Here is a 72,089-nt window from a genome sequence, read left to right on the forward strand (position 1 = left end):
AGGCGAAATGGCTGCATGAAAAATGTGAAGAACTCGAAAAAGAAATGATGGTCAAGAGGACTGACTCATGAAATGGAACAGTGGTAACAACATTCGGTGAAATTAAAAGCAAGAGTGATAACGTTAAGAGTGCAGTCGCAATTCCACTGTTAAATTCAGAGGAGAGAGCGGATAGGTGGACAGAGTATACCGAAGGCCTCTATGAGATGGAAGATCTTTCTGGTCACGTGAGAGAAGAAGCAACAGGGGTCGATATAGAAGAGATAGGACATCTAGTAATAGAATCAGAATTTAAAACAGCTTTAGAAGTCTTAAGATCACATAAGGCAGAAGAGATGGATAACATTCTATTAGAATTTCTAAAATCATTGGGGGAAATGGCACAAAAGCGACTATTCACGGTGGTGTGAAGAATGTATGAGTCGAGCGATATACCATCTGATTTTCGGAAAAACACCAGCCACACAATTCCAAAGATTGCACGAGCCGACAACTGCGAGAATTCGATATTTTGTCGAAAGTCGACATGTTAAGAAACGTGGCTGTTGTACTTAAGGTTTATAATTTATATAAAAAACAGCTACCAGCCACATGTATGGTTTAAAAAGGTTTATTATCTTCAGACCATGACCGGTTTCGGATTTTTCTTTACAAATCCATCTTCAGATGGCAGATTACAAGCATTCTTAGTTGGACCGAGTTTTGTTTATGTTATTCATTTGCTGCAGAGCTGTGTAGTTCTGCCTGACGAAATATTCGTGAGTTTATGTTTTCGAACACAAGCTTGATACACTTTTCAATATGCACTATGTGAGTGCTATTCCAGTCTATGGATGTCACTTTCAACCTCATCATCTTGATGTAATAGGAGACTTGATGATGTTGTTGAAAGTGACATCCATAGACTGGAATAGCACTCACATAGTGCATATTGAAAAGTGTATCAAGCTTGTGTTCGAAAACATAAACTCACGAATATTTCGTCAGGCAGAACTACACAGCTCTGCAGCAAATGAATAACATAAACAAAACTCGGTCCAACTAAGAATGCTTGTAATCTGCCATCTGAAGATGGATTTGTAAAGAAAAATCCGAAACCGGTCATGGTCTGAAGATAATAAACCTTTTTAAACCATACATGTGGCTGGTAGCTGTTTTTTATATAAATTATAAACTGCGAGAATTGTCGCACAATCGGCTTAACAGCTCTTGCATCCAAGTTGCTGGTAAGAATAATACACAGAAGAATGGAAAAGAAAATTGAGGATCTGCTAGATGGCGACCAGTTTGTCTTCCGGAGAGGTTAAGACGCCAGAGAGGGAATTCTGAAACTGTCGTTGATAACGGGATCAAGGCTGAAGGGAGATGCAGACACTTTCGTAGAGTTTGTCATCCTGGGAAAACCGTTCTACAGTGTCAAATGATGCAAGGTATTCTAAATTCCGAGGAAAATAGGGGTAAGATATAGGGAAAGATGGAGAATATACGATTTGTACGAGAGCCTAGAGGGAACAATAAGAGAACCAAGATCGAAGTGATCGGATTAAATAGGCTGTATGACAGGGATGTAATCTTTCTCCCCTACTGTTCAATTTATACATCGAAGAACTAATGAGGGAAATAAAAGAGACGTTCAAGAGTGGAAAGTAAAAAAAAAAATTACGGGATGTGCTGAACGCAATGAGCAACCTAATAAGTTCAGAATACAAATCCTGGTAATGTACGATATTCCACTGTATCACTATGATGCACTGTTTTGTTTTGCATCGTCTAGCAGTGCGCACACAAACAAATAATTCAAACTCCATGGCAGGAGAAATCTGTGCACAACTCCGAGACTCGAAATCTGGCCCTTCGTCTTTTGGGGTCAACTGCTCTACCAGTTGAGGTAATCCCACCAGTTTCGAAGGAGAACTCCGGCGAAGTGTGGAAGGTAGGAAGTGAGGTATTGGCGGAAGCACAGCTATGGGGAAAGGAGATGAGCTGTGTGTGAACAGTTGAGTCGGTAGAGCAGTTAACCGCATCGACCACGTCTTTGGTAGGATAAATCATGACAGGGTGTCTACATGGACAAGGAAAAATAATTCCCGGATTTTTACCGGCTTTCCCGGTTGAAAATACACTTTCTCCCGGGTGAAAATACACTTTTTCCGTGTTAAGTGACAGTTTACTTTTTCTCAGCACTTATCAATCCTTTTATGGTTTATGGTTTTATACACCGGCGTAGAATTTCCCGGCACTTCAGAAGACGAAACTCTGGGGAAAAAACACGTTTTGGAAATATCTTTGATGTGCAGCAACATATACACTGCATATTTCCGTGTTACGAAGGTATAAATTCGAATTCCACCAAACACAGCATGTTACTTTCCGAAGCATTAAAATCGAGATTGCGACGCGCTTTTGTAAGCCAGTCACAACTCATGTTACCTGATCTCGCCAGCCGATTACAGCATTTGACATGTGATGTAGTCAGCCAATAGCAAGATAACTATTAAGTAGCGCGAACACACAGATAAGAAAAATTAGTAGCTTAAATTAATGTACAACTGTTGCTACAAGAAAAGAAAAGCTATCACATATAATATTGGTCTCTAAGATTAATAAGCTGCAAGAGAAGCTAAGCTTCCACATATATTGTTGATCTTTTTTGCGCATCATACATCACATAAACATGCCAGTAAAAATTTTTAATAACGACGTAAATGTCTGATCTTCTGGGCTCGAAATTCTTCATATGGTCGTCCCCAAAGAGTTGATTTTTAAATGAGAGTCAAACGCTCTGTGATATAAGAAATTCGTCGTACACTCTCTCACATAGTCTATCTTACATAAAAGGAAATTTACTCTGAAAGTAACGCTTTTCAAAGCAATATTCGCAATATTTTTCCGTGACCTATTAGAAAGGTACATTTCAGCAGTTGCCAGAGAGCGCCAGGTAACAGGCGCACATGCGCAGCTACGATGACGCAGGAAGCCCGAATGTTCGTATGTGTGAAACATTAAAAGATCTTGCATTAAAACGAATCTAATGTAAATAACTGTCACTTCACGCTCATTGGAGGCAATTTGTTGTTAAGAAGCACTGCACAGTTTCCCTAAAGCCTTTGACACACTTTGCTGCTGGCAGACGCTTTTATGAGCACTGTGTTTTGTTACTGTATATGTCGCATTTTCTTGGCGACTTAAGTTTTATTTCAGTTTTTTTCTCTCGTTCATGTGTTGTTGCTGCAGTATTATTCTGCAGAAGCGGGATACAGTAAATTTTTTTGTTAGAGTATTGGTTCTTACCAGTCAAAATCACAAAAATTTAACTGAAAACTAAAACAATGAAAAATTCCCGTAACACAAAAAGATTCCCGGGTCTTTCCCGGTTTTCTCCCGGATGAAAAAATTCCCGGGTTTTTCCCGGATCTCCCGGTTGTCCCGGGTCGTAGACACCCTGCATGACCACCTCGTGGCGGTGTTGCTACTGGCTTTCATCTACGTCATCATGCGTCCACTTTAACGTGCTACATTACAAGTGATGGTCAATGGACGCACGGCATCTCCCTATCGGTACTGCACGGATGCATCCTGTCAGCGTTTCTGTACGCCATCGCTAGCGAGCCACTGTTACATGGCCGGCGATGCTGGCTGACGGTAATCGCGTTGAGGGGTCGTTTCTTCATCTGCTGAGCTCACGCGGACGATCTGGTGCTCTTTAAGCGATCAGGTGTGATATGCAAGGGATACTGAAATAGACTTCCAGATACGGAGCTGTTGCGGGCAGACGTATGAATTTAACCAAGTCCATAGCAGTGGTAACAATCAGGGTACACCCGGAAGAAAGTGTGGCTCGTGATTAATTATATCCAACTTCTTCAAGCGATACGCACGAGGGTCCGAGGCTGTCTACACCAGTCATTACATGTTGTTCAAAGGGTAGCTGACAGTCTTTGTTTACTTTGTGAGCTCGTGTCTTGGTTCAAATGGCTCTGAGCACTATGGGACTCAACTGCTGTGGTCATAAGTCCCCTAGAACTTAGAACTACTTAAACCTAACTAACCTAAGGACATCACACACATCCATGCCCGAGGCAGGATTCGAACCTGCGACCGTAGCGGTCGTGCGGTTCCAGACTGTAGCGCCTTTAACCGCTCGGCCACTCCGGCCGGCAGCTCGTGTCTTGCACTAAAGATTCGATACGGTACATTCACCCTACCTACCAGCGACGGCTTCCTACGTCTCGTCAACATCCAAGTATGAACAGCGAGTCTCTGTGACAATAAGATGATAAAGTTACGGAGCCAACGTCAGCACATCTTAATGGGCACCCTGGTCGAAGAGCGGACTCCCACCTCCTGGCTGCCCTATCGAGACCTTTTCCGTTGATTACAGTTACATTCACGCCGATGTCCAACGCACCAGAGCTCTTTAGGCGCGTGATGTTTACCGTCTGTTGGTGAGAGTACGTAACTGGAATGTGATGGAACGTCTTCAACTTACTATACCTGGGCCCGAGGTCTGGCTCACATTTCACCACCCCCTTCTCGACTTGACGATCCGGACTACCTGATATCTGGTGATCCACCAAAAACATACGCCATTAATATGACCGACTCTTCTCTCTGCCCACAGTGTCCACCAGACACAGATGCTCCTTGCACGGAATGCGGATCTTCTGCGGAGGTGCGACTGTTGATAAGAAGAAACCTTTGCCCTTCTTCTTCGCACAGCCCCACACGCAGTGGACCCACGGTCCCTTTTATTCCCGCATGAGAGGCTTTTTCCTCGCACTAAGACTAATGCATTGACACATATCAAAGGAATGTCGATGTCATATCGGTTCCACGACAGCGACCACAGCATTCTTGATATTTGGGCTTTACTACAGGGACGTTTTACTCGCCTTTAGCACCACCCACGCTATCGGCAGTACTACACCAATTTTTTGCACTGTGTTCTTGGACCCTCCCTGCAGGTGGGGTGTGCCGAGCATGAGAAGGTAACTTCATAGTAAATGTCTATTTCTCAGCACAGCAACAGTGACAGCGACGTACCACATTATTTTTCAAGACGACGGGCCCGGATCTCGTTCTGGCAAGTGTTCATCTTGGAACAACTAGCACGTAGTCGCAGGTGTACGGCATTTTTGTTTGTTGCGCAGCGACACCGTTTTATTTCTATTTTTCATTATTTTACAGGGTGACATAATTTCTGAACGGTTTGCTTCAGAATGTTCAAACTGCAAGGTTGGACGCGGGTCGCGACAGGAAAGATTATGCGCATGCATGGTTTGGTTTAGCGACGAAACCCACTTTCATTTGGATGGGTTCGTCGATAAGCAGAATTGGCGCATTTAGGGGACTGAAAATCTGCACTACTCAATCAAGAAGTTTCCTCACCCTCAACGGCTGACTGTGTGTTGTGCGGTGTCCAGTCACGGAATAATCGGTGCGATATTCTTTGATGGTCCAGTGACTATTGTACAGTACGTGAAAGTTTTGGAAGATGATTTCATCCCCATTATCCAAATCGACGTCAATCGCTGGTAGCTAAGTGGTCAGCGCGACGGAATGTCATACCTAACGGCCCGGGTTCGATTCCCGGCTGGGTCGGCGATTTTCTCCTCTCACGGACTGGGTGTTGCGTTGTCCTTATCATCGTCATTTCATTCCCATTGACACGCAATTGACCGAAGTGGCATCAGATCGATGGGTTAGACGCGGGTCGCGACGGGAAAGAGTATGCGCATGCGTGGTTTGGTTTAGCGACGAAACCCACTTTCATTTGGATGGATTCGTCGATAAGCAGAATTGGAGCATTTAGGGGACTGAAAATCTGCACTACTCAATCAAAAAGTTTCCTCACCTTCAACGGCTGACTGTGTGTTGTGCGGTGTCCAGTCACGGAATAATCGGTGCGATATTCCTTGATGGCCCAGTGACTACCGTACGATACGTGAAGATGATTTCATCCCCATTATCCAAATCGACGTCAATCGCTGGTAGCTAAGTGGTCAGCGCGACGGAATGTCATACCTAACGGCCCGGGTTCGATTCCCGGCTGGGTCGGCGATTTTCTCCTCTCACGGACTGGGTGTTGTGTTGTCCTTATCATCGTCATTTCATTCCCATTGACACGCAAGTCACCGAAGTGGCGTCAGATCGAAAGACTTGCACCAGGCGAATGGTCTACCCGACGGGGGGCCCTAGCCACACGGCATTTCCGTTTCCATCCAAAGTAACGCTGATTTCGACAAGATGTGGTTCATGTAAGACGGAACTCGACTCCGTCGTCGCAGGTGAGTGTTTGATGTCCTGGAGGAGCACTTTGGGGACCGCATTCAGGCTATGGGTTACCCAGAGGCCACTGGCATGGGCTTCGATTGGCTACTGTATTCTCTGGATCTGAACATATGCGACTCCATTTTGTGGGGCTATATTAAAGACGAGGTGGACAGCAATAACCTGAAAACCATGGCTGAGCTGAAAACAGCCATTAGGCAGGTCATTGACAGCATCGATATTCCGACACTTCAGCGGGTCGTGCAGAATTACCCTATTCGTCTGCGCCACATCATCGGCTATGATGGCAGGCATGTCGGGCATGTCATAACGTAAACCAAAATGTCTGTAGTGACGTTTACATGTTGAATAATGTGTGTAGACGCGGTAGTTTGTAACTAATTTACGTTTTTTTCATGTAGTTCAACAATTGTCACCTTGTAAAATGTGTTGTTTTCGGTTTCTTCCCACAAAGAAGACAAGGGAGACAATGCTGATGTGCTTCCCTCGTTATCTGTAGTAAAAAAGTAGACACAAAAGGGCCACGGTTCGATCCCAGACAGAAACAATTTTTCCCTCTAGTTGGCTGTTTGCTTTGGAAGAAAAAAGAAAGCTCTTTAATCTGTGGACCGCTGACTCGCTGAATAGAGGCCCCTTCATGTTTTTCTTAGTATATCTGGAAAGAAACACGGTTAAGGCAAAAGAAGAAAGACAAAAAGGCGAAAAGCATGGTCATTAGTTTGAGTCAAGGTCCTACACACAAGTTTCATGTCAGCGCAAACTCCGGTGCAGAGTTAAAATTTCATTCTGGAAACAAGTAATTAACTGTGTAACTTTTTTATATGGTGGTAATTAATATTTTGCGCCTCGAATGTATTTTAGGGCGCTCGGTTTAAATTTAACAATCTGGTATGGATCTGACAGCTACCTTTAGACGCCGGCCGTGGTGGCCGAGCGGTTCTAGGCGCTACAGTCTGGAACCGCGCGACCGCTACGGTCGCAGGTTCCAATCCTACCTCGGGCATGGCTGTGTATGATGTCCTAAGGTTAGGTAGGTTTAAGTTGTTCGAAGTTCTAGGGGACTGATGACCAAAGAAGTTAAGTCCCGTAGTGCTCAGAGCCATTTGACCGATTTACCTTTAGACTTGCAACGACCAGTCGGATTTTGAGGAAGAGATACCAGGTGTAGAAGTATAACCGTGATTTCCCCATAGATGGTGCTAGCCGTCAGTGTAGGGCCCGTGACAGCGCGTCTGCAGCGCCATCTGCTTCCTGTAACGGCTGACGACGAATGTCAGCACACAGTAACCCAAGTTCGCGACATCGGTATCTGTAAACGTGTCAAGTTTTGTGCCTACGAACTACCATTAGCAGAGAGCATTGTTTTTCTGTTTGAAGAAAACTACTGTAGAATCGCATGGAACGCCTGTCGTAGTTTTTGGCGAACATGCTCTTGGGAAAACACAATGTTTAGGGTGGTTCAAGAAGTTTCAAAGTGGTGATTTTGACGTGAAAAACGACAAGCGCAGGGAAGCACCGAAAAAGTTCGAAGACGAACTGCAGGCCTTATTGGATGAAGATTATACTCAAACTCAACGGGAACTCGCGGAACAATTGAATGTGACGCAGGAAGCCCTTTCTCTACCGTTGAAAGCTATGGGAAAGGTGCAGAATGTGAGAAAATGGCTTGCGCATGAACTGAATGAAAGACAGGAAGCAGTACGAAAGATCACTTGTGAAATGCTGCTCGTCAGATGCAAAAGAAAGTCGTTTCTCCACCGAGTACTGACAGGTGATGAAAAATTGATATATTTTGAGAATCCTAAGCGTCGTAGATCATGGGTGAGTCTAGGCAAACCACCGACATCCTCTGCGAGACCAAATCGCTTTGGAAAAAATACAATGCACTGTGTTTGGTGGGACTGGAAAGGTGTCATCTATTATGAGCCGTTAAAACCTGGTGAAACGGTTAACACTGATCGCTACCAACAGCAAATGATCGATTTACATCGAGCATTACGTGAAAAACGGCCGTAATATGGAAAAAAGGCATCACAAAGTCATACTGCACCTTATCACACACAGCAAAGCGGGTCAGGTAACTATTAAGGTATGCGGCTTATTCTGCAGACTTGGCTGCGTCCGATTATCACCTATTTGCATCACTCGGACATGTTCTCGCTGAACAACGCTTCAGTTCGTACGAAAATGGCTTGTCGAATGCTTCGCTTCAAAACAAGGACTGGTGGTTTTTTTTTTCTACCTGATGTATTAGGAATTCTTACAAAGCGAATAAGTGCATAACCGAGGGGTACTGCATTTATATGCAGAGACAGGGAAGGCTGCTTATAGAAGTAATGTTGCTGTGAAGCCTGGAATGGACGCAAATCGAGCATATTACGAGCGACGAGAATTGCTACTTGCGGCGTAGTGTGATTGCGTGTCCAGTTAGGAACGGGCGAGCACACGTTCGTGACGGCGGACCGTGTCGGCAGCGATTTGAAAAATCCGAGGTGCCTGTTTGCGTTTTCATTACGAGAATGAGCTGCTGGATTATTCATACGGCGGCCGCCGGCCGTGTCGGCGCCGCATCGGTCGGTCGGCGCTGCGGTAAATATTTCAGCAGCAAATCCGCGGTCCGCAGTGGCCGGCCGATGGCATCGCGCTGCACACACGCCAGCAGGTGTCGCGTCGCTCACGCGCGAGGAATCCGCACGCCACCTGCGGCGCGGGAAGCCTAACCATTACCTCCACCTGGGTCCCGCCGGCGCGGTTAAAGGTGCGGCTCCTGGGTGCCTATTCTGTATCTTTCCACTGTGCCGATCGTTTCGGTACTCAAGAGCACCGAACGGTCTAGTACTCGAATTAGAGTCCCAGCCGTATTCACTATGCAGTTCGGTAGCGATACCGTTCGGGTCTAGAGAACCGAAGCGCTGTTGTCGGTTCGCGTCGCGCGAGCCAATCAAAAGCAAGCGGCAGCAGATCCGCGCATGCGCAGTGCAGCGCGCACAGCGCCACGAACACAAAGCGGCTAGCAGACGACACAAGCACGCTATTCTTCCAAGTACCGAAAACTGCGTTTACGTTGCCATAATGCATGACGCCACATTCCATCGAGCTGACGTGCCCGCCTTCATCGCCCTTGCCTCCTCCTTAACAGTATCAGACGCAGTATATCCATTTCCGTGATTATCAGGTGAAATGCGTAAATTTTTTTACAGTTTCTGTGACCGCATGTTTCCATGCATGTGTAATAACGATAACGTATTTGACTGTATTCTGAACATTGTCGTAAATGCCGCATTACGTCATCTTATTCTCATTCACACTGACATCGTGTTTAGGACTTTACGTTTCGGAAAATGAGTTAGGAATAGTGGGTAGTACCACATTGTACTAACACATCTATAAAAACACCAGAAAACTTGATTCTGAGAGTTTCAAAGAATAAGAACATAAACGGAATGTGCTTATAACTCGCTCCTAGAGATTCAAATGATTAAGTAGCCCACTTCCCTATATGATACGTCAACGATTTCGGTCTTAAAAACAAAATTGAAAAAATAAAACGTATTTTCCAGAGCTCCTGCAGTTCGTCGAAGTTTATAACACACATCTCATGAATGAAAATGTTTCGTATATGATGCTTCAGTCTAAAAATATTGCGGCAGATATCTTTCATCTCTGTCTACTGTGGCTGAGGATTCGATCACAGATAAATACTTGTGACAGGCAAGATTATGAAGACGACTGCTGCTAGTTAGATTCCCAGTAATTAAAGTTGTGCTCTTAGGTTCTTGTCTAACCGCATACTCGGAAATTGCTACATGTTCGGAAAAAATTGTGAATTATTTCTGACAAGAAAAAATATAAAGGACAATATCGGTTGCTTCACTCACAGCAATTTCAACTCCAACAATTTCATATTTCGTAATTTAAACACACAGAAATCCCGAAATCATTACTGAGGAAGTGCGCTCTTACATGTTGAAACATCCCCTTTGAACAATTATACGTGACTGTGCTTATACTGATACACAATATTTTTTAGCGCAACGCAATCTGACTTTCAATAATTCCTACAAAATAATGGCCCTGATTAACATTAACCTATACCTTTCACAAATCACTTGCCTCACAAAAATCTTCGTTACTCGAACTACTGCAATACAGTGAGCGCCATTACTGCCAGCTAAATAAAAACTACTGAAGGCACTAACTACTGATAGGCATAGTTAGCAAATGAAAGATTTTGATAGAGAACAAACAGTGTATTTACCTTAATATTGTTCAAAAGTCATATTGTATAAATCAGTTCATGACATCCAGTCTTACAAATGTACTGTCTCTGATGGACACACATCCACATCATCCGCTCTCAAAAATCTGCCATCTCACTTCCCCACATCCACCACTGCTGGCGGCACACCTCCAACTGCACAACACTACTCACTGTTAACAGTCAACTGCCCAACACTACAATAGCGACTATTGCAACAATGTTCTAAGTATGTAAGCCTTATAGTCGTTACGTAATCGGGCAACTGACAAGCAAGAATGTACACACACAATAACACTGTGATGTCTGTTCACTATAACAATGCATTCGTAATTTCTGTTTAAATAAGTTCTCTTGGTTCTTGACTGGATATTTAACTTCATTGTTGCATGTTAACAGTTTGTAAGTGTGACAAAGAGTACTAGTAACGTGAAGTGAAAAATTTTATAACAAAAACTAAGTTAAAAAGCAGATTATCAATTCAAGAAACGGTTTTACATGTGGAATGTGGTGTAAACCTTTACTCTTCCTACTATGCAGAGCTCCAGCTTCAACGGAATTATCATGTGGTATATGGTACATCGGTAAAGAATGCTCAAAGTTTTCTCAAGGTTAGCGTCTATGTTATTTTTTTCTGAGGCAGCTGCCGCACGTGGCTGCCTGCGGTGCGAGTCATTGTCTGCTATCTCTTTGTTGGCATGTGTAGTTATTGGGATTAGGAGACCTAACTTCTACAAATTCACCTTGCCGAGAGGGCCCAGCCCTGTTTGAATCCCGCCAGTTCTGATGAAATTCAGGTCTGTCGTTATGATTATATCGTCTGTCGTCATGTCCGTAGTTTCTGTAATTTCTTTCTTGTCTAACCGACATGGTGGAGAATTTCTCCCAGTATTATCATTGCACGGTGGACCATTGCATCTGAAGTTATTCTGTCTCCTGTGATAATAATAGTTCTGCTTGCTATATTGTCTGTTTCTATGAATGTCTCTGTCATATTCATTACTACGGAAACGCGATCTTTCTCTGTAACTATTACTCTGCCAGTGGTTGTCATAAGGGTGATGTCTGTTTTGGTCACGATTTACATTGTAAGAATAGCCTTATCGTGTCCAGTTATTATTTCATTCAACGCGGAATTGCGACGGATGTGACCTGTAATTGTTGTGTTCCTATTTTCGCGTTCCGCGATTGTTAGTGTCAATTTCTAATTCTTGTAAGAGTCCCTGAAAAGTCAGTTCATGACATCCAGTCTTACAAATGTACTGTCTCTGATGGACACACGTCCAGATCATCCGCTCTCAAAAATCTGCCATCTCACTTCACCACATCCACCACTACTGGCGGCTCACCTCCAACTGTGCAACGCTACGCCCTGTTAACAGCCAACTGCCCAACACTACAATAGCGACTATTGCAACAATGTCCACCAGCCTCAGACTGCACACAGCAGTCAGTGATTTTCATATAGAGCGCTACGTGGCGTCACCAATAAAAAAACCTAAACACCCTACTTACAATGTAAGTAATAACGAATATTGCAGAAAAATCTTAACTTACTCGAATAACAATATCTCAGAACGACTTGCATAAATGAAGAGGAAAAATAAATTTGCATCTAACCATGCGCTAAACCGTGTCGTTATGTATCGCATTCCCATGCGCTGACCACTTGTCCACGCCAAACAAGGGACTCGCACTGCTCCATTCTTGTAGTGTTGTGCAGAGGAACGTAGGCTGACTTCGTTGCCAAACGGTGCTGCGTAAGTCATAAATCCTTGATAGTTTGGAAGGTTTCCAATATCAGGCTTCACATAATTGCTTTCCATTGTTACTTAAAAGTTGTAAATACGTTTCTATAATTACTAACTGCCCACATCTCGTGGTCGTGCGGTAGCGTTCTCGCTTCCCACGCCCGGGTTCCCGGGTTCGGTTCCCGCCGGGGTCAGGGATTTTCTCTGCCTCGTGATGGCTGGGTGTTGTGTGGTGTCCTTAGGTTAGTTAGGTTTAAGTAGTTCTAAGTTCTAGGGGACTGATGACCACAGATGTTAAGTCCCATAGTGCTCAGAGCCATTTGAACAAATTTTATAATTACTAACTAAACCATTTGTGGGAAAGAGTACACAAAGGCACTAGTAACGTCAGTTCGCACTCGTGCAATATACGTAAAGAGAACCGATGTCTTGATATTTAATGATCTTTAAACTCTTATTTGTATAGAAATAACACGTATTTTGAGAGAATATTGACCGAAAACTTTTTTTGGTTGTAATCATTCACAGTAACAACCTAAACCAACCATATTTTTAACAACGGATAATAATCTATTATGAACACACCTTCCAACTGGATGCGTACTCTGGTGATTCTTTAGTAACATAATCATTAAATCCAAAGCTAAAACCGCTAAATATGTTTAAAATAACAAATTATAGGTGTACATACCCCACACCTCACCCATCGACAGGGCCAGACCGAAATCGAAAACCTCTTGGTACAATTGCCATAAAATCGGTGGGATGACCGTTCGGTAACAAGTCTCAGAAGCTTATTGAACAGTTTATTTCGATAAAGAATCGAAAATGACGTCACTACCGAGACTAACCTACTACACCGATCGGTGTGAACGATAAAGAATAGGGCCCGTGGCACGGCCGCCGACCGCAGACTGCAGACTGCACTTACCGCTCGCAGGCGGCACCTCTGATTACCACTTGTTTGCAATGCGGAACGCGGCAACATCACGTTCGTCGGAGCAGTTGCTAGCGAGAGCTATTTTCAAGAGCCAACAAAGACGAGCGCTACCGGTCATGCGCAGCTACGGATGACGTAGGAACTCTGTTCTCTGACCGCACAGGAGATACGGGCCCCCCAACGAACTTGTTATGTTGCGCTAGTTGCGAACGCCCGGTTCCGTGCGTGGCCCATGGAACATCAATATGTCAAGGATGAGGTACTCACTAAAACTCTTAACTTTGTCGTGTGTTATAAAGAGCTTCTGGTCAAAAGCAACTAACTCGTTCTATGCCGGAGACAGGTGCAGGCAGTCGCAACACCTGTAATGTACGGTGCTGCAACTAACGAACAACAGCCCGCCTTTATCATAGGCCACGCTCGTTCTTGGTACTTGCTCTGCTCAAACACTCCATTGCATTGGAATTTAGTGTGTACTAGAGCACGTGCAGCACTGCTGCATTTTGTTCAGACATGCGATGTACTACGGTGCAAATAATTTATCGTATCCTATAAGGAAGCAGGTCTTGGCGTAATATTCGTCTCGTAATTAGACTCTACAGCTGAAACTACACTAATGTTTTGCTACACGGTGATTTTGTTTTATTCGTATAATGCAATACTGTGGTACGTTGTGTTGTGGTCTCCTGTCCAGAGACTTGTTTGATGCAACTCTCCCTGCTACTCTATCCTGCGCTGTATAGCAGTTGCAATTAGATGTGCATATACACAGCACTACAAAAAGCTACTAAGAAGCAACACAAATTCCTGAAAAACTAAAAATAAATAAGTTGCATACACCAGAACTAAGGGCACTAAGTTATTTCATGTCTGTTTCAAACTGTATAAAGAATTATCAATGTCATTTATGAAGCCAAGAAACTCTAAAACTGGCAATTTAAAATCTACTCTTGGAATAAAAATAGAGTCCTTACTGGAGTTCAGAATTCCGTAATTTAAGACGCAAACAATGCAAATAAAGAAATAATTTCAAACCTAGAGGAGTCTCCACACAAGTGTTGAAACATGTCTTGTAATCGAAAAACATAGTGTTTCATACAAGGCAGGTTTGTGCAAGGAACCATTTATTTTGACAAAGCTGTAAATACATTTGAAACTGAATATTTTATTCAATACTACTGACCAAATTAATGTTAATATGTATATAGCATTAAGAGATCTTCCATTAAGTCATGAAAGAAACAGGACATCAGAGAATACTCCAGGAGCATAGGAATTTCGTAGACCCAACTAAAATACATAATTCCATTTAAGGCGCTCCTTCATATGAAATTATTCACACCGAAGTTCCTGGTATTAGGTTTATCCCCTGTGGTTTTCTGAATGCCAATTTCCGTGGAGTACCAGTACTGTATTATCTCACGTTTGGTCCTTCATCATGGCATAATGCCATAGGTAGAAGAAACTGTAAAACTGCACTTGAAATTGAACGAACAGTTGCAATTAGCCAATAATGTGGAATGAAACACTTCGTATCAAACAAATTGACTGCCTGTTCAGGAGAGAACAGATTATTTTACTTGATTAACAAAAGCAAAACTTATCAAGGAAGCCCAAAAACGTAACTTCATTCGTCTGCAAGTGGAGTGATGCTAGACTCGCTAATAACGAGGAAATAAAATATAACTAGAAAACTTAAACATATAACACATTATTTTACTCTTCTGTGATTAAGTGAATACAATTTTTAATTCACTCGATAACTGTTTCAGAGAAATTTGTTTTGCTTTAATTTGTCATGAGCGCCGAACGCAAAGAGAGAAAGAGCAACTTCATGAAACTAAAACGTGAGTCACGTGAAGCTACCCCCTCACTACAACCCAGACTGCTCTGCGCATGCGCGAATCTGGTAGCATGAGCGCACCAGAAAAAAAAAAAAATCGTATAGCGTCTGGCTGCCTGCTTCTCACTGCTCGAACAGCCAATAGGCACGCTAAAAACAGCCAGAAGCGGGAGAAGGAGCCGCTCAGAGCCACTTGCGGCTCTGCGCATGCGCACGAGCCCGCTGCCATCTGCTCAGAAGAAACGCGCTGCCGTCTACCTGGTTCGGCGGCAGACCGCAAACTCTGCTCAGGAAGCTGTGCGGGCGCTGCCGTCGTCGAACTGGGTAGCGACCGGAGAATGCTCTCACTGGCCACAGATACCCAGTTCAACAGTGAAAATGAGTTTTTCAGATTCGAATGAAGATAAGTTCTTAAGCAGTCTGGCAAAGTGTTGTGTAATTTATAACGCAGACGTGTTGTTGTTGTTGTGGGCTTCAGTCCTGAGACTGGTTTGATGCAGCTCTCCATGCTACTCTATCCTGTGCTAGCTTCTTCATCTCCCAGTACCTACTGCAACCTACATCCTTCTAAATCTGCTTTGTGTATTCATCTCTTGGTCTCCATCTACGATTTTTACCCTCCACGCTGCCCTCCAATACTAAACTGGTGATCCCTCGATTTCTCAGAACATGTCCTACCAACCGATCCCTTCTTCTAGTCGAGTTGTGCCACAAACTCCTCTTCTCCCCAATTCTATTCAATACCTCCTCATTAGTTATGTGATCTACCCATCTAATCTTCAGCATTCTTCTGTAGCACCACATTTCGGAAGCTTCTGTTCTCTTCTTGTCTAAACTATTTATCGTTCATGTTTCACTTCCATACATGGCTACAATCCATACAAATACTTCCAGAAATGACTTCCTGACAGTTAAATCTATACTCGATGTTAACAAATTTCTCTTCTTCAGAAATGCTTTCCTTGCCATTGCCACTCTACATTTTATATCTTCTCTACTTCGACTATCATCAGTTATTTTGCTCCCAAAATAGCAAAACTCCTTTACTACTTTAAGTGTCTCAGTTCCTAATCTGTTTCCCGCAGCATCACCCGAATTAATTCTACTACATTCCATTATCATCGTTTTCCTTTCGTTGATGTTCATCTTATATCCTCCATTCAAGACACTGTCCATTCCGTTCAACTGCTCTTCCAACTCCTTTGCTGTCTCTGACAGAATTACAATGTCACCGGGAACCTCAAAATTTTTATTTCTTCTCCATGGATTTTAATACCTATTCTGAATTTTTCTTCTCTTTTCTCTACTGCTTGCTCAATATACAGATTGAATAGCATCGCTTCCCTTTCATGTCCCTCGACTCTTATAACCGCCATTTGCTTTCTGTACAAGTTGTAAATAGCCTTTCGCTCCCTGTATTTTACCCTTGCTACCTTCAGAATTTGAAAGAGAGTATTCCAGTCAACATTGTCAAAAGCTTCCTCTAAGTCAACAAATGCTAGAAACGTAGGTTTGCCTTTCCTTAATCGTTCTTCTAAGATAAGTCATAGGATCAGTATTGCCTCAATTGTTCCAACATTTCTACGGAATACAAACTGATCTTCCCCGAGGTGAAGAATACAAAAACATTTTAGTGAAAGTTAACGTCTGGATTGTTGAAGCACAGGATTTAAATAAATCAGGAAAGTATATTAAGGCCGTAATTTATTAGCGAATAGGTTCATATTGCATGGTGTATGCCATTTCTTATACGAGTTGAATCTGACAGTGAAGTTATCTGGTCGCATATAACAAGTCTAGGTGACACCAATTTACTTGCCACCCGATTCCGCTGAGACAGTTCTAGAGTCATTCAAAGAAAGTCTGTGGTTAATAGCTCGTAAATACCTATACCATACACTTCGCTGAGCCTAGGTTGAATATTTTGTATGCCTACTGTGGAGAGAACAGAATACCAAGATTACGTCCGTTGCAACTCAAGAGCTAAGGAAAATGTATTTCATTGTTTTTTTTTTTCAATAGGGAATTTTATCAATTTATTGCACGGGGACTTAGAACTCTGTTCCTACGAGACTGAGTAAATTTTACAGGGATTGATTTCATTACAGGCATTACATACTGGTTTTCCAGATCAGGTTGTCCAATTTTTCCTTCGGTTACAGTAAAACTGATTAAGCACACCATTTGCTTAAAGACGCATCACACAGTAAATTAGGATTACACAAAATTATTTTTAAAAAATGTTACACAATGTGCTTGGAGTTCTGAAATGTGCACCAATTCTTTATGCTGTTATTCTTCGGATGAATAAAAGGTATTCGCTATCTCTGTTGTTCAAAAATGGTTCTAATGGCTCTGAGCACTATGGAACTTAACTTCTGAGGTCGTCAGTCCCCTAGAACTTAGAACTACTTAAGCCTAACTAACCTAAGGACATCACACACATTCATGCCCGTGGCAGGATTCGAACCTACTACCGTAGCGGTCGCGCGGTTCCAGACTGTAGCGCCTAGAACCGCTCGGCCACCCGGGCCGGGTATCTCTGTTGTTAGTCTTCTGGTGATATAAACGAAAATTAACCTGCTCTTTTGTAATACAACGCAAAAGCAGTTTTAATCATTTTAAATTGTCCGGATTATAGGTGATAGGAATATTATTCACACTAACAGTAAGCGAGGGAGTAGCGTTACTGTATTTTCTCGATAATAGACTTCTGGATGAGATCTTTATTTCAATGACATCTGATTACGATTATCTAGACTCCTGTTCATAGGTGTTTGTGCAGTTTGCGAGCCGGGAGAATGACTGTAAATTGGATCAGAGGTTAGAACGTGCGCTTCGGATCGAGCACTGCTTGCAGGAAAAATTTTCAGTTAACGTCTTGAAGTTCAATTCCTCAGTTGATGCCCTAACAGGCAATGACAGCACTATGCCTTGCACAACGTGTAGATTTACACCGACCCCCAATCATATGTCATTCTGTACAGCTCTGGATTATCTATGAATAAAATTCTCAGATTTTCTTTGAGTTATTTACGACTAAAACGCTGCCAAAATTTTTTCCAACGCTTTACGTAAGCTCAAAAGTTTGGAATACGGATTTCATAAACAAAAACATTAAAATCATAATTAATAATTTAATTAAACTTGATTCTTTTGAAATGTATAAAATAAATTCTTAAGGAGCTCATGAAATACGTATAAGAAATATATAAACTTCCGTACGGAGCTCTCAAGGAATTAGTTCAGCAAAACTTCATTACTACGTCCCAATTCTAGTATCCTCATCATCAAAGGATTTAATTTAGCCGTAATGTACTGTCCCTGTTTTAATTCCGTTTGCACATCAAACAGCCAGTCTAAGTCTTTTGACGACTGCGGAAGAATTAAAAGAATTATAACGTCAACTGCATTCTTTCAGGTCTTATTTCCTCTCTGTATATTTTAATTTTGAGATATCGCTCGGGTTCCATTACTCCTCGCTCAACGTTCATATCCAAAAACGGGGGATTTTTGGCAAACCTGCCCCACGCCTTTGTCAACCACAGACACTCTCTCATATACGTCGCCTCGTTTAACTCTTGTTTGGCTTAGTCACAAGTTGAAGATAACCTTTCATACCCATTATTTCATCCCTGATAACTTGAGAATTTCTGTTAAGCCTCTCTAGCACTTGATATATATATAGGGAAACATATTGAGCTAACAACCACGTTTGTAACCTATCGAAATTCTCTACTTTCTCACTGCGACACCCTCAACAATATTAAATTAGAACACTAACAGTTTACCACTGTAATTAATTTTAAAAAATACAAATATCCATGACGCAAGACGAGAATTGTATGTCTTTTTTTATACATTACGAGCATTTTAAAACCCAAGCTGTTGTTTCTGGCTGCGTAAGAGAGACCATACAACCTTCATAGCTGGGGCGGTGGGTGTTTTGCGTGTCTGTTCATTAGAAGCGTCTACTTCTGGTCCGCATTCGCGCCTTTCATTCCGGCGAATTCTGTCCGCCTGCTTAGCAGAGAACTTGCGGAATTGCGTCTCCGGTGTAGCATATTTCATTTTTTATTTTCCTCCCAGAATGGCGCAGGCGCTGCACCCCGCGAAGCTGCGATTAATATTCCTCTTGCGCTTAGGCGTCTCTCAAACCTCAGCCACGCTTTCACTGAAACACTCGACGATCGTGGAAGTAATTTTAACCGTGAATGAGGTGTTGACTGTAATCTTAAGTATGTGCAAAGCGCGAATTTTCTTGCTGGAGCCTTACTCCTTTACATTAATACGTCTCCTCCCTCCCGTAATTCTACAACCTGGTAAAGAAAAAGCTGTCGTTTCAGCGGGGGAACCAAGAGGCGAGGAGAAAGCGGAATTTTGCGTTTTTCCAGCAAGTGACTGAAAACTCTGTCGAAACGGTGGAAAACTGTTCCAGCTCTGGGAATGTCAGAAACAGATACAGCTACACGCTGGGAGACGTCGCTGTCGGTACGTCGTATTCCCGTTCAGAGCTACTTCTTAGGAAGTCGACGTGGAGTTTACTTGGCATTCGACTCTCTCACAGCTCTCTAAATGAGAAGAATTGGGATGAATTCCAGTCTGAGTCTGAGACACAGTTTTAACGACGGAATCGACTTACGAAAAGTTACAGGCATGGGCGGGAACGTTGTTGGTAATAAAAGAGTCCATAATGTGATTAGGATTGATAAACTATGGCACACGACAAGTTGAACAAGCTGAGGCCAAAAATATCAGATTACACACTGCAGCCCTACCTGGCGGAAAGGGCTGGAAGAAGCCGTACGTCAGGACAACTATACGCTCCAGGGCAGAAGACGTGACGAAACCGCGCTTCCAGCAGCAGAGAGAAGATGTACGTCAAAGAGGAGCATAAAGGATTTCTTAATACCCCGACAGTCTTCCTTCAGCCAGTCTCTGCATTTCATAAGGGGGAATAGAGAACAAAGGTCGAACCGCAGGATAATTCTGTGGACCTTAACGTATGTCTCAGCAGTCCATTAGTTAACCTGGAAAAAGCAGGAAACAAGTCTTGCTCCTCATTCCAGCTATAGTGTACTGTAAAAATATGAAGTACAACTTCTGTGATGTGGCAATGTAGTGTCGTACAGTAGTACACAAAACAAGTTTCAATGTCCATAAGGCACACACCTGAGTTGTAGAAAGTCGAACGGCAGCACGTGCACTGTTTCTCCTACCTTAGCGAGTAATTATTGTTAATCCCTCTCTTTCTCTCTCTGTCAGTCGGTACCTATTATCTCTAATTAATTTATGTTACGTGTGAGGGAATACTGACCCTACGACTTATCTTAGAAGCTAGATTAAAGAAAGACAAACCAACATTTCTAGCATTTGTAGACCTAGAGAGAGCTTTTGACAATGTTGACTGGAGTACTCTGTTTCAAATTCTGAAGGTGGCAGGGGTAAAATACAAGGAGCGAAAGGCTATTTACAATTTGTACAGAAACCAGATGGCAGTTATAAGCGTCGAGGGACATAAAAGGGAAGCAGTGGTTGGGAAGGGAGTGAGACAGGGTTGTAGCCTCTCCCCGATGTTATTCAATCTGTATATTAAGAAAGCAGTGAAGGAACCAAAAGAAAAATTCGGAGTAGGTATTAAGATCCATGGAGAAGAAATAAAAACGTTGAGTTTCGCCGATGACATTGTAATTCTGTCAGAGACAGTAAAGGACTTGGAAGAGCAGTTGCACGGAATGGATAATGTCTTGAAAGGAGGATATAAGATGAACATCAACAAAATCAAAGCGAGGATAATGGAATGTAGTCGAATTAAGTCGAGTGATGCTCAGGGAATTAGATTAGGAAATGAGACACTTAAGGTAGTAAAGGAGTTTTGTTATTTGGGGAGCAAAATAACTGATGATGGTTGAAGTAGGATATAAAATGTAGACTGGCAATGGCGAGGAAAGCGTTTCTGAAAGTATTTGTATGGAGTGAAGCCATGTATGGAAGTGAAACATGGACGATAAATAGTTTGGACAAGAAGAGAATAGAAGCTTTCGAAATGTGGTCCTGTAGAAGAATGCTGAAGATTAGATGTGTAGTTCAGAAAACTAATTAGGAGGTATTGAATAGGAATGGGGAGAAGAGAAGTTTGTAGCACAACTTGACTAGAAGAAGGGATCGGTTGGTACGACATGTTCTGAGGCATCAAGGGATCGCCAATTTAGTATTGGAGGGCAGCGTGGAGGGTAGAGATCGTAGAGGGAGACCAAAAGATGAATACACTAAGCTGATTCAGAAGGATGTAGGTTGCAGTAGGTACTGGGAGATGAAGAAGCTTGCACAGGATAGAGTAGCATGGAGAGCTGCATCAGACCAGTCTCTGGACTGAAGACCACAACAACAAAATCAATTAAGTAGCGTAATTCTGATACATTTTAACACCTTGTTCACCTGTGGTTACTGTGTGAAACTACTTTTTTTTGTCGTACACCCGTATTGCCAATAGCTTGATGATGCAACCATGATGTTGACCTCTTGTGACCGCACCCAGTTCTTATTGTTGAGTATCACGTTTTCCTGCCTTTCCTGGCTTTGAGATGACCACAGCAGTTGACGCTTCTCGTGCGGTACGCTTCTGTAGTTGTTTCTTGTTTGTAATCATACCGTTTAAAGAACTTCTGTTTGTACTGATGGTAGTGTTGATTTGCCGACATAATTATGTTCAGTGCACCACAAGGTATTAGCACAACTAGTTACTACTATGAGTCACCCCTGGAAATAAAGAAGACAATCATGCGTGCTTGCAGTCTGTAGACTCTGGCATGCAAGTGTCGATTCACTTTCTCTTCTCAGAAATAGAATCACGGAATCTGCTTGCTGCTGACCCATCAGCGTCATGCTATATCAGCCACTGGATGAATTACCAAGTGATCAGAAGTAAGTAACCTCCAACAGCGCCGATGACGGTGAAATGGTACAACCTCATAGTATGGTATTTTCTTCGTCTGACTGTACCCAGTGGCCACATAATATTCATCGAAATTAACGCCAAATATAGAATGACATTGAAGGAGCTTAGAGTTGCTGTCATTGCAGGGTTTGTGTGGGCCAACAACACGCCTCAGCTGTAAAAAAACCACACGTTCCACAAACTAAACGGGCAGATTAGCCAGCTGCAAAGCGACCATCAAGACGTTGTGGTTTGTGTAGCGCAGGAGATTCCCCCTCTGTACCAAATGGAAGTGCCAGACGTGTGGTGTTGGATGCAGCGTGAGCGACAACAAACAACAGTTTTGCGGAGTACCACAAACAGTGAACAATTTCGAGTTTACCGTAGGTTTCATTGTGAATCCCTAAATAACAAACATAACGGAAACACTTATTTTCTGAAACCACTTGTATATACGTTAATTTCTCATGTATGTCATTGCATCAGTATGGGGATAGCACGAATATTGACAAGTATTTAATGCTTGTAAACAAAGAGTTAAATTTTATATTAACATATTACAACACTTTTATCCATTAAGGATGTGGAACATTACGACTCTTGTTAATAATGGTTTTTATAAAATAGAAGCGTTTATCATAGTATTTAAAATAATTCCTGCGCCGTAGTAAACCCATATAAGAAACATATGTAAGTAATGCCGTCAAATGATTTTATTGTGTAAATAAACCCAGATAACTAACTATATTCAGTGCTTTCTTGTTTCGGTTCTTCTCTGCCTTGCCCAGATAGAGTGACCCCTACAACGCTATAAACTACAATTAAGAACTTACTACCATCTGTTAATGAGTGAGTATGGGACTTGAAAGAGGTAATGCGAAAACAGAACTTCTATTGCCACGGATGGCGACTAATTGCGTTTATTTCTGAAAACCTTTAATGTATAATGTTTATACTCCTGTACACAATTTGTTTACAACTGATCCTCCATTATAAATCCTAGATAACACACTAACAGAAAACAACAAAAAATTATCGAAAATGCATTACTAGCATAGTGAGACAGGCAGCTTGGAGATATACCACATTCAAAACGTGAAAGCATCTTTGGCAAACAGGTTATCGTTTGGATCCAGAACAACTAAATTCATAATCAGGTAACACACGGCAAAAGACAGTGTCCCAAATACCAGGTGGGAAAATGTATTAAATGACGTTATTTTATCTTACTGAAGCTGTTCCTACTTGCCTACACGCATCGTATGATTTCAGCCTCTATAGCCATTGGAGAATTTTAAATGTCAGTCGTGATATGAACGCTGTTTCATCAGTATCAACGTGTGATTAATTCACAATGACTGTAGGTGTCACGGTCAGATAGTCGGACTTTACTGTCAAGTACAGTTGCATTATTTAAAATGGTGTCACTTCATAATTTCATTCAGGTTGTAGGCCACACGCATCATAAATTAAGAAAGAAGAGAAAAATTCTCGAAATACATTTGAAAGATAAGAATTTACGAACCCGGAAAATATTTTCCTCAAAAGTAAGAGAGTATTTTTCCTCCTACCAGCATGTGGACACGGTGGAGACAATTCGCAGTGCTACGTGTTCTACTTTATTGGTAAATGAACTGTGGCGTAAGCTGCAAAACAGTGCCTCCATTAGAAGATGACATAGGCGAAGTTATGAAATAAAGGAAAATATAGAGTGGAACGTAGCATAATCTGAACAAAGCTCTAAGATCCTGTGTAATCCAATACTCACGCACGAGGGAAAAGGAATGAAGGAAATGGTTGATGAAATGGAGTCGCAACAGGACGCCGTCCAGTTGCCGCCGACCCCACGCCTCCGCCTCCAGGTAGGGAGAGTTCCAAGTTAAGTGGTCTATCGCCCTCACTTCTAATAACCAAAACTTATTTGATCGCTTTAAAAATGGAAAATAGTCTCGCCACTTACCATGCGGTTTTGTCAACATTAGACATACAACATTCACTTCCGTCAAATCTAAGCGACCCAGGATGCTGTATATCCTCGCGAATTTGCTTCCTACTTTCACCTAAAACGTATTCAAGTCTGGTCAGCTGTGTCGCCGACCGGGGCACACCGCACGCAGGCGTTTCACTGACGCGAACATATATGTATCTCGATGCGAAGTCTCTCTCTGTCTGTAATTGTAGAGGGGCGCCCGAGGACCGGCAAATGGGGCGTCTTCTACGAAGCGCCAGAAGAAGAGGTAGTAGTATCTAAATGGTCCCTACCTCGGACAGATATTAATTAATAGGTTTGTCGTTTAAGAATTTAAAAACTTCTTAATTTTTGTATAAATAGAGTTAAGTTTGCTTTAATCACTGAAAAAGTTTTAGTTCGACTGCATTTAAACTTTGCACCTAGAATTTTTAGACCGGAACCGACATTAGAACATGATCTCTGAACTACCTCTTTAAGATAACTTGTAGTTATTATTATTTATAATACAGTCTTGAAACTTCGTACAGCTGTGTTTTTGCATGAATGTATTCGGGTGCCGTAAGTAGAACTTCTTATTACACATACAAATGATAGTGCATTTACCATGAACAGCCGGCCGGAGTGGCCGAGCGGCTAAAGGCGCTACAGTCTGGAACCGCACGACCGCTACGGTCGCAGGTTCGAATCCTGCCTCGGGCATGGATGTGTGTGATGTCCTTAGGTTAGTTAGGTTTAAGTAGTTCTAAGTTCTAGGGGACTTATGACCATAGTAGTTGAGTCCCATAGTGCTCAGAGCCATTTGAACCATGAACAAGGATGTTTTCGTTCCAGATTTGGTTTTTAGTAAATAACTGGAAAACTAGGAGGTAGCTTACTGGTGTCACATATTTAATGTTTTTACGTGAATCTGAGGCTACATACGAATTTTCAGGTTTCTGATTCTAATCTTTAATAGCTTCAACTTTTTTTTTAAATTCCGGTTTCAACCAAAGTATTGCTCTGATTTTAAATTCTTGTGCCACAGTTGGAAAATCAGTTTTTAAAATTACATAAGTTACTTGATACTTGGGTTAAATCAACTGTCGAGATCTCAGTAACTTTTGTTTATTACAACCGGCTTCGGCTAATGTTAAAGCGATCCTCAGACGTTTTGTTTCCATTGTGGCTGCGATTTAACATAATTATAGCACCAGATCGCTGCGCTCCATGGACAATGTGTCTAAATTTATGAGGTTTTTGATACAAAAGAACAACATTCTTTTAGGCCAAATCCACAGTTACCAACTTCTTCGTATGCAACACACTTCTGCACTAGTTTACCAAACTTTAATGATTCTGCGTCGCCAGTGAAAAAATTTGTCATTGTAGACACTTCCCTCTGACTCAGCTTCTTTAAGTGTTGCTCTTAAACGTAAGTTCATTGCATCTCGAGCATAAGGCTGATACGACCTACCGCCTGGTGTCTTTTGATGTTTAATATTCAACTTGAAATTTGTGTTGCACTGAACTATTTTAATTTCAGGAACTTAAACAACTTAGCAAGGATATATTGTAATTTAAGACGAACACTGCAGACAAAAATTTTCGGACCATATGTACATCTCCAATTCTTAGAAAATATCACACAATGTAAATTAATTAAAAACATCTGTGACAGATAATTTCTCAGTAATGAGAAAAACTAATAACAAAGAACATTCTTTGAAATTCCTTATCTATTTATACTTACACAAATAAGTTTTTTTTAAATTTCTTTATTCAGATTATTATAATTATACATATTAACCCACTACCTAAGTACATTAGTGGGTCCTAATTTTATATTTTACATTTCTGCAGCTATTATTTCTACACTACAATTAAATACTTTTATTCCTTCACCACTACAGGGAACTCCAATCTACTGTTACTCTATTTCTACATATGGCTAAGTGCTAGTTGTTTTTTATCTTTTTCTGAACTTTATTATTATTAAATTACAGCTACCTTCATCCTACTAACTGCACTACCTGCAACGTTACAGGTGTGTCAGTAAACTATAAACCTAGTTATTGTTGGCCTGGCCCACCGAGTTAACCCCAGTAGGCGTGCCCCTGCACTGTGCTGGCCGATGATGTAGTTTCGCTGCAGTACTATGCTAAAACTTTATCCTTTCTTTCTAAAATTAACCTATTTCTAATATCTATCGTCATAGTTGGTGCGTGTCTAAACCAGTGGTGGTGAACACCCTCCCCCCTAATCCAAGACAAGGCGGATCCAAGCCGTGAAGCGGCTGGCCAAGTCCAGGCCCGGCGGAACGAGGAAGGTGCACGAAGTCAGTATGACGATTTATTTACTAGTTCTTCCTCAAAAATTCCCTAAGGACTTTTCTAGAGATCTCATCCGAAAGTTTGTTTAGGACATTGAATGCGTCTTCTTGCCTGATCAGGTGGTGGTTGTCGTTGCTAGGGAGTTGTTGTCTAAGCTAATTTGCAACATCGTCGAAGTTGGGGTACTCCTACACCAAATGGTCTGGAAAGCCCTGCACAGCATCACAGTCACACGCGGGTGTAGCGCGCTTCCCAAACCAACGCAAGTATGTCGGGTAGGGCCCATGTCCAGTAAGGAAGTGTAGCAGTCCTCTGGTCGAAGTATGTGAATTTTAAATGTTCCTCTATGTTCGGTAGCAGCTCGTAAGTTCTGCGTCCCGTTTCCTCATTATTCCATTAATCCCGCCATAGTTCTATCCCTCTTCTTTTTATTCCAAGCTTGTCCCCAACATAACCCCAATTATTTGCATTATTTTCTCCCTCCTCTCCTTCTTAACCCAATACCAGGCAGCCTGTTCCCTAATTATTATGTCTCGTGGACAGATCCCCATCAGCGCTATAACCCCCCCCCCCCTCCAGGAGTTGTCCTGTATGCTCCTACAGAACGCCTGAGCATATTTCGCTGCACGCTTCCTACGGCCATGGCAGGTATAACCCTCGTGAGCCTGTGTGCCCAGATCCTGATCCATATCCCACTATCGATGTTAGGATGCTGTTGTGGTATAGCTTGATTAGGTCATGTGGGAGATGTAAACGTTTGTGACCAATTCCGATAAGGTTATTTAGCATTACCAGGGGTCTTTGTGATACCGTATCAAAGCCATGTCAAAGAGGGCGGAGGAGCGGATAGAAGTTCAGGGCACTCTCTTGTCCTAGGGGTGGGAAATTGCTCCTAGAGGCGGAAGAATCAGCAATGATCAACGACATGACGATGCAGAAGGCAATGGAAACCACTGCATTAAAGATACGTAACGTGTATCTACAGGACATGTGGCCTGTATTTGAAGAAGTCTCATGATGATCTCTCCATTGGCAAACGATTCCGGAATAGTCCCCCATTCGGATCTCCAGGAAGGGACTGCCATGGGGGAGGTTACCATGAGAAAAAGATTGAATAATCAACGAAAGGGATAACGTCCTACGAGTCGGGGCGTGGAATGTCAGAAACTTGAACGTGGTAGGGGAACTAGAAAATCTGAAAAGGGAAATGCAAAGTCTCAATCTAGATACAGTAGGGGTCAGTGAAGTCAAGTGGAAGGAAGACAAGGATTTCTGGTCAGATGAGTATCGGGTAATATCAAAAACAGCAGAAAATGGCATAACAGGTGTAGGATTCGTTATGAATAGGAAGGTAGGGCAGAGGGTGTGTTACTGTGAACAGTTCAGTGACCGGGTTGTTCTAATCAGAATCGGCAGCAGACCAACACCGACAACGATAGTTCAGGTATACATGCCGACGTCGCAAGCTGAAGATGAACAGATAGAGAAAGTGTATGAGGATATAGAAAGGGTAATGCAGTATGTAAAGGGGGAAGAAAATCTAATAGTCATGGGCGATTGGAATGCAGTTGTAAGGGAAGGAGTAGAAGAAAAGGTTACAGGAGAATATAGGCTTGGGACAAGGAATGAAAGAGGAAAAAGACTAATTGAGTTCTGTAACAAGTGTCAGTTAGTAATAGCGAATACCCTGTTCAAGAATCACAAGAGGAGGAGGTATACTAGGAAAAGGCCGGGAGATACGGCAAGATTTCAATTAGATTACATCATGGTCAGACAGAGATTCCGAAATCAGATACTGGATTGTAAGGCGTACCCAGGAGTAGATATAGACTCAGATCACAATATAGTAGTGATGAAGAGTAGGATGAAGTTCAAGACATTAGTCAGGAAGTATCAATACGCAAAGAAGTGGGATACGGAAGTACTAAGTAATGACGAGATACGTTTGAAGTTCAGTTGAAGAGGAATGGACATCTCTAAAAAGGGCCATCACAGAAGTTGGGAAGGAAAACATAGGTAAAAAGAAGGTAGCTGCGAAGAAACCATGGGTAACAGAAGAAATATTTCAGTTGATTGATAAAAGGAGGAAGTACAAACATGTTCCGGGAAAATCAGGAATACAGAAATACAAGTCGCTGAGGAATGAAATAAATAGAAAGTGCAGGGAAGCTAAGACGAAATGGCTGCAGGAACAATGTGAAGACATCGAAAAAGATATGATTGTCGGAAGCACAGACTCAGCATACAGGAAAGTCAAAACAACCTTTGGTGACATTAAAAGCAACGGTGGTAACATTAAGAGTGCAACGGGAATTCCACTGTTAAATGCAGAGGAGAGAGCAGATGGGTGGAAAGAATACATTGGAAGCCTCTATGAGGGTGAAGATTTGTCTGATGTGTTAGAAGAAGAAACAGGAGTCGATTTAGAAGAGATAGGGGGTCCAGTATTAGAATCGGAATTGAAAAGAGCTTTGGAGGACTTACGGTCAAATAAGGCAGAAGGGATACATAACATTCCATCAGATATTCTAAAATCATTGGGGGAAGTGGCAACAAAATGACTATTCACATTGGTGTGTAGAATATATGAGTCTGGCGATATACCATCTGACTTTCGGAAAAGCATCATCCACACAATTCCGAAGACGGCAAGAGCTGACAAGTGCGAGAATTATCGCACAATCAGCTTAACAGCTCATGCATAGAAGCTGCTTACAGGAATAATATACAGAAGAATGGAAAAGAAAATTGAGAATGCGCTAAGTGACGATCAGTTTGGCTTTAGGAAAAGTAAAGGGACGAAAGAGGCAATTCTGACGTTACGGCTAATAATGGAAGCAAGGCTAAAGAAAAATCAAGACACTTTCACAGGATTTGTCGACCTGGAAAAAGCGTTCGACAATATAAAATGGTGCAAGGTGTTCGAGATTCTGAAAAAAGTGGGGGTAAGCTATAGGGAGAGACGGGTCATATACAATATGTACAACAACCAAGGGGGAATAATAAGAGTGGACGATCAAGAACGAAGTGCTCATATTAAGAAGGGTGTAAGACAAGGCTGTAGCCTTTCGCCCTACTCTTCAATCTGTACATCGAGGAAGCAGTGATGGAAATAAAAAAAAGGTTCAAGAGTGGAATTAAAATACAAGGTGAAAGGATATCAATGATACGATTCGCTGATGACATTGCTATCCTGAGTGAAAGTGAAGAAGAATTAAATGATCTTCTGAACGGAATGAACAGTCTAATGAGTACACAGTATGGTTTGAGAGTAAATCGGAGAAAGACGAAGGTAATGAGAAGTAGTAGAAATGAGAACAGCGAGAAACTTAAGAATCAGGATTGATGGTCACGAAGTCAATGAAGTTAAGGAATTCTGCTACCTAGGCAGTAAAATAACCAATGACGGACGGAGCAAGGAGGACATCAAAAGCAGACTCGCTACGGCAAAAAAGGCATTTCTGGCCAAGAGAAGTCTACTAATATCAAATACCGGTCTTAATTTGAGGAACAAATTTCTGAGGATGTACGTCTGGAGTACAGAATTGTATGGTAGTGAAACATGGACTGTGGGATAACCGGAACAGAAGAGAATCGAAGCATTTGAAATGTGGTGCTATAGACGAATGTTGAAAATTAGGTGGACTGATAAGGTAAGGAATGAGGAGGTTCTACGCAGAATCGGAGAGGAAAGGAATATGTGGAATACACTGATAAGGAGAAGGGACAGGATGATAGGACATCTGCTAAGTCATGAGGGAATGACTTCCATGGTACTAGAGGGAGCTGTAGAGGGCAAAAACTGTAGAGGAAGACAGAGATTGGAATACGTCAAGCAAATAATTGAGGATGTAGGTTGCAAGTGCTACTCTGACATGAAGAGGTTAGCACAGGAAAGGAATTCGTGGCGGGCCGCATCAAACCAGTCAGTAGACTGATGAAAAAAAAAAAAAGAATTTGTGATGTATAGTTCCACCTCTCGTCGATGACTGCTCCTAGATAACGTGCCTCACGGTGAGCCGTTAATTCTTATGGTTGGATTTCTGACAACTTCACCTTTGAGTAACAAATATGTAGACTTACTAGGCGCGATTGTCATTTTTGCTATGCGGCACCATGTTGACAGCCGTGTTAGAGCTGTCTGTACTTTGGGTTCTAATCTTTGCGAGTTCGACCGCCAACCAGCAGAAGGAGGTCGTCAGGGTAGGCTATGACATCTAGCACATCGTCACTGCTCTATAGGTCTTCCAGAAGTGGTTCCATATTAATGTCCCAAAAGAGAGGCCCCAGGACAGAGCCCTAAGGACGTTCTTTAGTTATCTTCTTGCTGACTTTGCCGCTAGGGGCCGACTGCCAGACCTCCCTGTCTTCGCAATAGCTCCTCAGACAGCCATACAGCGGCCCTGGACAATCATTCTACCGCAATCAGGAGAAGAGTGAGGGCCACCACAGATTGTCAAAGGCGCCACTGATATCCACCATGATGCCGACAACGGGGCAGACTCACAGACATCCGCAGCCAGGGCAATTGCGTCACACGCCGACCGCCCGACCGGAAACAGAATTGTCTGTCACTCATCCCGCACAGTATGCGGTGTGCTGTCAGTCTATCTGCTAGCAACCTCTCAAAAAGTTTGCCCAGTAGGTCCAGTAAGCAAATGGGTCTGTATGACTTAACCTCTTTGGGATCTTTATCCTGACCTTTTTTGATAATTACTACATTTACTTTTATTCAAATAACTGGGAATTTTCTAAGCCGTAGACACTCGTTATACAACTTAGTGAGAGGTGCCCCCAGCTGGGGGCGAGGAATTGCACCACCTCCGCAGTAATGGCGCAGTAAGGCCAGGAGCCTTACCCCTCTTTTAAGGACCTTGATTTGGGCAGCTACCTCCTCTTCAGAGACGTTTACAACATAATTAAAGTCACATCACGAAATATTAGCCGGTGGCTCCACAGATCTGTGACTGACAACCTACTTTTCCTGCAGTATAGTGCTATACGTCTCGCAGTAGAATTCTATCAGTATGATCGGCCCAAAGGTTTGCAGTAACTACCTACCGAGACGGAGAGAGTATATAGCACTGCCTGTGGTTCACGTTGAACGGCTGTTTAGCTACCTCTACTGAATGTCTGCTTCGTGCTTAGTGACTATCTGGTTAAAGCTCTGTTGTGGAAAGCCCATGTCCAGGATCTTGTTCAGAAGCTAAATGCTGCTTTATTTACCATTAGAACAGTCCCTGAAATAAGTGACACTTCAACACGAAAAGTAGTCTACTTCGCATATTTTCATACGATTATGTCGTATGGTATAATTTTTTGGGGTAATTCTTCTGATTCAAAAAGAGTATTTTTGGCTCAAAAACGGGCTGTTCGAGCTATATGTGGTGTAAGTTCGAGAACCTCTTGTCGACCCCTATTCAAAAATCTGGGAATTCTGACATTGCCCTCACAGTATATATTTTCTTTAATGTCGTTTGTTGTTAGCAATATTAGCCTATTCCCAAGAGTTAGCAGCTTTCACTCAGTTAATACTAGGCAGAAATCAAATCTGCATGTAGAATGCACTTCCTTGACTCTTGTGCAGAAAGGAGTGCAGTATTCTGCTGCATCCATTTTCAATAAGCTACCACAAGAACTCAGAAATCTTAGCAGTAGCTCAAACTCTTTTAAGTCTAAACTGAAGAGTTTCCTCATGGCTCACTCCTTCTATTCTGTCGAGGAGCTCCTGGAAGAGCTAAAAAATTAAGCAAATTTCAGTGTTACATTGTTGATTGTCTTCATTTAAACTTACAACTTGTCACCTGCATATGTCTTTTTTTATATTTCATTTTATCTGTTTCTAATATCGTGTTATAATTTCATGTATTGACTCGTTCCATGACCATGGAGACTTCTCCTTAATTTGGTCCCACGGAACAATAAATAAATAAATAAATAAAATCACGGGCTTGTTTATATGGTATGCACTCATATAACTTGACCGTATTCTGCCACTATCGACGTAGTACGTTGAACGAGCCGTGATCCACTGTGTGTGTGTGTGTGTGTGTGTGTGTGTGTGTGTGTGTGTGTGTGTGTGTGTTTGTTTTGAGAGGGTGAGTCGCCTCACCAATATAGACCAATTGTGAATTATAATGCAAATGCTGCATTTACTTTAGCGGTGCTATTTTCATCGCCTTACGTTTGTTCGAAGCGACACTTTTACTTTGGAAAAATTGAACATTTTTTTGAGTTTATCAGGGACGTCACTTCTGTGGGACTCGGCTGATTTCCTTGTGATGAAACCGGTTCCCCAGTAGGTAGCTGAAACAGACCGCTTCTACAATGGCTGTGTTCGAGATTTGAAGTTGCAAGCTTACCAGTAAAAAGTTAAAAGTAAATTTTAGATTTAATAAAGGCCTGAAATAGTTGCACTGCACGGTGCATCAAGTTGCAGGGTAAAAGCCACGTCCTACGTGAATGAGAACTTGAAGACTACCTTTAAAGCCAGTTGCCACAACAGGGCTGCAGATGTCCAAGAAACTGGTGTGCCTTAGTGAGCGTTGCTCACTGAGCGTCGTTTCCCTAGATTTGCCTCCTTTCAGGTGTCCGTAAATTTCCGATTCTTCATCAATGTCCATAAAGCATTCGTCCTTAATTGTTTGAAGAACTAGGAGACCGTCTACGGTACCGCGCACCGTGTGACCTTTTTACGTAATGTGAGCTGCGACTTAGATTTACTCCCTACAATTTTTGGTTTCATTGCGCGTGTTCCCTGTAATGCGTTTTAAATTTCCTCCGCTTTTGTCCAATGTAGCAATTCTTATAGCAGTAAATTTTCTTTATGGCATTGTTTGGTGCAAGTCTTGCGTTGTGCTAATGTCGTGAACTAAAAAACCTAAGAGTGATGATCTAGATTTATAGGCGACGTGCATAATTCTTTTTTTAGTGATTTATGAGTCTATGAGATCCAGCCAAAGAATGTGAGACAAATTTTTTTTATGTCTTTCCTCGTTTTGTGTCCACCGATTTCTTGCAGACTTCGTGATATTATACATTTTATCATCTACCAAGCTGAGGCAGCCGCTATTCGGAGCTATATTTTACAATCATTTAAGTTCATATCCTACTTCATCAGCACATATTGGCAGTTTATGGAATCTATTTATTGCAGAACAAAAGAAGGCCTTTTTATATTGAGCAAGATAACATGACGGAGCACGAATAATGATATCGGAAAATATGTAGTGCCAGCCCTCTGCTGCGCAACAGCAAAAGTAATGTAAATACACTGACGAAAAAAAATGGAATACTAAGAAGATGTGCGACATAAACAAAGCTTTTAGGCGTGTTTCTACATCTGAAAGATGATGTCTATTCATATTTCATGCCAGTCGCAAAAGAGTGGCAACTGTAGTGCTACTATGACAATGCAAATCATGTTTGCTTTAAAATCACGTTGCAACGGACGTGAATTTCAGTTACCTTTGAGACTGGAAGTGGTGCGTTTGTGTTAGTGAGGAATGCCCTTAATGCGACAAAGACCCATCATCAGCATCTGAGTTTGAACGAGGAGCTGGACTGCGGTATTGCAGAAAGAGTTGTCAGGAATATAAGCACTGTGCATAGTTACTTACATAGAGTAAATATCTCTCGAGTGAGCATGCACATGCGCAGAACAGATTTCGTGTTGTCTACATACATTTCCGGCCTGGTCACATGTTCCCGGGACGTCGTGTGTTTGTCAGTATAGCGCCCTGTGTATTTATAATGTCACTACATCCCTAGTACAGACGGATTGTTTTCGTACATGTCGTGGGTTATTTGTATATGTTGCACAGACATTTTAACAGTATCCATTTGATACCGGGAATAAAACAGCTACGTAACTCTTAAGGGCAAGTGATATTACATCCTGCTTCTTTGCGACAGGTGTCACAGTTCAGATGCACTCAATTTTTGGTAGTTTTCGGTATGATATGGCACTTTATAGTATTACAGAGCTTGATGTACATTTTTGCAGTGATAGTCTTGCAAAAGGACTTTACAGAATGCTAGTACTTTTGCAAGTGTCCGAAAAACACCGAATTTGTCACACATTAGCGATTATATCCCTGCTAATTCGTCCTTTTTTTCTGCTATTTCTGCGTATTTAGTTTCTCGTTTTTGCGACCTAAAGAACAATTTTCCTTACTGGTGACACTTTGAAGTATTTAACGCATTTTACGTACTTGCTCCTAGTATATTAAATCAATAGTAGACTGAGTAATTTATATACATAATCGATAAGTCACTGATAAATGCATGGATGATAGTATTTGCTGAAACAACTAAGCATTCCCTTTCCAGTTCCACCAGCAAATTTACGAGAGGAAGCGGTTGTTTGTAAGCTTATGTACGAGCCGCAATATCTATTATACAGGGTGTTACAAAAAGGTACGGCTAAACTTTCAGGAAACATTCCTCACACACAAATAAATAAAAGATGTTATGAGGACATGTGTCCGGAAACGCTTAATTTCCGTGTTAGAGCTCATTACAGTTTCGTCAGTATGTACTGTACTTCCTCGATTCACCGCCAGTTGACCCAATTGAAGGAAGGTAAGGTTGACTTCGGTGCTTGCGTTGACATGCGACTCATTGCTCGACAGTACTAGCATCAAGCACATCAGTACGTAGCATCAACAGGTTAGTGTTCATCACGAACGTGGTTTTGCAGTCAGTGCAATGTTTACAAATGCGGACTTGGCAGATGCCCATTTGATGTATGGATTAGGACGGGGCAATAGCCGCGGCGCGGTACGTTTGTATCGAGACAGATTTCCAGAACGAAGGTGTCCCGACAGGAAGACGTTCGAAGCAATTGATCGGCGGCGTCTTAGGGAGCACGGTGTAACCTCCCCCTCACTTATCGACCTTAATGACAGTGAATAATTAAACCGCGTGTACCTAATGGAAATTTGGGAAAAGCAATCGTCACCGATGTTAATCTGTCGGTTAAGAGAGAGGAAAGGGTTACATCTAAATGAAAGGAAAAATGCAAATGAAACTGGTGGAAATTAATTTTGAAAAGGGGTAAAGTTAAAAAAGAAAGTAAATGTGCGGCCGTTACGTTAACAATCAACTAGCGGTAATTAGATATTTGAGATTTTGGGGAAATTACGGTCGCCAGTCCTATGGACAATTACTATAGTAACTGAAAAAGAAAGGTTATTACACATATAATTAGCACTAGAAGCGTGACAACTGAAGGTTGACACGTGTAGTGTGAAAACTGAAAGTTTGTCAGAAGTAATAAATTTCGCTACACTCTGACTTAATTTAGCAAAAGAATTAATAAAACCGGAAAATCGAAAGTTAATTTAATGACTGAAATTAATAGTGAGATTTGGATCTGAAGCACTACGAAATTCAGTAAAATAAGGTTAGTCTTGGGCTACCTCAACAATCATTTCAAAATCTACTTGAATCTACGCAATTTAGAGATAAGAGATTTAACTTTGAACTTGAATTAAATGATTCTGAACAATTAACAGTAGTAAAATTTAGTACGTACCAAGCTGAGCTGCAGTCACAGGTAAGCTAAAATATGGTAACAAAACTTGCACTCTTAATTTGTGCTTGTGTAATCTAAGTATTGTAGCCAGCTATGAATATTTTAACTGAACTTTGAAATTACAGTAGTGAAATGGAATGATTGTACTTTAATGCTGGCGTCTGAATTTCAACGACACTCGGGTTCATTTCGGAAAAGGAAGGGACCCTGCTTGGTAATGCAATTGGGATAATGAGCAACATAGGTTCATGCAAAGTTTCTGTAAATTTGTGATTTGAACAGTTTTAAAAGTTTGAAAAGCCGAGGACTGCCATACAGTTCTACAACTTTGCGTGCTTCCAGTCTTCCTTGTTGGTTGATTGAAGGTTTGAACCCGTCGATCAAAGATGTGGCGACAGTCAGTCATTGTCGGCCGTCGCTGTTGCAGAAGCTGGATGTTGGCGCGCCTTCTTCTCGACACGGTCACCAGACGAAACGGGTTCTTGATGTGCGCCAGCTAATGCTTCCCGTCCGCGACACCATGTCAGAAACTATCATCGCAAGTCGAGCGCAATTACATGCTGCCAAACCCTGAAAGCGCGGCAACTCGCGGGAGCGTCACACAACACACCTGCTCCACTGCACCACCCTAGCCAGACTCTCCTCCTGCCCGCGCTCCACGCGACAGAGTTAACACTCCTAAAGATCCTAAACACTTTGGTTCTCCACATGACCTATCGATGTATTCGTTCGATAGCATAGTTCTCCCTAGGCCAGACCCAGCGTATAAATACAAATAATATTCACAAACCAAACCAACATAAATGCATAAGTATATATATATACAAACAGTAAAACAATTACAATATATAAAGAGACAGAAATGTCATATCTTGAGCTGACAAAATAAGGAAAAAAATTTGCAGTGCAATAGATGGAAAAAGGAGGATATGCATGGCGTTACAACGGAACATTCCAGCCTATGACTCGCGACTGGGGAAGACCTAGAACGACGAGGACACCTGCAATGGACGAGGCAATTCTTCGTGCAGTTGACGATAACCCTAATGTCAGCGTCAGAGAAGTTGCTGCTGTACAAGGTAACGTTGACCACGTCACTGTATGGAGAGTGCTACGGGAGAACCAGTTGTTTCCGTACCGTGTACAGCGTGTTCAGGCACTATCAGCAGCTGATTGGCCTCCACGGGTACACTTCTGCGAATGGTTCATCCAACAATGTGTCAATCCTCGTTTCAGTGCAAATGTTCTCTTTACGGATGAGGCTTCATTCCAACAAGATCAAATTGTAAATTTTCACAATCAACATGTGTGGGCTGACGAGAATCCGCACGCAGTTGAGCAATCACGTCATCAACACAGATTTTCTGTGAACGTTTGGGCAGGCATTGTTGGTGATGTCTTGATTGGGCCCCATGTTCTTCCACCTACGCTCAATGGAGCACGTTATCATGATTTCATACGGGATACTCTACCTGTGCTGCTAGAACTTGTGCCTTTACAAGTACGACACAACATGTGGTCCATGCACGATGGAGCTCCTGCACATTTCAGTCGAAGTGTTCGTACGTTTCTCAACAACAGGTTCGGTGACCGATGGATTGGTAGAGGCGGACCAATTCCATGGCCTCCACGCTCTCCTGACCTCAACCATCTTGACTTTCATTTATGGGGGCATTTGAAAGCTCTTGTCTACGCAACCCCGGTACCAAAAGTAGAGACTCTTCGTGCTCGTATTGTGGACGGCTGTGACACAATACGCCATTCTCCAGGGCTACATCAGCGCATCAGGGATTCCCTGCGACGGAGGGTGAATGCATGTATCCTCACTAACGGAGGACATTTTGAACATTTCCTGTAACAAAGTGTTTGATGTCACGCTGGTACGTTCTGTTGCTGTGTGTTTCCATTCCATGATTAATGTGATTTGAAGAGAAGTAATAAAATGAGCTCTATCATGTAAAGTAAGCGTTTCCCGACACATGTCCACATAACATATTTTCTTTCTATGTATGTGAGGAATGTTTCCTGAAAGTTTGGCCGTACCTTTTTGTAACTCCCTGTATAGTCATAAAATCGTAGAAAAATGGGTCGACAGAATAAAGCCTTAATTATAATACGTCTCGAAACTTTTAAAGATATACAGTGTCTCTTACTAAAATGATAACTATAATTAGAGCTACATGGTAAGTACCCATGAAAAGTTACTATCCCTCCTTTCACATATTTTTCTTTGCATCGCCAGAAGCAACAACAGCAATTCACCATCGCTATTACAGTGTCAACAAACGGTGAAACACAACAAAAACTCTTGATATTATAAACTTCAAACGCTGCAGAAAGCACACACGAACAGCGAAGTCCAGAAAACACGTGACAATCCTGGTGTAATGTTGACAACATGCGCAGAACGCAATGCTCACTCCAGAGATATTTACTCTATGGCTACTAGCAGCGATTTCCGGTTGCCACTGTGTATGGTTACTGGCAGCGATTTACGGTCGCAGGAAGACCGGGTTCGGGAGGGCCACGTGACACTGCCGAGATGACGTGTGGCTGTGGCTGCATCGTACTGCATGTGCAGCAGCAATTTCACGAGAATCTGGCAGCACAGTGGCACAACGAACTGTTACAAATCGATCACTTCAAGGATAGCAGCGACCCACACGCCGTGTAGCGTTCATTCCACGGACCCATAACCAGCGCCGTTTTCGACTTCAGTAGTGACAAGCGCAAGTTCATTAGAGGGTAGGGGGAAGACCCGTTGTATTTTCTGAAGAAAGCTGGTTCTGCTACGGTGCCAGTGATCACCGTGTGTTGGTTAGAAGGCGGCCAGTTAAGGTATTGGAAACAACCTGCCTGCGTGACAGACACACTGCACGTCCAACAGAACTTTGGTCTGGAGTGTGCTGGCGTATGACAGCAGGAACCCTGTCGTGGTTATCCCACGCATCCTGACCGAAAACTGGCTCGTCAGTCTTGTTATCCGACCTGCTGCGTTGACATTCTGAAGCATCTCTCCGGAGAGTGCTTTCCAACAGGATAACGCTTGACCAAATACAGCTGCTGTAATCCAACATGATCAACAGAGTGTCGAATTGTTACCTTGGCCTACTCGGTCACCAGGTCTGTCTCCAATGGGAGCACATACGGGATATCATAAGGAGGCAATTCCAGCGTCATTTACAAACAGCATTAACTGTCCCTGTGTTGACCGACGAAGTGGAACAGGCATGGAACTCCATCCCACAAACTGACAAGCGGCACCGATACAGCGCAATGCATGCACGTTTGTATGTTTACCTTCAACATTCTGGTGGTTACACCAGTTATTAATATACCAGCTTTTCACATTTCTAGTGGCACATCTCATGCTTACATTAATCTGTGATCATGCGGTTTTAATCACTTAAATGTGTTACCTAGACAAATATATTCCCGAAGTCGTAAGAGCGTACAAAAAATTGACAGGGCATAGAGGATGTTCGGCTGAACAATTTGAGTTAGGGAACATGCGTTTGGAGAAGCCAGCTTAAGGAGATAATAGGAATAAAAGCACAGTACTGTGTACTTCTTTTATTTATATTAGTTTCAGTTAAGTGGAATACTATCATTGACACAATCAACGTACAATTTGTACAGAGTCTTACAAAATATGGACGGGGTAGCCGCTCGGTTCCAGGCGCTACAGTCTGGAACCTCGCGACAGCTACGGTCGCAGGTTCGAATCCTGCCTCGGGCATGGATGTGTGTGATTCCTTAGGTTAGTTAGGTTCTAGGTTCTAGGGGACTGATGACCTCAGAAGTTAAGTCCTATAGTGCTCAGAGCCACTGGAACCATTTTTTGAACAAAATGTGCTGAAACTGACGGCCGTCACCCTTAATGCGAGCATGACATCGACGAACAAGATTCTGACGCACCCTGACAAATAACTTTGGTGTGTTTCCAATCACATCACAGGCAGCTACAATTCTGGCAACTAATTTTATCTCCGTATCCACTTGGGTCTCATACACAAGAGACTTGAGATATTCCCATAGGAATTAAGAGCATTCGGGTCAGGTGACCTAGCAGGCCATGGAATAGAACCTCTGCTCCCAACCCAGCAACGAGAAAGTATAGCATTGAGCTGGTTGCGGACATCCACACGGAAATGAGGCGGTGTACCGTCATGTGAAATTCATGCACCTCAGGGTTAAATAAACAGCACAGTACGTGTAAACTTGTACGTATGTTAGTAGTGAATAAGTTGACAAGCAGTAATGCTAGACAAAGCGGTAGACAAGTTTACTTCCTTATCTCCTTAAGCTGGCTTCTCCGACCCCTGGTTCCCTATCTCAAATTGTTCAGTCGAGCATTCTCTATGTCCTGTTACATTTTTGCACTCTCTTACAGACACTTCGTGTATGTTCATAACCTACTTCCTCAGCATGTAGTGGCGGTTTATGAAGTCTATTTAGTGTAGAACATAAGAAATGTTTTTTATACTGAGCACAATGAAATGATGACGCCGGAAGATATATATTGTTATCCCACTGGCTCTCGGCGAAAAAAATAACAGAGCATTTCTAGGGAGAAATGAGGAGGAACGTTTGCCCAAGCTGGCGCTTACCAGTGCGTCGCCAGGTACAGGAGTAGTCGATAGTAGAGATGGGCAAACTCGTTCACCCTTGGGAACTAGTTCACTGGTGATCGCTCCTTTTTGGGAACCGTTCATTTTTACTGATTCACCGTTGATTGTGCTGGGTATATGGTTCTTATAAAAAAATTGCAAATTAGTAGCATATGTGACTGAAGATAGAAGGCCCCCCCTGGAGTACAGAGTTTTTATTCATAACAGAATTCTCATGCACTTTGTAATTTTAGTGATTCTGCAAAACATCTTTGGCCAACTATAACCTTATGTGGCTGATCGCAGTGAAATAATAGAAGGTGGCGCACGAGAAACCGGCCCCGAGTACAGACTGCTCGCCAATTACGCAGGATTTGTTGACCGCTACGAGCAGAATAGATAAACATGTAATAATTAGGCAGTCAAGAAATAACAAATAAGCTAATGCAAACAACTTCGAAACAGTAGACGACGATTGGTAAGCGACAATGAGCAGTCTAGTACTCGGGGCCGAGTTTTCGTGCACCACCCTGTACCACTGAAACAATATTGTGGGAGTTATCGTATTGCCGCCGGTGTGGACGTGCGGTTCTAGGCGCTTCAGTCCGGAACCGCGTGACCGCTACGGTCGCAGGTTCGAATCCTGCCTCGGGCATGGTTGTTCGTGATGTCCTTAGGTTAGGTTAGGTTTAAGTAGTTCTATGTTCTAGGGGACTGATGACCACAGATGTCAAGTCCCGTAGTGCTCAGAGCCATTTGAACCATTTTTGAGTTATCGTATTCTCTTTACAAACTGCGACACCACACACTCGATTATGGAGACCGGGCTTCACTCGGTTGTTAATTCGGTCTTCCTTCCATAACAATGAACATGCTCTTTTCCCTTGGATCGAAAAAAGACGGAAAATGGCCGCTCGTGTTTGCCGTGTCTACGTCCTTTGCATGTGTAAAAACAAAAAAAACCTTGCCTTTTTGCAAGTATTTCTTCTGCTGTTTATCGAAATAGTGAAGTAAGCTGATATGCACTATTCTGACCTAAAAAGATGTATGTATTACATACAACGTAATTTTTATGTAATTTACGTAATTACAAAATACATTTTAATTACCATTTGTGGACGCTGAATACAATACGAAAATACCAGATGTTCAGAGTTCAAAAAAGGTTTGAAACAGATCTAGAATGGGCCTGCGAAGCGAACGAAACGAACAACTCGATACTGAACAATGAGCAGTCGTCAGTGGAACTGCGGCGAGTGGCTACACGAAGAAGGACGGCCGGCCGCGGTGGTCTAGCGGTTCTGGCGCTGCAGTCCGGAACCGCGGGACTGCTACGGTCGCAGGTTCGAAACCTGCCTCGGGCATGGGTGTGTGTGATGCCCTTAGGTTAGTTAGGTTTAAGTAGTTCTAAGTTCTAGGAGACTTACGACCTAAGATGTTGAGTCCCACAGTGCTCAGAGCCATTTGAACCTTTTTTTTTTTTTTTTTTTTTTTTTTTTTTTTTTTTTTTGAAGAAGGACGAGTTCGGCCGAGCGAGACCGAGACAGACGGAAAATGGGACCGAGGCTGGAACGAGACCGGCCGACACTCCGTTGCGGGAACGAGACCGACCGTTTCCCGTTCCCGGGAACTGTAAGCAGAAAGCTGCAACCGAAGTAAACTATGAAAGACCGTTCCTTAGAATTCGCTCCTCGCTCGTTCCGTTCATCTTAGTGAACCGTTCCTTTGGACCCGTTAGTTCGCGAACGACCCACCTCTAGTCGATAGCTGGATCGTGTGGTGGAGGGCAGGAACGGGCGGCATACTGGCCTTACCGCTAACTGTTTTCCGTGTTTCTCTCTCCCTGCGCAGAATGCGTCACGCAGCCAGCGTCTTCGCAGCACACGACTCCAGTCGCAAAATTTTTTTTTCCTTTATCGAGTTTCGATTCCCCCTAAAGGGGGCGGGCTGGCAGCAGCTTATTACGTCGCTCTTCAGCCTACAGAATTTGTTTTAAAAAGATGAAGATAATAAAAAATAATAACAGTTGGCGATAAAATTGGTGACTTAAAGGTAAAAATGGCAGAAAATTCTGGAGCGTAAAACATAAAACACAGGGTGGATGAAGCTAATAAAATACACAGGAAGGAGAAAAATAATAGACAGACAATTAAAAAAACACGGCGACAGTCTGGGTTCTGTTCGCAAGAGATATAAAAAGCACACCCAGCGACAGCATGATTTCTGTTCGCAACACTGTGGAAGGACGCACAACACTGAACACTCACTTAAACACTGCGCTAAAAGTTGGTACAAGTACGACATACCACACCAGAGAGCAGGTGGGGGGAAACTGGTCAGATGACGGGAAGAGGGGACGGGGGGGGGGGAGGAGAGGAAAAATGAAGGTGGAGGGGGGGGACCAGTCGCAACTGCGCAGCGCTCGTGAGCCGCGGCGGATTTAACTCACTGCGCGGGTCCCAGCCAGTCCTGCGGCACTGCGCCGCTACCTGGCCAACACAACTCGCAGCAAGTAGCTAGCGTAGAATATTGTTGTTGTTAACTCCCCGAGCGACCGCGGCGCGGCGCTGCGCCATCTCGGCCGGCCGGCGCGGCTTCTGGGGGTTGCTCCAGCTACCAGCCCTGTATCCGCGGATTTCTCCGGCAGCGCAGAAGCCGTCCGGAATCGGCTTATCGGCCTTTAATCACCCGGCTGCGAGGCTGCATTAACGTTTTAAACGGGCGGGCCCGAGGTACACAGGCCGCAGCCGCCATTGTGTGCGCGTACTTACACCGCCGCTAATGCGCTCCGGGAGTCAAAGGCCGGAGCCGCTGCTACAGGGCGCCCCGACAGCGCCGCGCCTCGCTCTCCCTGACAACCTCTGTGGGCCTGCCCGCTGCTGCCCCTGGGCAAAGTGGTGCACGTGTCACTACTGCCACAGTACTCGCGCATGAAGACTGATACACTATTTGGCCATTAAAATTGCTACACCACGAAGATGACGCGCTACAGACGAGAAATTTAACCGACAGTAAGAGGATGCTCTGATTTGCAAATGATTAGCTTTTCAGACCATTCACACCAGGTTGGCGCCGGTGGCGACACCGACAACGTGCTGACATGAGGAAAGTTTCCAACCGATTTCTCATACACAAACAGCAGCTGACCGGCGTTGCCTGGTGAACCGTTGTTGTGATGCCTCGTGTAAGGAGGAGAAATGCGTACCATCACGGCTTATTGCGATTGCGGTCGATCGTATCGCGACATTGCTGCTCGCGTTGGTCGAGATCCAATTACTGTTAGCACAATATGGAATCCGTGGGTTCAAGAGGGTAATACGGAACGTCGTGCTGGATCCCAACGGACTCGTATGACTAGCAGTCGAGATGACAAGCATCTTCTCCGCATGGCTGGAACGGATCGTACAGACACATCTCGATCCCTGAGTCAACAGATGGGCCCGTTTGCAAGACAATAACGATCTACACGAACAGTTCGACGACGTTTGCAGCAGCACGGTTTATCAGCTCGGACACCATGGCTGCGGTTACCCTTGACGCTGCATCACAGACAGGAGCACCTGCCATGGTGTACTCAACGACGAACCTGGGTGCGCGAATGGCAAAACGTCATTCTTTCGGATGAATCCAGGTTCTGTTTACAGCACTTCGGTGTAGCACTATACTTCGGTGTAGCACATACGGGGAGGAGATTCGCAGATTGTACCGACGCCTTGACCAACGACGGAAGAAGAAAGCGCGACTGATGTCCTCCCTCGCCTTTCCGTCACGGTGCCGAGATGAGTGTGCTACACCGAAGTTCTTGAGATGTAAGCGCCTATTCACCACCGCCCAAGCACATCGTATCTACGACAGAATGGAACGAGCTTTTCTTCGTGAGCGAATACATACAACACAGAAAGACTTGGCAAGAACGGAGCAGGAACTTCTGGACATTTTCTATCAACTAAGTAGCAGAATGCATCGAGACGACTGGGACATGATCGACAGCATCACTCACAGGAGCATGCAGAACGAACTCGCGCGCTGCACCGAGCGGCAGAAGAAAAAGTTTGAAAGATGCCGGAAGCAGACCGACAAGGCGATTCCCGACATGTCACACACAGTGGTCAACCTCACTGAACGACAACTGACCGAAGAGGAAGTGTCTGTTCTTCAAAAAGGGGGGAATTTCGCTATCATCCCGAGAACTATACCTATGGAGGACATCATTGCCAACACCGGAACAGCCATTCCGACCCTTCCTTGTGAAAGGGCAGAGGAAATAGAAAAATCATTAGATGAACGTCGGCCGAAGAACCCGAGACAGAAGCCAATAGGCAGTTTATATGGAATAAAATCGTCATAATCTCTGAACAGTTTGCGTTAGGACGTTCAAACTCCACGGTTGGCTGTGGGAAATGATGGGTTTGTCAGTAAGCAAAAGTGGCGCATTTGGGGGATTGAGAATCCGCATTTCGCTATCGAGAAGTCTGTTCATACTCAACGAGTGACTGTGTGGTGTGCAGAGCCCAGTCACGGATTAATCAGTGCGATACTCTGTAAGTAGGCTGTTTATGTTTTCTTATTGGTAACGCCACGTATCGCTCTGTATGAAAATCACTGGCTGTGCTGTGTGCAGTCTGTGACTAGTTTGCATTGTTGTCTGCCATTGTAGTGTTGGGCAGCTGGATGTGAACAGCGCGTAGCATTTCGCAGTTGGAGGTGAGCCGCCAGCAGTGGTGGATGTGTGGAAGTGAGATGGCGGATTTTTGCGAGCGGATGATCTGGACGTGTGTCCATCAGAAACGGTACATTTGTAAGAATGGATGTCATGAACTGCTATATATATTATGACTTTTGAACACCATTAAGGTAAATACATTGTTTGTTCTCTATCAAAATCTTTCATTTGCAAACTATGCCTATCAGTAGCTAGTGCCTTCAGTAGTTTGAATCTTTTATTTAGCTGGCAGTAGTGGCGCTCGCTGTATTGCAGTAGTTCGAGTAACGAAGTTTTTTGTGAGGTAAGTGATTTGTGAAAGGTATAGGTTAATGTTAGTCAGGGCCATTCTTCTGTAGGGATTATTGACAGTCAGATTGCGTTGCGCTAAAGAAATATTGTGTGTCAGTTTAGTGTTGATCAGAATAGGTAAAGAGCGAAATGTCTGGGTACGTTCAGTTTTGCTCAGCTGTTTCAAAATCAAATAATGTAAGAGATTTATCAGCACAGTAATTCAATAATTTTTCTAAGGGGACGTTTCAACTCCTTGATAGCACGGCGATTACCGAACGGTACGTGAAGATTTTGGATGATGATTTCATCACGATTATCCAAACTGACCTGATTTCGACAATATGTCGTTCATGTAAGACGGAACTCGACACCATCAAAGCAGGAGAGTATTTTATGTCCTGGAGGAGGACTTTGGGGACCCCATTCTGGCTCTGAGGTATCCAGAGACCCCTGGCATGGGTCTCGATTGGTTGGGATATTCTCTGGATATGAACACATGCGACTCCTTTGAGTGGCGCTGTATTAAAGACAAGGTCTACAGCAATAACCGCAAAAGCGTTGGTGAGCTGAAAAGCGCCATTCAGAAGGTCATCGTCAGCATCGATGTTCCGACACTTCAGTGGGTCGTGCCGAATTTCGCTCTTCGTGTCGGCCATATCATCGCCAATAATGTCAGGCATATCGTACACGTCATAACCTAAATCCGAATACTGGTAGTGATGTTTACATGTTCAGTAAAGTGTGTGCACGACGTAGTCTGTAACTAATATGCGTTTTTTTTTATATCGTTCAATAACAGCTGTACGATATTAAAGTGCCTGCGTTGTCCAGAACCACGACTCAATCATGCACTGCATTGACTACAGCCGTTATGAAATACGTAAAATGTATTCGCTGTTCTGAATATGGGCTCCAAGCAGCTGTATAATGGAGTTATGACAGTGAAAATTTGTACCGGTTCAAGCCCCAGCCCGGTACATATTTTCAATGGCGTGCTTCCATTATGGAGCTGATGGTGGTCCATATTCGCAATTGAAAATAAATTTCATGTAAATGAAGAACAAGTTTGGCAACACTGTCTTTGGCAGGCTGCTTTAATTTGTGCCCGCGCTGACCTGATTCGCTAACTTCAGTGGCAATATTTAGCTGCACAAACTGCCTTGCAACATTCTTGCAAACTTCGTTCAAAATGTTCAAATGTGTGTCAAATCTTATGGGACTTAACTGCTAAGGTCATCAGTCCCTAAGCTTACACAGTACTTAACCTATATTATCCTAAGGACAAACACACACACCCATTCCCGAGGGAGGACTCGAACCTCCGCCGGGACCAGCCGTTACAAACTTCTTACACTGTTTCTAACCACCAAGTGTAAGGGGCGAAAACAGCGGCAAGTGTTGAGTGATTACTGTGAAGGGCACTAGAAGTCTCGTACTCGTGTGAGATAGCGTTGTCAGTTTGAAAAGAGCCTCAGTGTGGGTCTCCATCTGTCGACTGTCCGAATCCTGCAGCATCGAGATTTGCAGGGCATTCGCATGTGCCGGTGATGCCAAAGGTGGACGGCAGAAGAACTTCTGGCAGGCACGCTCATAGTCAACGTTCCTATCCACCAATTCCTGGCCCCCACTATGGAGGACCGCTGGTACTGTGCACCAAGTACATCGTGACCCCTTTAAGTCTGCACCTACCACACGAGGACGTTCATTGGACTCCCTGCACCATTCTGTTTCATCCTGCACCATTAGCCGGACACTAGAAGTAATTGACCTAGGGAAGTAATGTCCCATTCGTAGGCTGTCGTTAACATGGCAACACAAACTACTGAAGTTGGAATGACGCCTTCACCGGGGAGATTGGACTGCTGATAAATAACTGGGAACTCTGGAACAGCACTGCCCAGGCGACCTGGGGAGACGTACCATTCATGCAGTACGCACAGCGGTGTTACCCTTGATGTGATGGTGTAGGAGGCCACTGAGTACGACTTAAGGTCTCAACTGGTAGGGATTGTTGGAACTCTGCCGTTACAACGATTTGTCACAGACATCCTGCATCCTGTGGTGTTACACCACATACGACAATGTCGCGGTGGCAGTTTTCAGCAGGACAATGCTCGTCCACTCATGGCACGCATCTGTATGGTCTTCGTGATGCTTAGGTGCTCCCGCGGCCAGCAGATCCCCAAATCGCTCCTGGATACAACATATGTGTGACCAACATTGACGTGAAATACATCCTAGTCCCATTATCGGGAATATCAAACGACCAGTGGCCACAGTTGTGGATCAGAATGACTAAGGGGGTAGATGCAACGGCTTTTTCCACACCGAATGATTCATGTATCCAAACCTGAAACCTGATAAATTGATAAAAAGTGAGCTAATACTACCAAAATCTTTGTAAACATGACGTGAATTTATAATTACTGGAGTAACATCACGTACAATGTAAACCCGTGAAGTTTCGTTTCATTTAGTGCTCCCCGTGTTGCGTGCTTTATTTGTCATTCGGTATATATACTGTATATATATATATACCGAATGACAAATAAAGCACGCAACACGGGTATATATATATATATATATACAGTATATATACCGAATGACAAATAAAGCACGCAACACGGGGAGCACTATATATATATATATATATATATATATATATATATATATATATATATATATATATATATATATATATATACGAAGAGAGGTGAAGGTAGTGAGTGCTGCTACAGACAACATCTGATATTAGAACAAGGAAAACGTCTGTCGGTGTACCACTGTGGAAGCTATAACAAAATTAATGCTCTTGCTCTGCACTGCAGCTCACACTGTGAACATGGCATGCAAAATAACATTAAAAGACCCCGATCGCGTTGGAATATTGGTTTCGATTCCTAATTTTTTTTTGGAAATGTATTTTCTCGTAGAAAAGACACATCAATTTGTGAGGCATTTTGTTCATATTTGCCATACTATTGGTTGATTGCCACGTTAAATTTCATTTCAGTCGACGCACTCAAAATAGGACGGGAACCAGTATAGGTGTTGCACATGTACAGGCAAACAAATCATTACAGTATCAGAAATATTAGATAATTTATTCAACAGAAGGAGTTTCACAAATTGAGCAAATTAATAAAGCTTTGATTCAGCTCTGACCCTTACGGAAGCAGATATTCGCCGGGCACTGATTTTTAGACTTCTTAGATGGCTTCCTGTGCGATTTCGTGCCCAATTCTAACTGGCGCGTTACATAGTCAAAGTCCCGAGTTAGTGGGAGGGCCCAACCCATAATGGTCCTATGTTTCAATCTGGGGAGAGATCCGGCGACCTTGCTGCCACTGTAGGGTTTGGAAAGCACCAAGACAAGCAGTAGAAACATTTTTGAAATTTGGGTTCATGTCTTGTGTGACCAAATTTCTGCGGCCATCGATCCATAAGCTTACACACTACTTAATCTAACTTATCCTAAGGACGACACGCATACCCATGACTGAGGGAGGACTCGAACCTCCGACGGGGGAGCCGCACGGACCGTGACAAGACGCATAAGACCGCGCGTCTACCCCGTGCGGCTGCAGTAGAAACACTCGTCTTATACGGGCGTAAGTTTATCTTGCAGACATGAAAGCCAACGTGGCCTGCCGTGAAGCGCTACAAAATAGGGCGTAGAATATCGCCCACTTACAGCTATGCTGTGAGAGTGCAGCGGATTACAACAAATGGTCTCCCGCTACAAAATGAAATGTCACCCCAGACCATCACTTCTGAATGTCGGGCAATATGGAGGGCAACAGTCACACTGGTAATCCACTACTCTCTGGGTGCGTCTCCAGACACTGAAACGTCCCCTTAGAACAATTATACAAGATTGCGCTTAAACTGACATACAATATTTTTAGCGCAACGCAATCTGACTTCCAAAATCCCTACAAAAGAATGGCCCTGACTAACATTAATCTATACCTTTCACAAATCACTTACCTCACCAAAAATCTCCGTTACTTGAACTACTGCAATACAGCGAGCGCCACTACTGCCAGCTAAATAAAAGATTCAAACTACGGAAGGCAGTAACTACTGATAGGCATAGTTAGCAAATGAAAGATTTTAATAGAGAACAAACAATGTATTTACCTTAATAGTGTTGAAAAAGCATAATATACATAGCAGTTCATAATATCCATTCTGTACTCAAAAATCCGCCATCTCATTTCCCACATCCACCATTGCTGGCGGCTCTGCGCAACGCTACGCGCTGTTCACATCCAGCTGCCGCTGCCCAACACTACAATGGCAGACTACAATGCAAACTAACTACAGACTGCACACAGCACAGCCAGTGATTTTCATATAGAGCGCTACGTAACGTTGCCAATAAGAAAACATAAACAGCCTACTTACATAAAGAAAACATAAACAGCCTACTTACATAGCCCCCATGCTCCCCACAAAAAATTTTACAAATTGTTTTGGGCAGTGGCCAATAATGATTTGAAAAAAATTTTCATAATTACAATAACAAAGGTATCAAATGCACACACTTATTTATACAATGTTGGTCAAAAGCCAAAATTTTCTCACACTCCATAAAGACAGTCCAGATTGTTCATCACAGTAAAATTTCAGTGGTTTTTTTTTTTTTTCAAAGTCTGAGCAGTAAAAGACAATGCACACGGAAGTAGTGGATTTCCATGCAGTCTTGAAGAAGTAGTGTTGTCCTTCCAATGGAAAGACAGTGCTGACTCTTGACATGCAGACAGGTAATGGGCCACAACAGAGCAAACCCACAGCAGCGTCAGTCGACGTTTTGAAGAATATTGGTAGGTAGGTCATCACAGAGCAGACCCACTGTAGTCCTGGTAGAGAGAATGGTATTGGTGGGCCACCAGAGGTGCAGACCCACTGCAGTCCTTGTAGAAATAATGGTATTGGTGAGTCGTCAAAGGTGTAGAACCACTGCAGTCCTTGTAGAGATGCCCAGCAGCCATCTGCTGCGACTGTTCAGGTGCACAATCACCATTGAAGAGTCTTGCGGATAATATAGCAAGTCCATAACCACCACTTGTGCACTCACAATTTTTTTTTCAAATGTCCTTCGAACCAGCAATGTTGTTATCCAGTCCCTTGCTGAATTATTAACACACTTGCAAACACCAACAGACCCTACTTCTCACATATTGTCCATATACTATGACTAACAGAAACGTGTGCAGTGAAATGTAACTTACAAGTTAATAATATGATGAACTGGTGTCAATTACAATTTTATAACATAAGAATACAATTACAAAGGTACAAAATACATCATTGAAAACATAACAATACAGATAACATTTGTAGTAATACAGGCTTTACAAAAGAATCGAACTAACATATACATCAGTGTTACAGGAATTTTGACGTAAGTACATACATAAAAGATCAGAATAGCTTTTGAAACATCAACTTTATACATGAGCATTAAAACAAAACAGAATAAATAATGTCTAAGCATCTTTACAAGGTAAATAACATATTATTAATGCCAATTATATTTGAGGAGAACAGTATTCCTCATCATAGTGAATGTAGCTTAATATTAAAAGAAGAAAAAATTCTATGAAACTACACAGAGACAGGAAGAAAACAAATACACAAGGACATACAAACACATAGTGGGATAACACAAAAGGAAAGGACAGGGTTTGTTTTCAGTGTAACATTTGGTACTGCAGTCCAACCCAAAACTTCATTCCATAAATCTTTCATCTTATTTCAACCTTTGTTTCCACCAAAAAAATCCTATCCAAGCATGCTTTCTGTATTTTTCTCGTATAACCTCTCAGTGCATTTCTTCAAATTCATCGCAACTCATTCTCTTATGGGCTACCCCCTCTTAAGCTAACTTAAATCTACTGAGCTCAGATGCTAAACTAAGGGACGAGGCAATGCAGCAGCACAAAACAATTAACACAAACATCAATGACAAAAAATTTAAATAGGCAAAGCAATTGCAATATTACAACTAATATAAGGCACTGTGCAGCAAACAAGAAAAATAAATCAGTAGTAAACTGGCTTAGCAGAGTAACACAAAGTCAAATTCAGTAACACTATGCCTGGCAAACAGCAGCAGCAGCAAATTATACCTAGACATGATATCGAAATAGACGACAGAGGGATAGAGAAACAATTAAAATCGCTCAAAAGAGGAAAGGCCTCTGGACCTGATGGGATACCAGTTCAATTTTACACAGAGTACGCGAAGGAACTTGCCCCCCTTCTTGCAGCGGTGTACCGTAGGTCGCTAGAAGAGCGTAGCGTTCCAAAGGATTGGAAAAGGGCACAGGTCATCCCCGTTTTCAAGAAGGGACGTCGAACAGATGTACAGAACTATAGACCTATATCTCTAACGTCGATCAGTTGTAGAATTTTGGAACACGTATTGTGTTCGAGTATAATGACTTTTCTGGAGACTAGAAATCTACTCTGTAGGAATCAGCATGGGTTTCGAAAAAGACGGTCATGTGAAACCCAGCTCGCGCTATTCGTCCACGAGACTCAGAGGGCCATAGACACGGGTTCACAGGTAGATGCCGTGTTTCTTGACTTCCGCAAGGCGTTCGATACAGTTCCCCACAGTCGTTTAATGAACAAAGTAAGAGCATATGGACTATCAGACCAATTGTGTGATTGGATTGAGGAGTTCCTAGATAACAGGACGCAGCATGTCATTCTCAATGGAGAGAAGTCCTCCGAAGTAAGAGTGATTTCAGGTGTGCCGCAGGGGAGTGTCATGGGACCGTTGCTATTCACAATATACATAAATGACCTGGTGGATGACATCGGAAGTTCACTGAGGCTTTTTGCAGATGATGCTGTGGTGTATCGAGAGGTTGTAACAATGGAAAATTGTACTGAAATGCAGGAGGATCTGCAACAAATTGACGCATGGTGCAGGGAATGGCAATTGAATCTCAATGTAGACAAGTGTAATGTGCTGTGAATACACAGAAAGATATATCCTGTATCATTTAGCTACAAAATAGCAGGTCAGCAACTGGAAGCAGTTAATACCATAAATTATCTGGGAGTAGGCATTAGGAATGATTTAAAATGGAATGATCATATAATGTTGAGCGTCGGTAAAGCAGATGCCAGACTGAGATTCATTGGAAGAATCCTAAGAAAATGCAATCCGAAAACAAAGGAAGTAGGTTACAGTACACTTGTTCGCCCACTGCTTGAATACTGCTCAGCAGTGTGGGATCTGTACCAGATAGGGTTGATAGAAGATATAGAGAAGATCCAACGGAGAGCAGCATGCTTCGTTACAGGATCATTCAGTAATCGCGAAAGCGTTACGGAAATGATAGATAAACTCCAGTGGAAGACTCTGCAGGAGAGACGCTCAGTAGCTCGGTACGGGCTTTTGTCAAAGTTTCGAGAACATACCTTCACCGAAGAGTCAAGCAGTATATTGCTCCCTCCTACATAAATCTCACGAAGAGACCATGAGGATAAAATTAGAGAGATTAGAGCCCACACAGAGGCATACCGACAATCCTTCTTTCCACGAACAATACGAGACTGGAATAGAAGGGAGAACCGATAGAGGTACTCAAGGTACCCTCCGCCACACACCGTCAGGTGGCTTGCGGAGTATGGATGTAGATGTAGATGTAGATGACATAGCTCAAGCATAAAAAATATTACACTGAAGACTACAATGCAGATAAGGGAAATGTATATTCACATATTAATGTCTATGTAATTAAAGTGGTGCACCACAAGAACATATTGTAAAAAAATATTACCATGTACTTGAAAAGAACATTATGTATGCAGTTACTGTTACTAGTCCCTTCTTATTGTTCTTTCCTTTCCAAGTGCTCCTTTTTTGAAGAATGTGGATCACAAAATTATTATTTAATACATCTGTTGAAAGAAAGTGTTCACATTAGCAAATGCATTTTATTTTATTTTATAAAACCAATGCTGCAACACAGCTGTAAACTAGATATCAAATGAAATAGGCAACTACGAAAAGCAAAGCATAAAAATATCATTCAATAGTCATGTGATATTTCAAAAGTTAGTAGAAATTCTCTCAACTCTCGTAGAAAGACGCTTGTCATAATCAGGTGTGCAGATGTAAGTATCTTTCCAAGTAATGAGCGTGTTGTATTTGTGATGCTTTCTCTAAAGGAATGTCAATGGCGAGGATAATGGCCTCTTTTTTTCTCCACCTAATGGCTTTCTTTTGTCAGACGACTACCTCTCAGCTGGGCGCCCAAAACGCATTACGCCAAGGTCACTTACCTTTCTTACTGAAATATTTACGACAGCAGTTTCTGCTACAGTGGCAGTCTCATATAAAAAAAAATTCCACAGGTCAAGAATTTGCGTTACAAATCTGTAGAAACAAAATCCTATTGATATAACAGTGCTCAAAAAATTTTCGCCGGCATTGTGATACATTCACGCATTTATACACATTTCATAACTCTTAAAGTACGATTCTTGGTTTCCAACATCCTTTTCATAAATCAGAGTCCCTAACCACTACTCATTATTCCTTACCTTATTACACATATATATATTCGTCGACACGTCAATCTTGCGACGACACTTCAATATTTCATCATAATAAATACATAGCATAATCAAATTCTTCATATAGCATCAGCTTATTGATCATAAACATACCTCAACAGCATAATACACATCGTCGTCGTAAAAATAACATCATAACACCTCAGTCAAATCTCAAAAACGTCGTAGCTTTCTGCATAAATGTCAAAACCTAAAAAAAAATTCTCTACTCATGTCAAGAGTGTCATCTGCCTCAAACGTACTTTAAAAATCATGATCCCATACCAGATACATCATTCAAAGCTCTCATAGTATCACAATGGTTCCAAAAAAATATGAACAGTTCACAAAGTACAGACAAAATACAATTTCGTAAGTGTGAAGTTATCCAACGGTGTAATTACGTAAACACGTGTCACTGATGTAGTAAAAAAAATGTTTATCTCTCTCAGTTAAATGATCAGATAGCTGTGTAATTTGTGTGTTAGAGAAATATGGTACCGATGTGTAAAGTTGTGTAAGCAAATACCATATTAACTAGGGCTCCTTGTGCTTGCCAAACACGTGGTACACAAAGTAAGCGTGTACCCCCCTGAGGATTAATGTAATTATACCCTCAGGTGTTACAGATTACAAGAATGGAATGAAATGTATTACTGAAAACCTTTGTATCATTGTACTTCAAATATCTTAGAAAATATATGATTTAAGTACAAAATTAATCACTCAAATACGTGTCCTGTAGCGCTAAATGTGCGTCTTGCTGTAAGATAATCTCTGTGGAAGTGTCGTAGTTATTGTCCTCCGAAAGCTAAGTTCTGCAGAAGTCAATGTACTTACCTCATGATAAACAAAAGTAAAATGCTTTGCGTATAGATATCTTAGTTATTACACTTATTGTTGTGATGAAGAAATTACTGTGCTGTAACGTATTGTTGTGCTACGGAACAGGCTGTCTCATTGTAGCTATACCACAAAAGTTACTACTAAAACATGTTTTACTTTCCAGAATAATACAGAAAAACTGTGCAGATATGAAACAGAAACACCGCAAAATCAACATTGTAAATTGTCACTCATTAGTAGCGTCATGATAAAATCGTGTAGCTGTCACATAAACTAACCACTGTCTCATCTGGTATCTCACAGAAAGTACTTCAAATCCAGAATCCACTCTCAAGCAAACCAAAATGTCGCATGAAAATCTCATTAGCAGTGCCGGTATATGTTCCAAGTATGTGAGCCTCACAGTCGTTACGTAATAGTGCAACTAACAAACAAGAATGTACACACACAATAACACTGTGTCGCCTGTTCACAATAGCAATGCATTCGTAATTTCTGTTTAAATAAGTTCTCTTGGTTCTTGACTGGATATTTAACTTCAAACATTGTTGCATGGTAACAGTTTCTAAAGCATTCTAGTAACGTGAAGTGTAACGTTTTATGGCAAAGACAAAGTTAGAAAGCAGATTATCTTTCAATAAACGGTTTTACATGTGAAATGTGGTGTAAACCTTTACTCTTCCTAGTTCGCAGAGTTTCAACTTTAACGCAATTATCATGTGGTATACGTCGGTAAAGAATACTGGAATTTTTCTCAAGGTTAGCATCTATGTTATTTTTCTCTGAGCCAGCCGGCGCACGCAGCAGCCTGCGGTGTGGGTTATTGTCTGTTCCTTTGTTGGCGCGCATCATTATTGGGATTAGGAGACCTAACTTCCACAAATTCACTGTGACGAGAGGGCCCTGCACTGTTTAAATCCCGCCAGTTGTGATGCAGTTCAGGTCTGTCGTTACGATCATATCGTCTGTCGTCATGTCGGTAGATTCCATAGTTTCTTTCTTGTCTGTCACGTTACGTCTAAAGTTATTCTGTCTCCCTTGATAATAATTATTTTGGTTCCCATATTGTCTGTTTCTCTGATTGTCTCTGTGATAGTCATTACCGCGGAGAGGTGATCTTTCCCTGTAATTATTACTACTGTGCCAACGGTTATCATACGGGTGGTGTCTGTTTTGGTCACGATTTACGTTATAAGAATAGCCTTCTCGTGTATTATTTCTGTCATCGCAGAATTGTGACAGATGTGACCTGTAATAGTTGTACTCCTGTTTTCGTGTTCCGCGATTGTCAGTGTCAATTTCCAGTTCTTGTAACAGTCCCTGAAAAGCTTCAAGGTCGTCTTTGCTACGTCCTGCTAAAATAATATGTCGTAAATGTTCAGGCAGTTTGATTAAGCAAATGCAGATGAGTGCTGAGGGGCTGTATGGGTTTGACAGGTACTGATTCTTGTGCAACATGTCTTCAAAATATTTGACAAGACTGGAAAATTCAGATTGTTCAAAGTGTTTCATCATCATGATGCTATGTTTTACGCGGTCTTGTGTAGCTTGAGACCAATACGCTGAGAGGAAGGCATGATAAAATTCTCCTTCACTGTGACAATCGTGAATGACCGATCGCATTCTTACAGCTGGTTCATTCTCCAAGTAGCCACATATAAATTCTAATCTGTGTTCTAATGACCAGTTGGGAGGAAAACAGTGAGAGAATTGATGGAGCCACGCTTGTGGATGAATGTCGTTGGCAGAATTCTTAAACGTTTTGAATTTACGTGTAGTAATGAACAGCTTATAGTCAAAATCATCATGTCAGCGAGTCGCATGTCGGTCATTGTTACGTCGTTTCGGCGGTTCCATCTCAAAATTCGGTGCACATTGCCAATTTCTTTCATAACTTCCGAAATGCCCTGTGTTATTATTTTGTGGCTGTTCCGTATTTCTGTGTACCTCTTCCCGTATTGGGGCGCGAGTGTCCTCTGAAATACGTAATTCTTGTATTACCTGTGTCAGCTGATCTTGTACTTCCCGGATTTCTCTTTGGTGTTTCGTATTAATTTGATTCTGATTTTGTTTGGATTTCCTAATTTGTTCGCACTCTTCTGTGTCATTAAAGACTACTGGTTTTGTGTCATTAAGATTATCATCTACCTTCGTAGATAAATTATTTAGCTGATCCGAAAGTTCAACTACTTTCTCTGATAATGAACTAATTTCCTCCATGTGTCTTTCTGAACCAATTTTCAGAGTATCTACTGTGTCATTTAAGTTTTCTTGAGTTTTTGCAAGTTGCGTAACCGAATCGGTAGATGCAACTGAGTCAATTTTAGCCCACAAGTTCTCACGATTTTCATGAACAATGGTTTGCAGTTCTTTTATGGCTGCTTCGTGATTCTGTAATGCATTTTCATGACGCGAAAAAATAGGTTGGAAATGCTCACAAATTTGTGTTTTTACGTCATTACAGAGTTTTTGACATTTCGATTCAATGTTATGTAACTCAGTAGTTAAATCTTCACGTGTTTGTTCAAGTGTGGTGTCTAACTTTTGAAGCTTTTGCTGTGTTTGTCTCTGATTTTGTTCCATTGTGTCTAACAGTTGCTGTGTTTGTCTCTAATTTTGTTCCATTGTGTCTAACTTTTGAAGATTTTGTCCCATTTGTTTCTGATTTTGTTCAAGCGTTGTGTCTAACTTTTGTAGCCTTTGTCCCATTTGTTGCATTAACTGTAATAACAGTGCACTGGTGTCTGAAACATGTTCCTCAGTGCTTCGTCTTCGGCCTGGAATGCCACTGGAGTAAAATTGTCTTTAGTGATGAGTCTTGCTTCGAATTGAGCCCCGATGACCAGCCAGATTCCTACTCAGCTCAGAAAGTTAGGAGCGTTATGGGCAGTTCCCTGCGACCTATTCGGGATCCTGATGATCTGACCTGCCCAATGGATAGAATTTGATACGTTATCCCTGAGAAGGGCGTGCAACAGGTCACTCAACCAGTGACAAGCCAAATAACAACCTGCATAAGGGCCAGAGATGGATCAACACATTATTGACCACCTGCTTAATTTGTGAAGCTTACGAGGTGCCGGGGTGGAGAAGAGTTTGCACCTCTTTCATTCAGACGAATTTTGCATGAGAACGAGACATGCACTCGGCCCCTCCTTATCTGCCAGATAATTAATTATGCACACAGCGGTAACGGAAGGAAATGATGTTGGTCTCTGCTAGTTGGTAAAATAAGGAGTGCACACTCACGACAATGTAATAAAAATCGTAATCTACTCAAAAAAAGAGAATTTTATCATAATAAACAACAGGAAACGGGATTCTGCCTATATCTACGAAATTATATGTGGATTAAATATTACAATGAGATTTATTATATATCAGAACATAAATGCACATGATTGTCGACAGCCGGCCGGAGTGGCCGTGCGGTTCTAGGCGCTACAGTCTGGAGCCGAGCGACTGCTACGGTCGCAGGTTCGAATCCTGCCTCCGGCATGGATGTGTGTGATGTCCTTAGGTTAGTTAGGTTTCATTAGTTCTAAATTCTAGGCGACTGATGACCTCATAAGTTAAGTCGCATAGTGCTCAGAGCCATTTGATTGTCATTACACACACAGTAGGTTAAAGGATAAGGTATACTGAAATATTATGAGAATAAGAGTTGGCTAGAGAACAAGGGGCTCCTACTCTCTATGATGCAATGGATTGACGATAGTGATTGGAGGTCCTAATGAATCGCATATTAATCTCTCGCTTATATAGGAGTATCGCAATTAGTAGTGAAAGCTCAACTGGGATCACATGGAGAAACAAGCAAGGTGGACTTGTAGCAAAGCGAGCGCGAACGCTGCTGAGGGATTCAGTATAAAATTGATAAGGTCCTGCAATGCCAGAGCCGCAAAATACTGTACTAGTACTGAAATCTGTCCGCAGCTCGAGGTCGTGGGGTAGCGTTCTCGCTTCCCACGCCCGGGTTCCCGGGTTCGATTCCCGGCGGGGTCAGGGATTTTCTCTGCCTCGTGATGACTGGGTGTTGTGTGATGTCCCTAGCTTAGTTAGGTTTAAGTAGTTCTAAGTTCTAGGGGACTGATGACCATAGATGTAACGTCCCATAGTGCTCAGAGCAATTTGAACCATTTGAACACAAACTGCGGCGACACTCAGACGTCTCGCAGGTCGTTTCGCCCTGCATACAACAGGCGAAACTCGACCGACGTCAGTCGTTCCGCCAGGCGCTTAGGCCTATTGTACGAACCCCAAAGAATTCAGGGAAGTGCAGCCCCCAACCAGAAATGCCGTGCGCCGCGTCCTCCGATGCTTGCCTCGGACAGGCTACCCATGGAACTAAACCAACATGCAGGGGAATGAAGTGAAAAGTAGTTTTTGAGCTCTCAGTACAAATACATTCATTACAATAAACTTATTCCGTCTGTTACTACCGTGCAATGACATAGAACATTAATGAAATTGATGAGGAGACATGCAAAAGAGGGCATGGAACCTCTCAAGCTTTTCCTTCAAATAACTCATCCAGTTTTTCTGAAATTGTTATCATTTGTTTGTCAGGACATGTACATTAGATCTACCAATATCCGTCCAATTCGGATCATTCCATCCTGGTGCCTTCATTCTTTGTCTTAAAGTGTAGTTCATCCTCGAGCGCCAAGTAGTCTGAGCTTCGTTTTGGAGGTAAATACCTTGTGAAGTTAGGCTTTCTGCAAGCCGGCAACACTGCCCCGTGCCATTGCAGTCTGTTAGTCACACACTTGTTCTAATAAGAATACTCGGCGCTGTTTACGAGGGCAGTTCAATAAGTAATGCAACACTTTTTTTTCTCGGCCAATTTTGGTTGAAAAAACCGGAAATTTCTTGTGGAATATTTTCAAACATTCCCGCTTCGTCTCGTATAGTTTCATTGACTTCCGACAGGTGGCAGCGCTGTACGGAGCTATTAAAATGGCGTCTGTAACGGATGTGCGCTGCAAACAACGGGCAGTGATCGAGTTTCTTTTGGCGGAAAACCAGGGCATCTCAGATATTCATAGGCGCTTGCAGAATGTCTACGGTGATCTGGCAGTGGACAAAATCACGGTGAGTCGTCGGGCATAGCGTGTGTCATTATCGCCGCTAGGTCAAGCAAGACTGTCTGATCTCCCGCGTGCGGGCCGGCCGTGCACAGCTGTGACTCCTGCAATGGCGGAGCGTGCGAACACACTCGTTCGAGATGATCGACGGATCACCATCAAACAACTCAGTGCTCAACTTGACATCTCTGTTGGTAGTGCTGCCACAATTGTTCACCAGTTGGGATATTCAAAGGTTTGTTCCCGCTGGGTCCCTCGTTGTCTAACCGAACACCATAAAGAGCAAAGGAGAACCATCTGTGCGGAATTGCTTGCTCGTCATGTGGCTGAGGGTGACAATTTCTTGTCAAAGATTGTTACAGGCGATGAAACATGGGTTCATCACTTCGAACCTGAAACAAAACGGCAATCAATGGAGTGGCTCCACACCCACTGCCCTACCAAGAAAAAGTTTAAAGCCATACCCTCAGCCGGTAAAGTCGTGGTTACAGTCTTCTGGGACGCTGAAGGGGTTATTCTGTTCGATGTACTTCCCCATGGTCAAACGATCAACTCTGAAGTGTATTGTGCTACTCTTCAGAAATTGAAGAAACGACTTCAGCGTGTTCGTAGGCACAAAAATCTGAACGAACTTTTCCTCCTTCATGACAACGCAAGACCTCACACAAGTCTTCGCACCCGGGAGGAGCTCACAAAACTTCAGTGGACTGTTCTTCCTCATGCACCCTACAGCCCCGATCTCGCACCGTCGGATTTCCATATGTTTGGCCCAATGAAGGACGCAATTCGTGGGAGGCACTACGCGGATGACGAAGAAGTTATTGATGCAGTACGACTTTGGCTCCGACATCGACCAGTGGAATGGTACCGTGCAGGCATACAGGCCCTCATTTCAAGGTGGCGTAAGGCCGTAGCATTGAATGGAGATTACGTTGAAAAATAGTGTTGTGTAGCTAAAAGATTGGGGAATAACCTGGTGTATGTCAATGCTGAATAAAACAACCCCTGTTTCAGAAAAAAGTGTGTTGCATTACTTATTGAACTGCCCTCATACTTTATAAGCCACTGCCAAGTCGTTAATCATTGCTCGCGCCGATGAATACACCAAAACAATCTAGGAGGCAACATTGTACTGATGTTCCTGTAGAGGACTCTTAACAGAATCAGTATATTTTGTTAATTAATCTGAAGAAAACGCGAAAGAATTACGGCAGTTCGTCTGCCTGGCTCATTTTTAGTTCATATAACGTTTGCTATTCCCTTGGGATCTATTCCGCAGTACTGCTGTTGGTAGAAGGGGGTTGCCGTATACAGCGTATACAACTCATGGATGGTAATCACGAATAAGAAGGGCAGCTACGAGTAACGTCTACGGTTTCTTGTCACGAAGGTCATTTGGAGGCAACAAGTTAGGAGCTGACGCGCGGTACTGTTTATTATGCCCCAAACTTCTGCTCTGCGAGTCGAAAACAGCGCTCCCAGACGAGACGCGTGACAAGTACTGGTTCTGAATAGCGAGCAGCAAACGAAACTCAACTCAGGGACAAACTTTCTGATTGAACTAGCTTCCTTGTTGTACTGTCCCATGGGCGTAACTTGTCTCTCATACGTGCAACAAAAGGCTCCTAGATTAGTTCATTTATTTCCTCCCTTTGTTCCTTGTTTAACTATTTTGCTCGTTCGTTACTGCAGTCAAGTAGTAAATTTAATGAGTGGCAAAATGTTTTCGTCAAGTACGTAGTGATGACATTAACTGAAGAAAGCTATTTAGAAAAAGCAATATGGAGCCAAGATCGGAACACTGAGAACTGGAAGCAATATGTAGCAGCTAACGGAGTAGATGAAAATATTGTTGGAAGGGGCTTAGGAGTAGCTGAAGACGAGGTGAGGGTTACAGTAGACAAGATTTCCTTACTATTAGCCAGCCCGAGAGGCTGAGCGGTTCTAGGCACTTCAGTCTCCAACCGTGCGACCGCTACGACCGCAGGTTCGAATCATGCCTCGGGCATGGATGAGTGTGATGTCCTTAGGTTAGCTAGGTTTAAGTAGTTCTAAGTTCTAGGGGACTCATGACCTCAGATGTTAAGTCCCGTAGTGCTCAGAGCCATTTGAGCCTTACTACTTGTAACAAGCTTTGGAGTTCAAATCATGGTAAAACTCTTGCACCTCGTACACTACTGGCCATTAAAATTGCTACACCACGAAGATGACGTGCTACAGACACGTAATTTAACCGACAGGAGGAAGATGCTGTGATATGCAAATGATTAGCGTTTCACACAAGGCTGGCGCCGGTGGCGACACATACAACGTGCTGACATGAGGAAAGTTTCCAACCGATTTCTCATACACAAACAGTAGCTGACCGGCGTTGCCCAGTGAAACGTTGTTGTGATACCTCGTGTAAGGAGGAGAAATGTGTACCATCACGTTTCCGACTTTGATAAAGGTCAGATTGTAGCCTATCGCTTATGCGGTTGATCGTATCGCGACATTGCTGCTCGCCTTGGTCGAGATCCAATTACGGTTAGCAGAATATGGAAACGGAGGGTACAGGAGGGTAAATCGGAACGCCGTGCTGGATCCCAACGGCTTCGTATCACTAGCAGTCGAAATGACAGGCATCTTATCCGCATGGCTGTAACGGATCGTGCAGACACGTCTCGATCCCTGAGTCAACAGATGGGGACGTTTGCACGACAACAACCATCTGCACGAACAGTTCGACGGCGTTTGCAGCAGCATGGACTATCAGCTCGGAGACCATGGCTGCGGTCACCCTTGACGCTGCATCACAGACAGGAGCGCCTGCGATGGCGTACTCAACGACGAACCTGGGTGCACGAATGGCAAAACGTCATTTTTTCAGATGAATCCAGGTTCTGTTTACAGCTTGATGATGGTCGCATCCGTGTTTGGCGACTTCGAGGTGTTTGGATGTGTATATTCTTCATCACCTGGCGTGATGGTATGGGGATGCCATTGGTTACATGTCTCGGTCACCTCTTGTTCACATTGACGGCACTTTGAACAGTGGACGTTATATTTAAGATGTGTTACGATCCGTGGCTCTACCCTTCAAATGGTTCAAATGGCTCTGAGCACTATGGGACTTAACATCTATTGTCATCAGTCCCCTAGAACGTAGAACTACTTAAACCTAACTAACCTAAGGACATCACACAACACCCAGTCATCACGAGGCAGAGAAAATCCCTGACCCCGCCGGGAATCGAACCCGGGAACCCGGGCACCGGAAGCGAGAATGCTACCGCACGACCAAGAGCTGTGGATCGCTCTACCCTTCATTCGATCCCTGCGAAACCCCACATTTCAGCAGGATAATGCAAGACCGCATGTTGCAGGTCCTGTACGGGCCTTTCTAGATACAGAAAATGTTCGACTGCTGCCCTGGCCAGCACATTCTCCAGATCTCTCACCTATTGAAAACGTCTCATCAGTGGTGGCCGAGCAACTGGCCCGTCACAATACGCCAGTCAGTACTCTTGATGGACTGTAGTATCGTGTTGAAGCTGCATGGGCAGCTGTACCTGTACACGCCATCCAAGCTCTGACTCATTGCCCAGGCGTATTAAGGACGTTATTACGGCCAGAGGTGGTTGCCGTGGGTACTCGTTTCTCAGGATCTATGCACCCAAATTGCGTGAAAATGTACTCACATGTCAGTGCTAGTAAAATATATTCGTCCAATGAATACCCGTTTATAATCTGCATTTCTTCTTGGTGTAGCAATTTTAATGGCCAGTAGTGTATGTAAGATACATAAGACAGGCGAAATAACCTCAGACTCCGGGAACAATGTATGACTTTCAATTCCAAAGAAGGTAAATACTAACGCCAACATTATTTTAATAAAGCTTGCTCACAAAGTACTGAAACAAATTTTTACAGGAGAATGGAGAAACTGGTTGGAGGCTGACCATAGGGAAAGGACAGTTTCGGTGTCGGACGTATCTAGGAACACGTGAGGAAATACTGGCTGTCCGATTTATCTGAGGAGACAGACTGGAGAAAAGTATAAGTACGTTATAAAATTAGAAGACTTAGAAAAAGGTTCTCAGAATGTTGACAGGAACACCCTGTTTGAAATCCTGAAGGTAGTAGAGATAAAACACATGAAATGAAGATCACTGGAATGAAAAGGATTGTGTCTTGTAAAGTAGCTGTAACACGAATATAGGCGAAAGGAAAATAAGGCTAATGGAATATAGTCAAAGTAAATCAGACTATGGTGAGAGAAAAGATTAGAAAATGATACACTAAAAGTAGTAGAAGAAATAAGCTGTTTCAGCAACAAAATAACTGACTATGAAATAGGAAAGACAGACCGGAAATTGAAATAAAGCGTTTCTGAAAGAGAGAAATTTGTTAAAATCGAATGTGCAAAGAATTTTTTTATGTACGTATTTATCTGGAAGCGTTCGTACAGAAGAGAAACGTGAATGTTAAGCCTTTCAGACAACGTGAGAACAGAAGCTTCTGAAACGTGATGCTCCAGAAAAATGCGTCCGCAGCTCGTGGTCGTGCGGTAGCGTTCTCGCTTCCCACGCCCGGGTTCCCGGGTTCGATTCCCGGCGGGGTCAGGGATTTTCCCTGCCTCGTGATGACTGGGTGTTGTGTGATGTCCTTAGGTTAGTTAGGTTTAAGTAGTTCTAAGTTCTAGGGGACTGATTGTTGTGGCGTAGCAAGACAGCCACACCACTCGGAGGTAGCCGAAAGGCACGCGATGTAATGCAGACGGGCGTGAATTCTGGAACAGGATAACTATTGAATGGTAGCAAGAAAAGTACGTAGCTTCTAATATACTTAACTTTAATGTATCCTTTGGTATACAGCAATCTTCATGATACAAGTGAGACTCATTAAGATACATGCAATGTTACAAATGGCGCCTTGCTAGGTCGTAGCCATTAACTTAGCTGAAGGCTATTCTAACTGTCTCTCGGCAAATGAGAGGAATGCTTCGTACGTCTAGTCGCTAGCAATGTCGTCCGTACAACTGGGCGAGTGCTAGTCCGTCTTTCTAGACCTGCCATGTGGTGGCGCTAGGTCTGCAAGTACTGATGGCGGCGACACGCGGGTCCGACATGTACTAATGGACCGCGGCCGATTTAAGCTACCACCTAGCAAGTGTGGTGTCTGGCGGTGACACCACACTGATGACCATAGAAGTTAAGTCCCATAGTGCTCAGAGCCATTTGATCCAGAAAAATGCTGGCGCATTAACATTATTTTTAGTGTATGGCGCCATAGTCACTTTAAATTTGTTAAAGTGACTCATTTGGCTCATTGAGCTGTACTTTTATTCTGAGATGAACACTTGATGTCGTAGTTCAGCAATCGGCTAGTTTTTCCCCATGGCTGCAGCAAGCTACCTGGCGACAGGAAAACCATTAACTCTGTGGCAGCTACAAGAAAAACTAGAAACGAGTATCAGGAATATAAAAGATCTTCCGAGCCGAGTCGGAGATTTTCTCTGCTCGGGAAGCGGGTTGTCCTTATCTTCGTATCGTCATATCTGAAGCGAGAAACGCCTGCACAGCGCCACATGATAAGTCAAAGCCTGTGTAACTTCATACCAGGGTGCGGCTCGGTTTGAATTGTCAGAAAACACTCATTTTTTCCACTCTTGACATTGGGGATGGGCACTCCCGAAATGCAATTGTACAGGGTTATTCTAAATGATGGACCCATTTTCAAAAATTCGTATGAATTCAATAAACAAGATTTATACCGGTGAAACGAGGAAGTTTCAAATATTTTGGCGGGCGGCGGCGGACGGGCGATGATGGTTTCAGAAGTGACCAGTAGAGTTCGCGCGGTAATAGGGTCATCAGTTGTCAGTGAAATGGCGACAGTGGAGCACAAGGTTTTCTGCGTTCGTGAGTTCGCGAAAAGTGAGCCGTAAGTTTGTAACCTCCCCGCAGATTTAATGATAATGAAGATGTGAGCCAAGTGTAACCTCCCCACAAAAAATATTAATAATTAAATGGAAATGGAGCCAAGCGTAGCGTCGCCACAAAAATAATAATTAAATGAATTTTTTTAAATATTGTAACCTCTGAACAAAATTAATCTTAATGTAACCTCTGAACAAAATTGGCTCCGATTTATAGTCTCTGTGCAAAGAATGCATTCACACTTAATGTTCCCACAAAATTCTTTTCTCATTTAATATCAAGTTCGAAATAGGAAAATTCCTAAACACCAAAAATAATAAAAAAATGTTCTGTAACCTGATAAATTTTATGAGGACAGCAGCGCTGACATTCGGCCCTGTATTCTGAATTAAAAAAGCAAAAATTCTTACCTCAATAAAAACCGCAATTATATCTGCTCTTAAATTGGAATTTTTCGACACAGCTTCGTGCAATGCTGGTGTATATTTTTTTTATTATTGGAAGGAATTGATCGTGGATTTGAAATATTCTTTAAATTGAAATGAATGCTTTTCTTTAAAAGAGTTGCTTTATATTATAAAAATTATTATTGGGGCGTTTCTTTGAACAAATTAAATTACAATTAACATACGTTATTAAATATACGCAAGGCTGCTTCTTTACCTTCTACAACAATACTCATCCTCCAGAGTCCTGACATAGACGCGAGCAGAGCACACAGCCGACGCATGCCGACTCCCGCCGACTAGCACGGACTAGCACGGACTGACGACTACTACTGTCTACTGACTACTACTGTCGACTCGCGCGGTCAAGCGCAGACTAGCAACAGCTAACGATAAACTACTCTCTGGTCAGAGATTCTGGCATGCCTCGCCCATAGTCGGCAATGTATACGTCTTTCAAGTTGCAGTGCAGCGGCAATTTCGTACCAGATTCGGTATTCAACCGCCAACTCGCAAAAGCATTAGCTGTTGGTTTAAGCAATTTAAACAGAGTGGGAGTGTGTGCAAAGGAAAAAATGACAGGCCGACCACGTGTGTCAGAAAATCATCTCCGACGGATTCAAGAAAGTTTAGCGCGCAGTCCCATTAAGTCTACAAATAGAGCCAGTAGAAAACTTGGAATACCCCAACCAACTGTATGGAAAGTTCTGAGACGGCGTTTGCTGTTCAAGACCTACCGATTACAGTTTGTGGAGGCTCTCAACTCAGTAACAAAGAGAAGCGGCTCTCGTTTTGTGGTTATGTGCTAGCAAAGATGCAGGATGACACATTTCTACAGCGTGTAATTTTTAGCGATGAATCGACGTTCCACCATAGTTGAAAAGTCAGGACACAATGTTCGCATATGGAGTTTCAAAAATACGCATACGCCTTTGCAACATGAAAGAGGCGCACCGACGAATCAACGTGTTCTGTGCCGTATCCCGTACGAAGGTTTATGTACGATTTTTCTTTGCGGAAAGAAGTGTAACGGGAATCACGTACCTGGACATGTTGGAACAATGGTTGTTCCCTCAAGGTATGGAAGATTCCCAGGACTTCATTTTCCAACAGGATGGAGGTCCGCCCCATTGGCACCGTTATGTACGAGGCTTTTGTGAACGAATTCTTTCCTCAGCGCTGGATCGGTCGCAGGGGACTTGAGGACCTGGTTCAGCACTTCTGGCCAGCGAGGTCCCCTGATCTCACACGCTGCGACTACTTCTTATGGGGTTACGTGAAGGAAGCTGTTTACGTCCCGCCCCTACCAACCACTCTGAACGATCTGCGGAATCGGATCACTGCTGCCGCGCACTCGGTAACAGCAGATACGCTTTCGCGTCTGTGGAAAGTGTTTGGCTGCCGCGTCAATGTTTGCTGTGCAGCCAACGGTGGCCACATTGAACACTTACAGCATTTATCACATTTCTAATTGTTGTGTACATAGTTCCGCGTAGTCAGCGCGTACACAACTTTCCCACTAGAGCGCGCCCCGCTAAGCACAACAGCGCAGGCGCAGCGCTCGTCCGTCTCCGCACTACGAGAAGGCGCTGTCTTACAGACGGACCAAATTCTGCTTCCGCCGATCCGCGTATTAATATGTAACGCAGCCAATGAGATTGCTGCTAACGTAGAACCTTTTCTCCTCGCGGATCACACTCGCGCAGTGATACCTGAACGCGCGAGGTATTATAACGAGTGTACAGACCTCCGATTAGTCAGTCTGCATCAGTCTATAGTCAAGTTCAGTCTGTGCCTAATAAGATTATCATATTCCTGTACATGGCCATGAAGATAAATGAATATACACTTTGTCAAGTATCAGAGATATGTGAGAATAAGATTAACATACCAAGACCAAAGGAACTTCAGATTGTCAATTGTGAACAACATCCAGAATCAAGTTAAGTAATTTCTATGATTTTTTTTTATTTTAATAAATGTGTGTGAAAATTATTCAAGTTCTGTTTAATGTTGGTCACCGTCAATCTGCTACTCTAAGCGTGCAAGTGGCATTTCTATAGCCTGACCTAACGGCAGAAGATGAACACGCCATGATAAGACCACGAGACATATTGCTGACGCTCGTCTACTTCGTTAGAGCGACAAGTCAAACAATCTGATGGTGTGTGTACCGAAGGTCTTACAGTACGCACACCACACTAATTATTGAATAATCATTAAGTACTAATTAATCACAAATTATTAAATTTATTAAATTGATATTAAACATTGTGATAAAAACTTTGAGACTTCCTACTTACATTGGTATGAAGCTTATTCATTTTGGAATACTTGAATAAATACAGAGTTTAAAATGGGTCCATCATTTAGAATAACCCTGTAAATATATCGTAAATACTACGAAAATGGCAAGTGCTTGGCTAGTTCAAATGGCTCTGAGCAGTATGGGTCTTAACTGCTGAGGTCATCAGTCCCCTAGAACTTAGAACTAATTAAACCTAACTAACCTAAGGACATCACACACATCCATGGCCGAGGCAGGATTCGAACCTGCGACTGTAGCGGTCGTGCGGTTCCACACTGTAGCGCCTAGAACCACTCGGCCACCCCGGCCGGCAATGGCAAGTGCTGTTGATGTGCTATTTTCACAGAATGGATTGGTAGTCGGGGGCTACTACTGTTATCCAATCAACATACTGTAATCACACTTAGAAAGTGTATTTATCGTGCAAACAAATACGTTTCTAAAAGGAACAATACCTATTGACATTAACAAACTTAAAGTAGGGTAAGTTAGAATGGCAGTGGCGTTTGTTGTACGATAATGGAGCGAGTCGTTTATGAGACATCGTGTTCTGAAAAGTTCTCATACAAATGCTTGTACAGTACCAATGATACCACGCACTAAAGAACACAAATGCATACACTAGTAATGTGGATTCTGAGCAGTAACGAGACAGCTGACCATCACGACTTCTTTTCAAAATGACCATTGGCAGCGGCAATACACACTCCCAATCTGGTATGGATCGACTGCAGCACCCGTGCTTGCGCTTCAGCAGAGATGTCCCAGCAGACTGCACCAACACGTCGTTGCATGTCATAGGATGTAGTTGGTATGTCTTTCAGCTTTCCCCATCGAAAAAATACTACAGCCGTCAAATTCGGGGAACAGACCAGCCAAGGTAGAGGTCCTATCCGTCCAGACCTACAATTTGGTAACAATTCGTGACGACATGGTGTGGTATGTCGTGCACTGTGGGCGGGATAGCCACCATGTTGGTACCACAGGTTCCTCCTAGTCTGCAGAGGAACGTCTTCTAGCAACCGTGGCAGATGATCTGTCAGAAAGCTGCTATAGTTGTGCGTGTAAAGTGTTCCGCTTATAAAAAACGGGCCTATTAGCTGATGGTTCACTATCCCACACCACACGTTCACACTCCGTGGACGCTGACGTTTCACCCGACGAAGGCAATGGTGGTTGTCAGCAGACCAATAGTGCATGTTTCAGCGGTTTACCTGGCTATGATTGGTGAATTTGGCTTCTTCACTAAACACGATACATGTTACACCTGGAGTACTCTGGCTTAATGCCCATGTACGTGAGTTAGTAAAATTCTCATAATCGGACCGGTGCATCTCTTGATGGTGATAGACGTGGTAGGGGCGCAACTATTCTCTTCGAAGAATGCATGGGACACTTGCCTGACTCATGCCACTTTGTCATGCATTTGCGTGGGAGCTAACGTGTGGATCAACTGCAACAGCATTTACAACATTAATTCCCCCCATTCTGTCATCACTTATTTCCTTCTCATACGTTGTCTAGATATTGCACTACCACTTACACATAACTGATTGAAGAGGTTGATAAAAAATTGCAGAGATGGTTGACGTCTATTGGGATATCTTACCGGATACACCATGCAACAACGAACTGCATTGTTCCTACACTCTCCATACACACTACTGGCCATTAAAATTGCTACACCAAGAAGAAATGCAGATTATAAACGGGTATTCATCGGACAGAGATTATAGTAGAACTGACAGGTGATTACATTTTCACGCAATTTGGGTGCATACATCCTGAGAAATCAGTACCCAGAACAACCACTTCTGGCCGTAATAACGGCCTTGATACGCCTTGGCTTTCAGTCAAACAGAGCTTGGATGGATTGTACAGGTACAGCTGCCCATGCACCTTCAACACGATACCATAGTTCATCAAAGGTAGTGACTGGCGTATTGTGACGAGCCAGTTGCTCGGCCACCATTGACCAGACGTTTTCAGTAGGTGAGAGATCTGGATAATGTGCTGGCCAGGGCAGCAGTCGAACATTTTCTGTATCCAGAAAGGCCCCTGCAGGACCTGCAACATGCTGTCGTGCATTATCTTACAGAAATGTGGGGTTTCGCAGGGATCGAATAAAGGGTAGAGCCACAGGTCGTAACACGTCTGAAATGTAACGTCCACTGTTCAAAGTGCCGTCAATGTGAACAGGAGGTGACCGAGACATGTAACCATTGGCATCCCCATACCATCACGCCATGTGATGACGAATACACACTTCCAGTGTGCGTTCACCTCGATGTCGTCAAACACGAATGCGACCATCATGATGGTGTAAAGAGAACCTGGATTCATCCGAAAAAATGACGTTTTGCCATTCGTGCACAGAGGTTCGTCGTTGAGTACCCTATCGCAGTCGCTCCCGTGTGTGATGCAGCGTCAAGGGTAACCGCAGCCATGGTCTCCGAGCTGATAGTCCACGCTCCTGCAAACGTCGTCGAACTGTTCGTGCAGATGGTTGTTGTCTTGCAAACGTCCGCATCTGTTGACTCAGGGATCGATACGTCGCTGCACAATCCGTTACAGCCATGCGAATAAGATGCCTGTCATCTCGGCTGCTAGTGATACGAGGCTGTTGGGATCCGGTCAACTGCTGTTTGTGTATGAGAAATTGGTTGGAAACTTTCCTCATGTCAGCATGTTGCAGCTGTCGCCACCGGCGCCAACCTTGTGTGTATGCTCTAAAAAGCTGATCATTTGCATATCACAGCATCTTCTTCCTGTCGGTTAAATTTCGCGTCTGTAGCACGTCATCTTCGTTGTGTAGCAATTTTAATGGCTAGTAGTGTACCAAGGGCATATCATCTTCTTCTTCGTTGGTAAGTCCCATCGTACGCTCTCGACCTACTGCGCGGACGGTCACACACTAACTGTCTAGCAAGTCGCAATACACTCAAGGAACACACAAGTCACTGCAAACAAACATAACAACGCAACATCGAACCATGCAACTACTCAGGTTGGATGGCACAAACAAGTGTCGGTGTGCCAGCCGGTGGGGCCGAGCGATTCTAGGCGCTGCAGTCTGGAACAGCGCGACCGCTACGGTCGCAGGTTCGGATCCTGCCTCGGGCATGGATGTGTGTGAGTTCCTTAGATTAGTTACATTTAAGTAGTTCTAAGTTCTAGGGGACTTATGACCTCTCATGTTAAGTCCCATAGTGCTCAGAGCCATTTGAATCATTTTGAACTGACGGGGAAAAACACAGACGGTCTCTGAGACATCCTACAAACATTCAACAGAATTCACGAGAATATTCAATTCTCCTGTGAGCAGCAGATAAATAACGTCATTAACTTTCTTGATTTAACAATATGCAAGAAAGATGACAACTATATCCTCCAAACTGACAGGATACCAACCACCGTACATATGAACATACATGCTTCCTTCTGCCACACCAA

This window comes from Schistocerca cancellata, chromosome 8, assembly GCF_023864275.1.
Source record: "Schistocerca cancellata isolate TAMUIC-IGC-003103 chromosome 8, iqSchCanc2.1, whole genome shotgun sequence".
Classification (NCBI taxonomy): domain Eukaryota; kingdom Metazoa; phylum Arthropoda; class Insecta; order Orthoptera; family Acrididae; genus Schistocerca; species Schistocerca cancellata.